At 42.8% G+C, this 72089-nt stretch overlaps 1 protein-coding gene and 1 long non-coding RNA gene across 2 annotated transcripts in view; one reads left to right on the top strand and one right to left on the bottom strand.

The window, feature by feature from the left end:
- Positions 1-14478: 14478 nt before the first annotated feature.
- OBI1 (ORC ubiquitin ligase 1) lies at positions 14479-49781 on the top strand. The gene is made up of 6 exons (XM_087726318.1): positions 14479-14640; positions 32722-32857; positions 35023-35114; positions 36617-36865; positions 41887-41975; positions 47270-49781. The coding sequence occupies exons 1-6, from the start codon at positions 14569-14571 to the stop codon at positions 48822-48824; spliced, it is 2193 nt and encodes a 730-aa protein (XP_087582444.1). The 5' UTR covers positions 14479-14568; the 3' UTR covers positions 48825-49781.
- Positions 49782-69321: 19540 nt separating this feature from the next.
- The window catches only part of LOC148043254 (uncharacterized), a 9749-nt gene continuing 6981 nt past the window's right edge, over positions 69322-72089 (bottom strand). The window contains exon 3 of the long non-coding RNA XR_015698230.1: positions 69322-69565. This is a non-coding gene — a long non-coding RNA (uncharacterized LOC148043254). The remainder of the gene's footprint in view (positions 69566-72089) is intronic.

Below are 72089 nucleotides of genomic sequence, written 5' to 3'. Positions count from 1 at the left end.
AGTGACTACTGATATCCAAAAAGTATTTCAAATGTTTCTACACATAAGCAAACAAATGTTGCTATCAAATTCCTTCACTGGAGGAAATGAGACATTGTTGATTTTGGAAGAGAAGACAAATCTGTGGTCCTTCATTCATAATTGCTGGATCACAGTTGTTATTGGCTATGTTCTTAAGGTTAATGGAAACTGGATGTTCAACATCTGCGGGTGTGGGGGCAGTATATCAAATTCAGGAGACCTGATTAACTCAAGATTAACTAACAAAGACTTTTGGATTGTGGATAATTTACAGGAATAAATACATAATTGTATGATATTGAAGTTAGTGTAAAAGCAAAATGGATGACAACAATGTCACACTTTTATATGTCACTAGCTGAATACCTGTGCTTTGGGATGAAACTATGTGCTTGGGCAATGCAGGAGAAATCTGGTTCACTCCGCTTCAATCTGTTGGCTCAGTGATGGTCGGTGATTGAAACACATAAGGGAATATTGCTCCCACCGCCTTGAGTCCGGAAGCAGTTCCATAGATGGAAGGTGTAGACATTTTGGTGAGGTACCGACGTTTAGTATTGTAAAGAACCCCAGACCACTCCTGAGTGAAGGAGTGAAATGTCTGCCAGTTTGAACTGATGTAATGGAATGTGAGGCAACTGGCAGTTGGAACAGAGTTTTTTTCAGGTGGGGAGAGGGAGTAGAATGTCTAATTCCTTAGCATCAGAGCATGTTAATTACTGTATATGAGATACTAATGATCTGATGGTCATTTTGAAAAATCCTTTCTTAGCAAGCACCTAGAAGCCAAGAAGAATATATGTGCCAAATTTCAAATTAGCCGAGGTGGCGCAGTGGGTAGAGTGCAGTACTGCAACCACTTCAGCTGACTGCTATCTGCAGTTCGGCGGTTCAAATCTCACCGGCTCAAGGTTGACTCAGCCTTCCATCCTTCTGAGGTGGGTGAAATGAGGACCCAGACTGTGGGGGCGATATGCTGACTCTGTAAACTGCTTAGAGAGGGCTGAAAGCTCTATGAAGTGGTATATAAGTCTAACTGCTATTGCTATTGCTAAGTTTGTAGTCTTTACGGTTCTGGAGATTTCATGATGAGGGAGTGGTGTTTGGCTTTTATAGATGAAGATTCTGGAGAATATCCTAAACTATTGTAGGGTTTTAAATCAATACAATGCTTCATTATGCTGGGATAGGTAGCGATCCTAGGATGATTTGGAAGAGATACTTCAGATAGTTTGCGCAGCTACAAAACAGCTGCATGACTGCACAAACCAACGTAGCTACTCTAATGAGTAGGAACGGCATAGAAACACTTGTGGTCTCGTGCATTCTGAAGCACCTTTTCTAAACGGAATCTGAAGCCTTGCATCGTCCTAATATAATATAGATACCCTGTGGGAGGATGAACTAGTGCATTAAGCTGTGTATTTCAATAATAGTACACATCCATAAAATTATGCATGGACCGGGATACTTGCGTTAATGGGAACAAAATGTTTCAATTACATCAGTTCCTTGAACTATGGGCTATGCAACCTCATCTGAATATTCTTAATCCCAAAGGACAATCAGACTAGTGGCAGTAAGATTAGTTCTTCTATTTTCATTAGGGTTTTATGGATTTTGAAAAGATATGGCTCTTTCTAACTAAGGAAACGATTAACTGTGCATAGGTGCATTTTATTAGACTAAACATAAGCTTCTAACCAGGCGTGGTATACACTTACCTTCCCTGCTAGTTCACAAATGTGAATTCGTGATCACCCACGCTCACTTCACTCGCACATGCCACCTCCATGCATGTGCAGGTGCTTCTGCGCATGCACTTTTGGTTAAAAAAAATGGCCTAAATGGAATGCGATAGATCCAGGTGTGGGTGGGCAGAGCCACCCATGATTTCCGCTACCGGTTCAGGAGATCCAGCCCAAACTGGTTGAATAACACCACTGTTTCTAGCCTAACTGAGTACTGTAATTTATTAATGGGAACTGATTAACTGACTAACCTGTTAATGGAAACTGGTTAAATATGAATATGGGCAGAGTTATATGTACCTTTTGGAGCTCCTGGAGGAGAAGAGGGACAATAAGTCACTTTTTCCAGTTCCATTGTAATTCTGAATGGTCACTAAACAAATTGTTGTAAGTTGAGCACTCTCTGTATAGTCAATTTGATTTCTACGTACTGCATCTGGTTATGTCTACATGAAGAGGCATCGTTTTGATTGTTTGAAGGCCGTTAGCTATGAAGAAATCTTTGGAGTGACAGAAGGGGATAAGTGTCAGGCCTGCATTTATATTCTATTATTTTAGAATTTTGGCCTGCCACACTTTCTCTTATTTCATTATGCTGTTTCATTAGTATAGTCGATGGGAGGGGGGAATAGACAGGAGTGAGATTGTGGAATGTATTGTTTTCATTCTTTACTAGAAGCCAAGGTCATCCTTTGTCTCCATACTTTGACACTTGACCGGAAGCAACTGGGTGTGGATGCCAGCGTGGAAGAAGAAGATTGAACCATGTGATGGATTGTGGGTGTGGGGACAAGATCATGAACTTTTAACTGGGTGGAATTCTGATGTAATTTCCAGAATTGGGATTAGCCCAGATGTGCCTAAGATGTCTGCTTTATTAAATTGGAACCAAAAGGATTGTTTTGCCTCGGACTCTGATTTAATTCTACATGATACTAGGAACGCTGACAATAAGACAGCGTCCTGTTCCATTTTATTTCATAAATGTTTTAGCCCAATTAATTTTCTTCTTTCATGTTTCCCACTCTGGCATGTCAGTCACCAATCACAAGCAACACCTTGCTTGCAAAATGTCCTAGATTTCTTTAAATATAAATCAATGAAGAAGGAAGACAAACGGTTTAGATTTTAATGTGAGTCCCTTTATTCTCTATATAGTGAAGTGCTGAAGTATATTATCATCTGTGGTGGACATTGCCCAAAGCAAAAACAAATTGGACAAAAATGCATACTTGATTAGAAAAAAATGTTTGAGATAGCATATAGATTTTAAGCCAGAACTATTTTTGTTAGGCATAGTACCAGAAAAATATGATAAAGGATATGTATATTTGATATTACATGTTTTAACAATAGCAAGAATTGTATTTGCACAACATTGGAAAAGCTAGGAAACACCTATGGAAGAAGATATAATTAGAAAAATATTGGACTGTGCAGAAATAGACAGATAAACTCTGAAGATAAAAGAAAAAGAATATACTGAATATTTTCAAACTTGGGACTTGTTTTATCAGTGGTCAGCCAACAGGGGTAGAAATTAGGAACTTAAGAAGTATTACTAGAATATAATAGAATGGAATGGAATGGAATGGAATGGACTGGAATGGAATAGAATAGAATAGAATAGAATAGAATAGAATAGAATAGAATAGAATAGAATAGAATAGAATAGAATAGAATAGAATAGAATAGAATAGAATAGAATAGAATAGAATAGAATAGAATAGAATAGAATAGAATAGAATAGAATTCTTTATTGGCCAAGTGTGATTGGACACACAAAGAATTTGTCTTTGGTGCAGATTGCTCTCAGTGTACATAAAAAGACAAGATACATTCATCAAGAATCATAAGGTACAACACTTAATGATGGTCATGGGGTACAAATAAGCAATCAAATCATAGTAGGAAACAATATAAATCGTAAGGATACAAGCAACAAAGTGATAGGAACGATGAGAAGACTAATAGTAATAGTAATGCAGCCTTAGTGAATAGTTCGACAGTGTTGAGGGAATTATTTGTTTAGCAGAGTGATGGTATTCAGGACAAAAACTGTCCTTGTGTCTAGTTGTCTTGGTGTACAGTGCTCTATAGTGTCGTTTTGAGGATAGGAGTTGAAACAATTTATGTCCAGGATGCGAGGAGTCTGTAAATATTTTCACTGCCCCCTTTTTGACCCGTTTGACTATGTAAAGGAATTGGCCAGCTATAAGGGGACATTACCTGACAGTGAGAACAATTAATCAATGGAACGACTTGGCTCCAGAAGTTTGTTTGTTTGTTTGTTTGTTTATTATATTTATATGCCACCCTTTTCCCCCGAAGGGGACTCAGGGCGGCTCACAACTCAAACCAGGGAAGGGGGATACAGACAAAAAATTAAAAAACGAAACATAACAATGCATAATTTAAAACACACAACAGTCATACCATTCGAGACGGGGCCAACAGCTCTTTAGCCCCAGGCCTGTCGGAACAGCCAGGTTTTAAGGGCTTTGCGGAAGGCCTGGAGGGTGGTGAGGGTTCGAATCTCTACGGGGAGTTCGTTCCAGAGGGTCGGAGCAGCCACAGAGAAGGCTCTCCTCTGGGTAGTCGCCAGTCGACACTGGCCGGCGGATGGAATTCGGAGGAGGCCTAATCTGTGGGATCTAATCGGTCTAGTGGAGGTAATTGTGGGTACTCCAACTGTGGAAGATTTTAAAAAGAGGTTGGAAAACTATTCGTCTGAAATGGTATATAGTGTTTCCTGCCTGAGTAGGGGTCGGACTAGAAGACCTCCAAGGTCCCTTCCATATCTGCTAATCTGTTATATACAGGCAGAGTTTGAGTGAGAGACATGTCCATCCTGTAGCTTAATCAAGGAGATGGGTTATTATTATTTTTCCGCCGGGCCATTTAGACCAATCACATTGTGCTAATTGGACAAATATATACGTGTTCACCAATCTTAAGGCTATAAAAACTGTTCATCTGTTCAGTTGCAGGCCATTTAATTTTGGATGCCTCATTGCCAGTTGGTAACAGTAATTAGCATTCCCCATACCGTGGCAGCTTCCCCGAAGCTATGCTAAGCAGGGTTGCCCTTTTGTGTGCAAAACATAAGCAGAGCTGTGCAAATGATTCTGGCCACCCATCTTAGAGACAGACGCTCGAGCTCCGGCTTCTTGGCTCAGGACCGCTGCCTTCAAGGCCCACCTGCAGACCTTATTTACCGATTATTAATGACAGGAACTGTCAGAAACTTTGAAAGGCACAGCGTGGAACCTGGGGCTCTGCCCCCCCTCCCAACTATCCTCCGTAGAGCAGTAATGTCTTTGAATGGCATCTGATTCTACGTCCTGCCTTTTGCTCGCCCTGAATAGGTTTGATTCGTTGGATTCTAGAAAGGCAAAATCGGGTCCAGCCTGAGCATATGAGTGGGCACATTTGTTTGCTCTTCGGTTTATTGCCGCTATGAAATTCTGCCGTGCAGCTTGGGACCCTCCAAGAGACTCGGTGTGCTGTAAACCGAATGTGATTTGCTAAAGCTTTGTATCAGGGGTGAAATCCAGTAGGTTCTGACAGGTTCTGGAGAACCGGTAGTGGAAATTTTGAGTAGTTTGGAGAATTGGCAAATGCCACCTCTGGCTGGCCCCAGAGTGTGGTGGGAATGGAGATTTTGCAATATCCTTCCCCTGGAGTGGGGAGGGAATGGAGATTTTGCAGTATCCTTCCTCCAGGAGTAGGGAGGGAATGGAGATTTTGCAGTATCCTTCCCCTGGAATGGGGAGGGAATGGAGATTTTGCAGTATCCTTCCCCCAGGAGTAGGGAGGGAATGGAGATTTTGCAGTATCCTTCCTCCAGGAGTAGGGAGGGAATGGAGATTTTGCAGTTTCCTTCCCCTGGAATGGGGAGGGAATGGAGATTTTGCAGTATCCTTCCCCCAGGAGTAGGGAGGGAATGGAGATTTTACAGTATCCTTCCCCTGGAGTGGGGAGGGAATGGAGATTTTGCAGTATCCTTCCCCCAGGAGTAGGGAGGGAATGGAGATTTTGCAATATCCTTCCCCTGGAGTGGGGAGGGAATGGAGATTTTGCAGTATCCTTCCCCCAGGAGTGGGGAGGGAATGGGGATTTTGCAGTATCCTTCCCCCAGGAGTAGGGAGGGAATGGAGATTTTGCAGTTTCCTTCCCCTGGAATGGGGAGGGAATGGAGATTTTGCAGTATCCTTCCCCCAGGAGTAGGGAGGGAATGGAGATTTTACAGTATCCTTCCCCTGGAGTGGGGAGGGAATGGAGATTTTGCAGTATCCTTCCCCCAGGAGTAGGGAGGGAATGGAGATTTTGCAATATCCTTCCCCTGGAGTGGGGAGGGAATGGAGATTTTGCAGTATCCTTCCCCCAGGAGTGGGGAGGGAATGGGGATTTTGCAGTATCCTTCCCCCAGGAGTAGGGAGGGAATGGAGATTTTGCAATATCCTTCCCCTGGAGTGGGGAGGGAATGGAGATTTTGCAGTATCCTTCCCCTGGAGTGGCGGGGGTGGGTAGAGATTTTGCAATATCCTTCCCCAAGGAATGGGGAGAGAATGGGGATTTTGTAGTATCCTTCCCCTGCTATGCCCACCAAGCCACGCCCACAGAACCAGTAGTAAAAAAATGGATTTCACCACTGCTTTGAATACAATATGTTTCCCTGGGCTTCTTACATTTAGGCAAGAAAAATCAAAAGCACACATATGAACTGGGTGAAACTAGGCTGAATAGCAGTAACTATGAGAATGATCTTTGAGCATTAGTGGAAAACCATTTAAATATTAGCCAGCAGTGTGCAGCGGCAGCCAAAAAAGCCAATGCAATCTTAAACTGCATTAGCAGAGGGATACAATCAAGATCAAGTGAGATTCTAATCCCCTGTTATAAAGACTTATAGGGGGTGACCAGGGATGATATGATAGCAGAGTTCCAATATCTCAGGGGCTGCCACAAAGAAGAAGGGATCAACCTATTTTCCAATGCACCTGAAGGAAGGACACAAAGCAATGGGTGGAAACTAATCAAGGAGAGAAGCAACCAGCTAGCGACCCGCAGGGGGAGAGCCTTCTCTGTGGGAGCGCCTTCCCTCTGGAATGAGCTGCCCCCGGAGCTTCACATAATCCCCGACCTCCGGTCCTTCCGACGCGCCCTAAAATGTTGGCTTTTCCAGCAAGCCGGCCTGGCCTGAACAAAATAAAATAAATGATTGTTTTAATTGTTAATTTTAATCTAATTTTTAAAATATTATTGTTAATATTAATTGGGTTTGTTTTTGGATACTCTATCTAATTTCCTTTTTAACTTTTGTAATATGTGTTGTTTTTTTTAATGTTGTACGCCGCCCTGAGTCCTTTGGGAGAAGGGCGGCATATAAATCCAATAAACAAACAAACAAAACAATTTGTCTACTATGGTGTAAAGTTTCCTGCTTGAGCAGGGGGTTGGACTAGAAGACCTCCAAGGTCCCTTCCAGCTCTGGTAGAAAGCTTTTGATTTTGGGGGGAGCCACCTCAACAACAAAGGAACCAGCAGCCTGGAAATTTGCTGGAGACTAGTACTTGGGTAAAGCAGTCCTGAAAACCTTGGAAAAGATATTCAAATGCCATGATGTGTTCTACAGCTACAAAAGCTACGATTGTTCAAGTCATGCCATTCCCTGTGACTCTTTATGGGAACTAAAGTTGGACTTTAAGGAAGTCCATCTGTCGACTGTGACCAGGGGGGCATTTGCCCAGGTTCGCCTGGTGCGCCAGTTGCGACCCTACCTGAACAGGGAGGCTCTCACAACAGTCACTCGTGCCCTTCTGACCTCTAGGCTGGAATACTGCAACGTGCTCTACATGGGGCTGCCCTTGAAGAGCATCCGGCGACTTCAGCTAGTCCAGAATGCGGCCGCGCGAGTGATTGTGGGTGCTCCTCGATTCGCCCACATAACACCTATCCTCCGCGAGCTGCGCTGGCTACCTGTTGATCTCCGGGTGCGCTTCAAGGTGCTACTTACCACCCATAAAGCCCTTCATGGTAGTGGATCTGGGTACTTGAGAGACCGCCTCCTGCCAATTACCTCCTCATGACCGATTAGATCACACAGATTAGGCCTCCTCCAAGTTCCATCTGCCAGCCAGTGCCGACTGGCAACTACGCGGAGGAGAGCCTTTTCAGTAGTAGCTCCGACCCTTTGGAACGACCTCCCCGTGGAGATTCGTACCCTCACCACCCTCCAGACCTTCCGCACAGCCCTTAAGATCTGGCTATCCCGCCAGGCCTGGGGTTAAAGATTGGGATCCGTCCCCACCCGAATGATGAATGAATGTTGCTTCTATTTTTAATTATGTATTGTCTGTATATGTCATTACGTGTATCCCCTCCCTATAGGTTGTAAGCCGCCCTGAGTCCCCTCAGGGAAAAGGGCGGCCTATAAATAAAAGCAATCTAAATAAAAAATCTAAATCTAAGTAGGACAGGAAGAATATTGATGCCTTTGCTTGTTGACGTCGGAGAAGATTCCTCAGACTACCGTGGACAGGAAGAAATGACCATACTGTTGAGAGTTGAGAAAGAACAGATCAAGGATAGATCTTGGAGAAAAATCTATCTAAGTTGTCACGAGGAAACAACTCGATGGCGCTTAATCAATCAAAAGACCCCTTTCTCACCAATGGTTTAAAAAAAACAATCAAAGAACTACATTCATTAGCAAGCACCATTATTGTACAATGAAGCAATTTTAAGAATAATAGATCAAGCACTGACAAATCCCAAGCAGTTGAGAATGGCATGCAATGAAACTGGATGCATTGTATGATGCCGGACAACTTTGATAGGAAATGTGATGTATGATGGCACAATTTAAGCTAAGTTGAATTTTTTTTAAAAAAATAATAATAATTGGCCATTCCCATGAGCAATACATTCTAGGAATCAGATGGATAAGTTAGTAAAGCATTAATGGGAGAACTGAAGCTTTCAAGTTCTGAAATAAGCATAACTGGTGAAAGACCAAGCTTGAAGGACCCACTATGGTGACTTACCATAAGTCAGTGACTTACCGTATTTTTCGGAGTATAAGACGCACCGGAGTATAAGACGCAGCAAGGTTTTGAAGAGGAAGATTTATAAAAAAGTTTTTGCACTCTGCAAACCTCCCAGAAATGCTCTCCCCCCCAAAGGCATGAATAGCCTTTAGGGAGCTTGCAGAGTGTAAAAATGTTTTTTTAATGTTTTAATAAAAACGAGAACAAACGGCCCATTTTTCATTAAAAAAAAGCATGGATAGCCTTTACGAAGGTTATAGAGTGCTTCAGAGGGTTGGGGTGGGGGGTAAAATTGAGCAAAAAAGGGCCAAAGATCTTCTTGGATGAGAAGTGAAACGTCTTCAAAGAAAAACCGGAAAGCCCAGTTGCCTCTTGAAATAAGCGGTTCACCGACAAAAGGGCGAACATCAAAAGCGCGCCCGACTAAACCGCGGTGACAAAACCGCGAGTTCTAAAGCGCGCCGGCGAATGAGCACTGAAGCGCGGCAACAACAGAACAGTGACAGAAGTGTGCTGTAAACCTAACCCTAACCCTAACCCTAACCCTAACCCTAACCCTAACCCTAACCCTAACCCCAACCCCAACCCCAACCCCAACCCCAACCCCAACCCTAACCCTAACCCTAACCCTAAACCTAAACCTAAACCTAAACCTAACCCTTACCTTAACTTAAATCACGCTTCTGTCGGCGTTGATGACATCGCGTTGATGATGTCGCGGTTTTAGCACCGCGGTTTTGTCGGCACGCTTTTGTCATGCGCACATTTGTCGGGTCACGGAAATAAGCACCTTTGGGCCAAGAATGTTCATACTGTACTTTTTTGCCAGAAGAGAAAACCAAGATCTTATAGTTAATAAATAAATAATGAGTTCACACATGACATTTGTCACAAATCTTTTCAGCCAATCAAAAAAACTCCATTAATCCATACCGATTTATAACGATAACTACATTTGAACCGAATCTCCTGATTAAGAATACAATCAAAAACATGCAGAACACTTTCCACCGCCTCGTTTAAATTAGATTCATTTTGCTGATTAATTATTCAAAGGAAAGTTTTAAAACAAAATCTTAAACTCTATTAAAAATTAATTGAATTCACTTTTTCATTGACCCATTCTGACTTTGGGTATGTATTAGAAATCACACCTAATAATCCGAATAGATGTTTTAGACCTAGCTTAGTAATCATTCTGTCATCTGCCAGATAATTGTGCATTCATAAATATTGATTTCAGGTCCATTCTTTTTCCTTTCTTAAACAGCATCTTATTTTCCTATAACTTAATCCTGCGGTTTCAACTCCAACAAGTTTTTTTCTTTTGGATTCCAACAAAATATCTTTTAAAATATTTATCTGGTTGCTTATTTGCTAATCAGGAAGGTTGTTTGTTGTTTCTGCTCATGGCAATTTAGTTGTAAGTTAGATGTTCTGTAGCCAGCCTCATTCAGCTAGGTAGTGGATCTGGGTACTTGAGAGACCGCCTTCTGCCGATTACCTCCCTTCGACCGATAAGATCGATAAGATCGCACAGATTGGGCCTCCTCCGGATTCCATCCGCCAGTCAATGCCGACTGGCGACTACACGGAGGAGAGCCTTTTCTGTTGCAGCTCCGACCCTGTGGAACGATCTCCCCGTTGAGATTCGTACCCTCACCACCATCCAGACCTTCCGCACAGCCCTTAAGACCTGGCTCTCCCAGCAGGCTTGGGGATAAGTTTTTTAAATTACCCGCCCGAGTGTTGCTTGACTGTTGAATGCAAGTTGGTGTTTTATAATTTATCTTGTTTACTCACTGTTTGTTTTGTATTATTGCACCCCCCTCCCGTGATTGTAAGCCGCCCTGAGTCCCCTCAGGGAGAAGGGCGGCCTATAAATCGTAATAAATGTCTGAAATGTCTGAAATGTCTGACCTCCTGGTGTTGAATTGAGAGGATCAGAAGAATTAAAGTTACAATAAAGAGTTACTGTACCTCACTTTTTGAAGGCTTTAAACAAATACCTTTTAAAAACAGGTGTTAAAGGATTGTCCCAGTTTTGATTCTAATATTTATGGATTTAACTTCAGTTTTATGTCTCAGTGGAAATACATGAGAAACCTCCATATATGTCTGGAAAGAAGGGAGGGAGGGAGGAAGGGAGGGAGGAAGAAGAGAAAGAAAGAAAGAAAGAAAGGAAGGAAGGAAGGAAGGAAGGAAGGAAGAAAGAAAGAAAGAAAGAAAGAAAGAAAGAAAGGTAGGTAGGTAGGTTGTGGAAAGGAATATCTATATTAGCTGGCTGGAAGACATCCTGCAGAAGGCAATGTGCCTTTTATTTTACTGATAAATTCAGAAATCTTATACTCCGGTGCATCTTATACTCTGAAAAATATGGTAAATAGACTTTTAAAGTATATTAATAGTGTTGCCAAGATATAATATAATTGGCTGATACCTGGTAATATATATAATATATATACAAAAGTGCACACTTTTTCGTCTTGGTTCTTGCCAGCTGTGTGGGGAAGTCCTTGCAGCTTTCTTGGCAAGATTTGTATAGATAGTAGGAAGAGGAAACTTGAGAGTTCTCAAGGTTGATGCTATATGGAACAAAACCATGGCAGAATCTAGATATTCTGCTTCGGGTACCATGAAGCCTCCTCCCAGAAGATCACAAGGAAAACCGGTTGTGAAGAGGATATGTAACATCCCAGATTATCCTGCTGATCTTGGTCAAGTATCGTTTATGTGCTCCGACCTGAATAGAAGGAAGTGAACTACTAATAATCTTTTCTGCCGTCCTCACCACTCTCTTCACTGTCTTCGTGTCTGAAGCAGTAATGCTTTCAAGCCACACAGTAATGTAATATGACAGGGTGTTCTCCATTGTCTCTCTAAAGAAAGTGGTGAGGACAGGGGAAGGAAGATGTACTTTTTTCATGCGACGCAGTAAGTGCAGGTGCTGCTGTGCCCACTTCACCAGTTTCTCACTTTTGAGTGACCAAACTAGCCTACTCATTAGCTGCACATTCAGAAACTTGTCTATGGAGATTCTCAGTCATCCAGGTCATGGTTGTCCCAAAGGTGCTTTTTTCAAGAGGCAACTGGACTTTCTGTTTTTTCTTTGAAGACGTTTCGCTTCCCATCCAAGAAGCTAAAGAAGAAGAGCCGAAGAAGCGGAATGCTTTCAAAGAAAATCCAGTTGCCTCTTGAAAAAAAGCACCTTTGGGACACTCAGAAACTTTATGCTGCTAGCTACCTCCATAGGTAAATCATTAATCCACAGAAGTGGATAAAACCACAAATAATTTTAGATTTAGTTTGGAATAAAACAACTTCATGGGGGGAAAAAAGCAAGGGAGATGCAGAATGAGGAAGAAGAATGAATTAGAGATTCATTGGAGGAAGGGTTTCATTGGGCCAATTTCAGGGGTGAAATCCAGCAGGTTCTGGAGAAATTTTGAGTAGTTTGGAGAACCGGCAAATATCACCTCTGGCTGGCCCCAGAGTGGGGTGGGAATGGAGATTTTGCAATATCCTTTCTCCTGGAGGGAGTGGGAATATAGATTTTGCAGTATCCTTTCCCTGCCATGCCCACCAAGCCACGCCCACAAAACTGGTAGTAAAAAAAAATTGAATTTCAGCACTGGCCAAATTCCTAAGTACACTAAGTATTCCTAAACTATAGCTATACAGTATAGGTAGCCCTCAATTTACAACCATTAATTTAGTGACCATTCAAAGTTACAATGGCATTCCCATGGTCCACATGATCAAAATTCAGACACTTGGCAACTGGCATGTACTTATGACAGTTGCAGTGTCCCAGGATCCTGTGATCACCCTTTGCGACCTATGACAAGCAATGTCAAAGGGGAAGCCAGATTCACTTAACAATCATGTTACTAATGTTAACAGGTACAGTGATTCATTTAACAACTCTGGGAAGAAAGTTCGTGAAATGGGGCAAGCTTCACTTAACAACTGACTTGCTTAGCAACATAAATTTGGATCTCAATTCTGGTTGAAAGTTGAGAAGTACCAGTATCTACAGAGCTGCATATGTCCCAAATCATTTTGGAGATCCATTACTAATTGTGTAGGTCAGTGTTACTCAACCAATGATTCCCCAGGTGACAATCCTTTACTCATTTAGATGGGAAGCAGAACAATTTCACTACCTGTTTCTACGGGTAGTTCTCTGCTTACAAGAGTTTGTTTAATTAAATAAGTGACTGTCTAGGTGCTTTTATTTTATTTTATATTTTATTACTTTTTATTTTATTTTTTATCTTTTATTTTATTTTATATAATTTTTTATTTTATTTTATATAATTTTTTATTTTATTTTATATTATTTTTTATTTTATTTTATTTTTTATTATTACTTTATTCATTATTTTATTCTATTTTATGTATTATTTTATTTTATTTATTATTTTATTTATTTATTTTATTTATTATATTTATTTTATTTTTTATTTTTTATAATTTTATTTTATAATTTTATTTTATTATTTTATTTTTTATTTATTATTTTATTTTATTATTTTATTTTTTATTTCATTTTATTTATTTTATTTATTTTATATTTTATTTTATTTATTTTATTTTATTTTATTTTATTTATTTTATTATTTTATTATTTTATTTTATTTTATTTTATTTTATTTTATTTTATTTTATTTTATTATTTATTTTATATTTTATTTTATTTTATTTTATTTTATTATTTTATTTTATTTATTTTATTTATTTTATTTATTTTATTTATTTTATTTATTTTATTTATTTTATTTATTTTATTTTATTTTATTTTATTTTATTTTATTTTATTTTATTTTATTTATTTTATTTTATTTTATTTTATTTTTTTATTTTATTTTATTATTTTATTTTATTTTATTTTATTTTATTTATTATTTTATTTTATTATTTTATTTTATTTTATTTTATTTTATTTTATTTTATTTTATTTTATTTTATTTTATTTTATTTTATTTTATTTTATTTTATTTTATTTTATTTTATTTTATTATTTATTTTATATTTTATTTTATTTTATTATTTTATTTTATTTATTTTATTTATTTTATTTTATTTTATTATTTATTTTATTTTATTTTATTTTATTTTATTTATTATTTTATTTTATTTTATTTTATTTTATTTTATTTTATTTTATTTTTTTATTATTTTATTTTATTTTATTTTATTTTATTTTATTTTATTTTATTTTATTTTATTATTTTATTATTTTATTATTTTATTATTTTATTTTATTTTATTTTATTTTATTTTATTTTATTTTATTTTATTTTATTTTATTTTATTTTATTTTATTTTATTTTATTTTATTTTATTTTATTTTATTTTATTTTATTTTATTTTATTTTATTTTATTTTATTTTATTTTATTTTATTTTATTTTATTTTATTTTATTTTATTTTATTTTATTTTATTTTATTTTATTTTATTTTATTATTAAGCGAAGGACGACCGCCCTTAAAAGAATCGCGCTTTCTCGCGCCGCCCCTTCCTCCTCCTCCGAGGTGGAGAGTTCTGCAAAAAAAGGCGTTCTCCCCCCCCCCCCGCCCTGCACGGAGGGAAGGAAAATTGGCCTCGGCGGCTTGCCGTACGCGAAGCCTTTAAGCAGCGTGAGAGTTGGAAGAGCGAGGGTTCCCTTTTCCGTTCCCTGCTGCGGCGCTTGCAGCTGGTGGGTTGGAACTTTCACGCTCGCGGGATTCGAAACGTCACAATGGCTCAGAACGTTCAGAATGTTACATTGTCTCTCACGCTGCCCATCACTTGCCACATTTGCTTGGGAAAGGTAAACGCCAGCCTCGCCTTTGGGCTGATTACAAAGGGACCGCGCGGAGTGGGAAACGTGTCCGGCGCCGGCGCCACTCCCTGGGAAAGGCGCGTGGGACGCAGAAAAGCCCCCGCTTGGGCCAAGCGCTTTTTTCTTTTTCATTCCACGCGTTCTTTCTTCTCTCTCTCTCTCTTTTTTTTTTCCTCCTCCCTTTTATCTTAAAAAAACAACCGTCGCGTGGCTTGAATGGGCGATTATACCCTAGCTTTGTCCTCGCTTTGAAAAGGCTCGCCGGAAAGCTTAGGACTGCGGTGGCTGTTCGAGAGACAGGAGAAGGAAGGCCTCAGATTAGGTGGAGAATGGCATGGGAGCCAAAGCGAGGGATTTTGCCTTCGGGGGAAGCTGTATTTCCGCTTTCTAAACGTGCTTTCAATGGTCGGCTTCTTAATAATAATAGTAGTAGGAATAATAATAATGGCTCCAGCTGTTGAGCTACCAAGCAGTCCCAAAGGCTGTGAATCTCACCAAAGATTATAATAATAATAATAATAATAATAATAATAATAATAATGCCTCTACTAGGAACAACATATATTTTAAGAGAGTACTTGGTTGATACTTGGTACTTGGTAGCAACCTGCATCAACTATTAGCAACAGTCAATGGTATTTGTGACACATCTTTAAATGTTCACTTGACTGAGTTACATGTTTAATGAATAAAAGAAATTAATAATAATAATAATAATAACTTGATAGGTAGACAAAAATGCCAAACCCAGACTAAACATCTGGCTGACTGTACAATGTTTAATAATAATTGCATTTGTCAATGATATTTATGACACATTTTTAAAGGTTCAGTTTACCGGGTTTTAATTAATATTAATAATAAATAATAAAATAAAATTCTTTTATGTACCATGTCCAAGAATTGTGTAAGATACATTAACAAATTGCAGCTTCCTGCAATAACACCAGCGGAACTACAAAAAACTGCGCTACTTGGAACATCGTATATTTTAAGAAGGTACTTGGTTGATACCTAGGATGCTGGCAGCAACTTATATCAACCATTAGCACCAGTCAATGGCATTTGGGATGCATTTTTGAATGTTGTTGACTTGAGTTTCATGTTCTAAATGAATAACGTATATAATATTAATAAAAAAAAACAGTGATACCCATTGTCATTGGGGCACTTGGCGCCATGTCCAAGAATTTTATAAAACACATCAAGAAATTGCAGCTTCCTGTAATAACACCAGCGGCTCTGCAAAAAACTGTTACTCGGAACATCGTACATCTTAAGAAGGTACTTGGTTGATATCTAAGACACTGGCAGCAACCCGTATCAACCATTAGGATCAGTCAATGGTATTTGTGTGCATTTTTGAATGTTCAGTTGACTGAGTTTCATGATTAATGAAGAAAGTATATAATTATAATAATTGGCCGATATCTAGGATGCTGGCAGGAACCTGTATCAACCATTCAGTGTCAGTCAATAATAATTGTGATATATTTTTAAATGTTCAGTTTACTGAGTTTCATGTGTTATGAAAAAAGTATAATATAATTCTTGCTGCCATGCAAATGTAGCAGAGCTTCAGGAAATCCTTTGCAAGGAAAAGATAGAACTGGACACGATTCTCTTTCCTCTCTCTCCTTCTTTCCTTCTTGTGTGACGATTCATTCCTTTCAATTAGGATTGTCGTTTTGTCAGTAGTTGTGAGTAACCCGTTTGGGGGGTTTGGACGGTGCTTAATCGAGGTTCGGTAGGCCAAATAACACCCACAACTGAGCCCGAAATGTCTTATGTCTGTTGCTGAGCAAGACATTGGTTCAGCGAGCATTGTCCCTCCCGTTCTGCAACATTTCTTGCCTCCTTGGTTAAGTGAACCGCTGCGATTGTTAAATTCAGAAAGCCGGCTGTTCAGGGATGAACCTGGCTTCTCCATTGACTTCACTTGTTAGAAAGTTGTCAAAAAGAGGGGATCACAGGACTCCGGGGCCCTGCGACCGTCATAACTATGAACCAGTTTGCCAAGTGTGTCAAATTTTGATCGCATGACCTTGGGGATCAGTAGTGGGTTTCAAAAATGTTTGGAACCTCTTCTGTAGGTGTGGCCTGCTTTCCGGGTCCACTGGTGGAACCTCTTCTAACTGGTTCGGTAGATTTGACGAACCGATTCTACCGAACTGGTGCGAACCGGTAGGAACCCACCTCTGCTGGGGATGCTGCAGAAGTTGTAGAAAAATGGAAAGAAAAATGGTTGTCAGTTCCTCCCCCCCCCCCCCCCCTCAATGCTGTTGTAACTTTGAACGGTAATTAAATGAACTGTTGTAAGTCAAGGAGTACCTCTGTGAGTTGCTGATTCTTTTTCCTCTGCATGTTGTGTTGTCATTGGGTTTTCCCTTACTCATCATCATCTAAGGTCCAAAGGCTTGGAAAGATTTGAAGGTCAGAAATTGTAGACTGGTTGTGACAGCTCGTTCTGAGCTACAGTGATTTTGGGATCTGTATTACTATCTGCCTTTGATCTGTTACGGCTTTCCGCTGTCCTTATCCACCTCCATTTGTTAGATTTATGAGGTGTCCAGTTTCTCCCCTAGGACGATCCTGTTACTGTCATGGCCCACGGAAGAAAGGTTTTCCTCCCCCCACCCCCCAGAATTGGTGACTGTTCTCCTGATGGCCTGCTCCATTATTGAGTTCTCCCTCCTGAATTGACTTCTAAGAAACTGTTTTATTGCTAGGCGCTTGCAAAAAGGTAAATTAAGGTTTCCCAGAGTTTGCTGCTCATCCTTATTTCTCAACCAAGGGAGCCAGTGTGGTCCGAAGACATTTTCTGTGGACATGTGTGGCCAGCGTGGCTAAACACCAAAGATGCACAGAACTTTTATTACCTTCCCACCGAAGTGGTATCTGTTCATCTACTTGCATTTGCATGCTTTCAAACTGCTAGGTGGGCAGTAGATGAGGTAAGAACGGGAGCTCAGCCTCTTGCACGATGTTTGAACCCAGGCTGTCAGCTTTCCAGCTGACATGCTCGCCGTCTTTAACCTCTGAACCATCGCTCCACAATGCAATCACTTTGCAGTGTTGATATATCTTTGCACATAAAGGTATTAACTGTATTCTTTTTCTTCACTTTTCTCTGTACAAGGAGCACTTAAAGATATCATAAAAACAAATATCAGTAACACTTAGACTTAAACGGTGCTTTCCAGCCCTCTCTTAAGTGGTTTACAGAGTCACCATATTGCCTCCAACGATTCCTCATTTTTACCAACCTTGGAAGGATGGAAGGCTGAGTCAACCTTGAGCCGGTTGAGAATTGAACTGCTGACGGTTGGCAGAATTAGCCTGCAATACTGTATTCTAACCGCTGTGCCATCACAGCACAGCCTATAATAATTTGAATAAAAATGCATGTGTTAAAAATAGATAACAAAAGCAGAGGTATCTAATCTAATCTAATGCAGATTTATGTTTATGTAGATGTGGATTCTATAGATTATTATCTATATAGACTTAATGTATCTGTAGATTTAGCCTTGCAATGACATTTTTGCTTCCCTCCCAACCCCCGAGGATGGTGTCCTTCACTGATGATAACCTTAGTCTGTATGATAAAGGTCAAACTCATGAAATGGATATTTCTAAATCAATGCAGAAATAAGATGATCAGGCTCCAAGATGTAAAGACAAGGATCACTAACACAACCTTGGTTTGACTTCTGTGTCTTTGATTTGATTATCAATTAGCTCTACCTCACTTTCACCTTTACGTATTGCTTGATTCGACCTTGAGCTGGTGAGAATCGAACTTCAGGCAGCCGGCAGTCAGCAGAAGTAACCTGCAGTATTGCATTCTAACCCCTGTGCCACCCACGGCTTATATCGGTAAAAGAATGTCAAAATAGTATTAATATCTACTAATGGTCTGATGGAACAGTACGGGTAGCCCTCACCTTACAAACTATTCATTTAGTGGCCTTTCAAAGTTGCAATAGTGCTAAATCAAGTGATGACCATTCTTCATACTTATGACGGCTGCAACATTCCCCAGGGTCATGCGATCAGAATTCACTGACTTGTCTTTATGACGGTTGCAGTGTCCCGGGCTCATGTGATCCCCCCCCCCCTTTTGCAACCTTCTGACAAGCAAAGTCAACAGGGAAACCAGATTCACTTAACAGCCAAGGAACTATTAAGTAATTACTAACTTAACCGCTGCAGTGATCCACTTAACTGAAGCAAAAAGAAAAAAAAATGAAAAAGTTGTAAACAGAAATTTTGGGCTCAGTTGTGTGTGTACGTTGAGGACTAGCTGTGCAGTTTTTACTGTTGCCTAATTTGGCGGCGATGAAGTCTTATCGGCTCCGTAGAAAGAAGCTGGCCTCCAATGAAGACTGGAGACCAGTTTCCCAGCCTTGGGAACCTGAAAATACGTGGACTTCAACTCCCAGTATATCCCAGCCAGCATTCTGGCTACAGAACAATGAGCTGGCTCACGCAAGAGGAAGTGGATTTTCAGTTCTCCTGAAATTTTAAAAGCAAAAAGCAATGCTAACAGGAAGCTTCTGTCATTTAATCCCAGCTGCGTACGGTCCCTTAAAAGTACAGCGGATTCCAATCAGGCCAATATACTTGCATATTTTGAATACTTTTTGATGAGAATTCATCACAGTGGGTGTTACCGTAATCTGGAGATAAACACATTATAATTATAATTATTAAATGTATTATCTCCCTGCCTTCTTGGAGCTTAGGGAGATAGATAGATAGATAGATAGATAGATAGATAGATAGATAGATAGATAGATAGATAGATAGATAGATAGATAGATAGATAGATAGATAGATAGATAGATAGATAGATAGTAGATGGATGAATTGTTGTTATTAGTTGCGAAGTCATGTCCAACTTATTGTGACCCCATGGACAATGTTCCCCCAGGCCTTCCTGTCCTCTCCCATCCTCCGGAGTCCATTTAAGCTCACCCATACTGCTTCAGTGACTCCATCCAACCACCTCATTCTTTGCCGTCCCCTTCGTCTTTTGCCTTCAGTCGTTCCCAGCTTTAGGCTCTTCTCCAGTGAGTCCTTCCTTCTCATTAGGTGGCCAAAGTACTTGAGTTTCATCTTCAGGATCTGGCCTTCTAAGGAGCAGTCAGGGTTGACCTTCTCTAGGAGTTACTGGTTTGATCGCCTTGCAGTCCAAGAGACTCGCAGGAGTCTTCTCCAGCACCGTAGTTCAAAGTTGGTTATAATAGGATGCTCTTAATTTTATATATCCTCTTAAATTAAGAGCATGGATTGGTCAAATGGATTTGAACATGCTTCTTTCTAACTCCCAGTGCAAAAATTGAAGCCTTACTTTACTAAAACATTGGTCCTGTGTTCTGAATGCTTCGTTTTCAAGAAAGACGGAAAAAAGACTAATCAAATCTTTATTATAGTCATAGACCAGCATAAGCATTTTCATTATGGTTCTCTCCCACAGCGAGAATAAGATTAACAAACTCGTAACTTTGCACCTGAATGCTCAGAGTAGCAGTTTATTTGCTTTATATTCTGTATAGGAAATTGGCTGAAGTATGGATGGTGTTAGTTTAATATTGGCAATTATATGTGGGGCTGGATCATTATTGTGTAATATTATAGTTCTTTTTTTCCCCCCAGTCTTGTTTGGAGGGTAATCTAAGGACAAAGATGTATTGGTTTAACTTAAAAATGGGCAGACGTTAAACAGGAATCTTTAAGTGATTTTCAGTTTAGATTCTATATAGGAAATAGACTGAAGTATGCATCACATTATTTTAATATTGGCAATTATATGTGGTGTTGGGTCATTGTGTAACATATTTCTTTTTTTCAGACTTGTTTGGTGTATAAACTGAGGACAAAGATGTATTGTTTTAACTCAAAAATGGCCAGACGTTAGACAGGAATCATTTAAGTGACTTTCAGTTTAAGTTCTATATATAGGAAATCGGCTGAAGTATGGATGGTGTTAGTTTAATATTGGCAATTATGTGTGGAGTTGGGTCATTGTTGCATAACATTACATTTCTTCTTTTTTTTTAAGGCTTATTTGGAGTATAATTTAAGGACAAACATGATGTATTGGTTTAGCTCAGGGATAGCTCATAATGTTTAGAGTGGAATCTCTAGGTGATTTTCAGTTTGAAAAAGAAAAGATGAATTGCTCATTTGAATGTAAAATAAACCCCTCTTAAGAATGGAAAAAGCGCTGGATGAATTTGTGGGTGGAAAAAAAAATCACTTCTGGCACTGAAAAGAATCTCTGGATTAGGAACGCAGAGAGGGAGGGAGGGAGATGGGCAGGTTAAGAAATTTTGTTGTTGTTAGTTGCAACCTATCGAAGTCGTGTCCAACCCATCACGACCCCATGGACAACGTTCCTCCAGGCCTTCCTGTCCTCCACCATCCTCTGGAGCCCATTTAAGCTCACACCTACTGCTTCAGTGACTCCATCCAGCCACCTCATTCTCTGTCGTCTCCTTCTTCTTTTGCCCTCCATCGTTCCCAGCATGAGGCTCTTCTCCAGTGAGTCCTTCCTTCTCATTAGGTGGCCAAAGTATTTGAGTTTCATCTTCAGGATCTGGCCTGCTAAAGAGCAGTCAGGGTTGATCTCCTCTTGGACTGACCGGTTTGATGGCCTTCGGTACATGATGGTGAACCTATGGCACACGTGCCACAAGCCTCAACTTCAGTGTGCATGTGCATGCTGGCCAGCTGATTTTTGGGCTTCTGGAGGGCCAGAGGAGGCCGTTTTCGCTCTTCCCAGATTTCCGGAAAGCAAAAAAAGTTCATTTCCAAACTTCCGGTTGGGCCATTTTTCACCCTCCCCAGGCTCCTGAGGTTTTCCTGAAGCCTGGGGGGGAGGGGGCAAAAAACAGCCCAACGGGCAAACCAGAAGTTCGTTCCTGGCCGGAGGAGGGTGTTTTCTCCCCCCCCCCAGGCTTCAGGAAAGCTTCCGGAGCCTGGGGAGAGTGAAAATCTCCCTGGGGGGGGCGTTGACGCACACGTGGGGGGACGCGCATGCATGCGCAAGTGTAGGGGTCGTGTGCACATGCACAGGTGGGTGGGCACGTGCACAATAGCATGCACAATTTTGGCACACCTTCAGAAAAAGGTTAGCCATCGCTGCCTTAGGTTAAGAAATAAAATGCATTTAGAGATGTGTAAGTCCTAAGCTGGGGATTAATAAGAAGTTTCAACCGATAGAAGGAAGTCTTATAGTTTTGTCAGGGGAGGAAAAAAAAAAAACCTGGATGTAAGTCATCGGCGTTCTTGAGGAGAGAGAGACACACCTCATAGTTTCCAAAACGTGTTTATGGAACTGAAGCAAGCTTGTTGTTTGTTTATCCCTCTCCCTAGCAAATTGAATTGAATTGAATTTATTTCATTTATATGCCGCCCTTTTCCCTGAAGGGGACTCAGGGCGGCTCACAATCCAAGCCAAGGGAAGGGTACAAATAAAGAATAATAAAAAAAAAAATGAACAAAACAATACACAATTTAAAAAGCACACAACAACCATACCATTCGAGGGGGGGGGGGGCAAAAGCTCTTTAGCCCCAGGCTGTCAGAATAGCCAGGTTTTAAGGGCTTTACGGAAGGCCTGGAGGGTGGTGAGGGTTCGAATCTCCACGGGGAGTTCGTTCCAGAGGGTCGGAGCAGCCACAGAGAAGGCTCTCCTCCGGGTGGTTGCCAGTCGGCATTGGCCGGCGGATGGAATTCGGAGGAGGCCTAATCTGTGGGATCTAATTGGTCTATTGGAGATAATTGGTAAATGAAAAGTGAAAGCAGTACAGGTAGTTCTGGACTTATAACCATTCACTGAGTGGCTGTTTAAAGTTACAATTCACCTGAGGTTACATTTGAACTTCAACTGAGTTGAGGAAGTCTCCTTAACATGGATAGAAGAGAATATTTGAATGTCGAGGTTGATGTGAGAGGTTCTTGCTGCTTTCTGAGCTTGGTGGTTTTCTCGCAGATGTTTCATTACCAAACTAGGTAACATTATCAGTGCACCCTGTTTGAGTAATGTTCACTTAGTTTGGGCAATGAAACATCTGCGAGAAAACCACCAAGCTCAGAAAGCCCCAATAACCCCTCATGTCAACCTTAACATACAGATTTTCTCTTGTCAGTTTAAAGAGAAACCACCAACTGAATTAGTGGAGAAGGGGAAATTAACTGCTTTAATTAGAGATAATGGACTAGACCAGCGGTTCTCAACCTGTGGGTTGAGACCCCTTTGGAGGGTCGAACAACCCTTTCACAAGGGTCGCCTAAGACCATCGGAAAACACATATTTTTGAAAAGATACGGAAAACATAAAATAATTTTATGGTTGGGGGTCACCACAACATGAGGAACTGTATTATTAGGAAGGTTGAGACCTACTGGACTAGACAGCTATATAAGAGACTGGAAACTGGACTTTCTATGTCTTAAATATAATAGAAAATTCACAGAGGGATTTGAAGATTAGTGCAATGTTTAGCTCAACCTGTTGACTGCTTTTTTTCCCTTCTCTCTCTCTCTCTCTCTCTCTCTCTCTCTCTCTCTCTCTCTCTCTCTCTCTCTCCCTCCCTCCCTCTCCCCCTTCTCTCCCTCTCTCCCCCTCTCTCTCTTAGAGTTGGAAGGGACCTGGGAGGTCTTCTAGTCCAACCCCCTGCTCAGGCAGGAAACCCTATATCAGTGATGGTGAACCTTTTCAGCACCAGTGCTGAGACTGGAATATGGGTGCATGCACACACGCATGCCAGAGTGCTGGAAACTCAAAAGATTAGGTGGCCAGTCTGCATGTACATGCCGGAAACCAGAAGAGCAGCTGGCGATGGCTCATGTGCCCACAGAGAGGGCTCTGAGTGCCACCTCTGGCATTTGTGCCGTAGGTTCACCATCACTGCCCGACAGACTCAGCAGATCCGCGAACCAAGCCCTCCTGGGCCAGTAGGGGGCCACTAGGATTACTTCGGCCTGTTCTCTTACTACTTTCTGGATGACCCTGGGAAGGAGAGGTAGGGGGGGGGAGGCCTACACCAGTCCGACCGGCCACTTCGAGCAAAGGGCACCATAATTCGAAGGCCTCAATTCTTTGGCACTCAGTCTTCCTTATGGTCCAACTTTCACAGCCATGACTTTGCAACTGGGAAAACCTACAGCAGTTTATTTAGTGACTATTTGAAGTGAATATAGCAGTGAAAAAAGTTTTTCACACCCTTGTAGCATCCCCACAGTCACGTGATCAAAAATATTTGGTGACTGGTGTCAACCCTGAAGCTGATCTGACTGAGGCCATTTTAAGGCTTCAGTGTTGCCACACTGGAGCTGAGGGATAGGAAGGGAGGAATGAAGAGAGCTGAGATTTGGAGCCAAAACAAAATACTTGGGAACCAAGGACATTCCCAGAGACAGGAGGAGAGAGGAGGAGTGAAATTACCAGGAAACCAGATAACACCTTGATTAGACCATGTGACATTATTCGGGCAAGGAGGAAAACTTTTAATTAGGTGAAAATCGCGGGATTGACCAGATTTGCTCCTGTACACATAGGGTAAGGGTGTCCAAATTGGACAACTTTAAAACTTGTGGACTTCAACAGCATGGCTGGCTGAGGAATTCTGGGAATGGAAGTCCACAAGTCTTAGAGTTGCCAAGTTTGGAAACTTTTGACATAGGGCATCATGGTTCCACCACAAAACCGCGGACAACAAAATCGCGGTCGACGAAAGCGCGTATGTGACGTCATCACAGCGCGATGAAAAAGATGGAAAAATGTAAAAATAAAACGAAAACCTTACCCTAACCCCCCCAAACCTAACCCTAAACCTAACCCTAAACCTAACCCTTAACCTAACGAAAAACCTAACGCTAACCCTTAACCTAACGCTAACGCTCTAACCCTAACCCTTAACCTAATGCTTACCTTTATGTGAATCGGCTTGCTGTAATTTAATTTTTATTTCAATTTTTCGATCTTTTTCGTCGCGTTGTGATGATGTCACATACGCGATTTCGTCGACCGCACTTTTGTGGAACACGGTTTTGACAGGTCACGGGGCATCATACGTGGCTACATAAAAGCTAACAACCAAGTTCAATCCTGGTTAGTCATTAGATGGGGAAACTACCTGACAAGTTCTCAGAAGATAGCAAGACACTTGGAGTCAAACTCAGCTTAAAGGTGATTGGACTTTAAGAACAGCAGACCCACAACCCTTGAGAAATTAGAGTTGTGTTTAATTTCGTGTTTCATCTTCAATCTGCTGGAAAGAAGGACAACTTAGCCGCACAAAGAGCGAGGACTTTGGGGAGTAAAAGTAACTTTAGAGACCACAAGGAATGCTTTTTATAGAGGGCATTAAGCAATGCAGAGGGTTTTTTTTTCCCCCACTGAAATGCTGAATCCCAAAAGCTTGTGCAGGATTTTCAATTAAAGAGAAATCTTATTAGTAAGGTCCTTCAGAAAGTTATTTCTCTAAACTGTTACTTTGCTCTTGGAGGAAAATGCATAAGCATCTTGTTAAGTTACAAGCGTTTGAAACCTAATTCTCCGTGGTCCAATGAATTTTATCTCATAACAGAATTGCATGCTGCGTAAAGATAGTTGTGCTCCTTGCATTGGGAACATCTCAGCAGGATTAATAAAAACTTTTTTTTGCCCTTTAGGGAAAACTCTGATTTTTTTTTTTTCTGGCCTAGAGCAGTGATGGCAAACCTTTTTGTCGTCATCTGGCAAATGTATGTGCGCGCACCTGCACCCATAATGCAATGTCCCTGCAACACTCCCCCCCCCGTACCCCATTTTGGACCTGGAAAGCTGCCCGCACCAGCCTAGAAGCCAAAGTGGGGCACGGGTGCTGCGCGAGGCCCCAAAACGCAATGCGAGTGCCCCCTGCAAATGGGCCCCCACACACATGCACACATGTGCCCCAATCCTGTGCATGCACGGCAGAGACCCAAAAACCAGCTGGCCAGTGGGAGGCCCACGCGCATGCATGGTGGAGCGACGGCTGACATGCCCGCAGAGATTGTTCCACATGGCACGCGTGCCATAGGTCCGCCATCACGGGCCTAGAGGGAGAAGAAAGAAAATTGGCCAAGTGAATTCTTCGATATGGCTTAACAATTGGGAGTTTATTGTTTTTTATCTTCTTTCCGGATCCTTTGTTTTAGGTTTTATGCAAAAGAAATATCCAATATAACATAAGGAAACTTACCGTATTTTTCAGGATATAAGACGCTCTGAAGTATAAGACGCACCTAGCTTTTGGGGAGGAAAACAAGGGAAAAATATCTGCCTCTGCCTCCCAGCAATTTGCCTCCTTGCAACAAACAGCAAACAGTGACTTCCTGTGGGTGTGGCCTGTTGCCGAGGAGGGCTCCACCGAGCTCCTCAGAGATCTGGTCTGTATATCTAAATAAGATCATAGATAGCACCCCTTTTTGGCTAAGAAAGGGGCAGGGAGGGTAGCTCCGTAGGTTAGGGTCTATTCGTAAGCCACAGCCTTTTTCTTTTTTTGGCTGTGGAAGAGATTAGATCCAGCCGAAGCGGAGCCTTTATCTCCGGCCAGTTCTTCTCAGCTGCCTTTTTTTTTTTTTGGCAGCCCCAGACAGGCTAGCCCCCCCCAGGACAAAACAAAGTTTTTTTTCAAGCTAGAGCTGATACGGGAGGGTACCACCCCTGTGAGATTTATGCTTTTATTACTATCTTAAATACCAGCACCATTTGTCTTAAAGACTTCTTTGTTTAAATAGACTTCAAAATGGCGATTTCTCTCCGTGGATGATTACTGGATGTACTTAGCTGGGCTTATCTTCCTGCAGACCGCTCCTTAACAAAATAAACTCTTTTTTTTTGGAAATAGAGGGGAGCGAAGCGCTGCTTACTTGTTTATCTATTATGGCACCCAGATCAAAGAAACGTCCTGCTACAAATGTGTCTAAGGAATTTAAACAATCTTTTTTGGAAACACAGCCTTTGTCTCCTACGCCCTCTACTGGAGAAGTTTTAACACAGGAATATCTCTTTAAAATATTTAATGCCCTTAAGCAAGAACTTAAGGAATTTGTATTGCAACTTTATGATGATCTAAAATCTAAAGTTAATCAAATGAAGGTGAATACGTTTGCAGCCGTGTCTGCCCTGTCAGATTACTCTGCTGAAATAGAGAACAAATTGGAAAGTCTGGAGAAGGCTAATTTTGATTTGACTACCAATATTCAAATTTTACAAGAAAAAATTAGAAATAACGAAGAACAGCTTATGACGCTAAATTTTGATAGGAAGGCATTTTCAATAAGAGTCAGAGGATTCCGTGAAAAGGAGCAAGAGAATTTGAAACAGACATTTGCTGAAGCCTTCAGCCATGCGCTGGGAAGCCCGGGACTTAACTTTGATTGGCAGATTCGGAAAATCTATCGCCAGAACTCATTGATAGCGGAACAGCGACAGCTCCCGAGGGACATAATTATACATTTCTCTACAAAAGAATCTAGAAACGCGATTGTGCAAAAGTTTTATAATAACAGTCTCCGAGTTGATGACCAGGACGTGATTGTCTTCAAAGATATACCTTTCCAAATGTTGAGAGCAAGAAGGGACTACGCCTTTTTAACTAAAGAGCTTAGGAGTCAACAGATTCGATACAGATGGGAGGCCCCTGCCGGCATCACGGTTACATTTGAGAATCAAAGATTTCGTCTTAACTCTGTTTCGGAGGCTCAAGATTTCTATTGTAGGATTCTGAAGGCGGGACTTCCTGACGCGCTTGGAAGAGAGGAGAGACAAGCGGAAGGAGAAAGCAAACGGCTGGCCATGCGGCTGCAAGATGGAGGGGGTAGCCCCTCCTCCCTCGGAGAAGCAGAAGAACGCAGATCGAGAATTTAGATACTTCAAAAGACTTCCTAAAGTTGAGGACTGAATGGGGGTTTGAGACCTCTCTCCGGTAGAAAAAGTGGACTAATTTTTTTCAGAAGGGAAAGCTGGGTGAAACTACTTAGATTCTAAAGTAACGTTAGCATAAATCTGATAGTGGTTAAAAGAATGCGGAATGATTTATGTTGTTTAAACTTTGTTAGATGGGACTATTTTAAAATAGAAGGTTAACTGACTCTTGCTGAAAGCATTATTTGAATATGATCCATGCTATTTAACTTTTATTTGAAGGGAAAGTTGGTTGTAATAGTTCTGAGTTATTTTTCAAATAAACGCTAGTATAAATTTGATAGTGGTAAATATTAGACAAGCAAGAGATGAGGGTAAAATGCATGTGGAATGAACTACGTTATTTGTGGTAAATATCAGACAAGCAAGGGATGAGGGCAAAATTTATGTTGTTTAAAGCTTATTAGAACAGGAAGCCGCTTGGGATTATCTTAAGATAACTGTAAAAAGAATGTGGAATGATTTATGTTGTTTAAACTTTGTTAGAAGCGACTACCTTAAAATAGAAGGTTAACTGAATCTTGCTGAAAGTATTATTGGAATATGTGGAATGATTCATGCTACAAATCGCTCTGAGTTATATTTTAAACAAATGGTAGTACTACGTTATTTGTGATAAATATTAGACAAGCAAGGGATGAGGGCAAAATTTACGTTGTTTAAAGCTTATTAGAACAGGAAGCCGCTTGGGATTATCTTAAGATAACTGTAAAAAGAATGTGGAATGATTTATGTTGTTTAAACTTTGTTAGAAGCGACTACCTTAAAATAGAAGGTTAACTGAATTTTGCTGAAAGTATTATTGGAATATGTGGAATGATTCATGCTACAAATCGCTCTGAGTTATATTTTAAACAAATGGTAGTATAAATTTGATAGTGGTAAATATCAGACAAGTGGGGGATGAGGGTAAAATACATGTGGAATGAACTAAGTTATTTAAATTCTATTAGAAGGGGAAGTCGGTTGGAATTATCTTAAGACAGAAATTGATTCCTGTGTAAAGTATTATCTGATCTACGCTGCTTAACTTTACTAAGAAGGGGAAATCGGGTTAGATTATTTTGAATTACTGTTTGAAAAAGGGGTAAAGAAAGATCATTTTTGAATATATGGCATAAACTACGCTGCTTAAATCTTACTGGAAGGGATCATGAGGTTTAGGAAGGGAACGGGAGAGTCTACAGAAGGTCGGGGTAAATAGCAAAGAAGTAAGAGATGAGAATAAAATATAGATAGAATGATTTATACTATTTAAGCATAGATAAAGATGGGGGGCTGAGATCAACACAAAGAGTGGTTTCTTTTTTTCTTTTTTCTCTTTTCTCTTTTCTTTTTTTTCCTTTTTTTTTTCTTTCTCTGCTTTTCTTTTTTTTTTTTTTTTTTTTGATATATTACTTTTATTTTTTAATCCATATGTATACAAGACATCTTAGATAGAAGGTAGTGCCAGGTGTGGGCCCTGGGAAGTCGGGAGGATTAGGGATGGGGATTGTGGGGGGTGGGGTGGGGGGGTGTTAATATAGTTTTAATAAGAACAAGAATGTATTTATATACGGTGGTTCCTTTTTTTTTATTTTTTATTCCTTTTTACTTGTTCGTTTTATTCCCTTTTTCTTTTTTTTTTTCCTTTTCTTATAGTAAATACCCTGTATATAAATGATTGCAAATGGAATGTGAAAATTGAATAAAATATTTAAAAAAAAAAAAAAAAAAAAAAAACAAACAGCAAACAGTACAGACAAAATACACTGTTTGTAGTGTTACATTTCAGACTATACTTGTACCAATGCTGCTTGTTAAGTTGTCTAAACAATAATAAAGCAGTCTTTAAAAAATAAGTCTAATAATTTGAACATTCTATAGGCATTTATAGTTATTGACTTACCTCCTTGCAGCAAACAGCAAACAGCCTGAACTAGTACAAGAAAAAAAAATCTGCCTCTGCCTCCCAGCAATTTGCCTCTTGGAGGAAACAGCAAGTTTCAATTTCAATTTAAGCATGGACCTCCCGATCATCAGCTCTTTCAGGTAAAGCCCAAATTTCCCCGTTTGCTGCAAGGAAATAAACTGCTTGGAGGCAGAGGCCAAAGGCTGAGGGGCGGTGGGTGGGTGGGGATACATTCAGTATATAAGATGCACCCAAATTTTCACCCTCTTTTAGGGGAGAGAAAGGTGCGTCTTATACTCCGAAAAATATGGTGATGTGCCTGTTTAGAATTAGTCGGGAACGACTAGCACATATGTGTGAGGAGAACCTTTACCTTACTTATTTGAAGAGGCAGGTAATGAAATTTTATTGTAACACTTCATTGGGTATCAGAGCGATAGATTATATACTTTCATTATCTAGCTGTCTTTAAACCTGAAAAGATGCAGGGCAGATGAAATTCATATTTGCTAAATCTGGAGCCCATTACTGGTGACCTGCTTGGCAGGATAATATAGGTAGTCCTCGATTTACAACAGTTTAGTGACCCCGTTCAGAGTTACGATGGCACTGGAAAAAAAGTGACTTACGACTGCTTTTCACACTTAACTACTGTTGAAGCATCTCCATGGCCAAATGACCAAAATTCAGGCCTTTGGCAACTGACTCATAGTTAAGATGATTGCAGTGTCGCGGGAGGGGTGGTGTCATATGATCCCCTTTAGCGACCTTCTGACAAGTAAAGTCGAGGAAACCAGATTCACTTAACAACATAGGTGTTGGTAACTTTAAGTCTACTGCTACTGCTATTGCTATATGTAGAGGCATGCTGACTGGGGAATTCTGGGAGTTGAAGTTCACAAGTCTTAGTTTGGCAGCTTTATCATTTCAGACAAATGTCTCTTTCATTTATTTCATTTCATTTATACTTTATTTGTATGCTGCCCTTTTCCCTGAGGGGACTCAGGGCGGCTCACAATTGAAGGGGGGGGGGGAGACAGACAAGTTACAAAACATAGAGTCATACACCATTAAAAATACAACAGTCACACCATTCGAGTGGGGTTACAAGTCGTTAGCCCCAGGCCTGTTGGAACAGCCAACTTTTAAGGGCATTGCGGAAGGTCTGGAGGGTGGTGAGGGTACGAATCTCCATGGGGAGTTCGTTCCAGAGGGTCGGAGCAGCCACCGAGAAGGCTCTCCTCCGGGTAGTTGCCAGTCGACATTGGCTGGCTGATGGAATTCGGAGGAGGCCTAATCTATGTGATCTTATTGGTCTAGAGGAGGTAATTGGCAGTAGGCGGTCTCTCAAGTACCCAGATCCAATACCATGAAGGGCTTTGTAGGTGACAACTAGCACCTTGAAGCGTACCCTTCTCAAAAACCTCCAGTGATGGAGCCTCCACAACCTCTGAAGGAAAAGCCATTCCACTGGTTAATTGCTGTGTCAGAAAAATCTACTTATTTCTAGATTGCTAATTAGAATAGAATAGAATAGAATATCAGAGTTGGAAGGGACTTTTGAGGTCTTCTAGTCCAACCCCTTGCTTAGGCAGAAAACCACTTCAGACAAATGGTCATCCAACGTCTTCTTTAAAACTTCCAGTGATGGAGCATTCACAACTTCTGGAGGCAAGCTGTTCCACTGATTAATTGTTCTAACTCTCAGGAAATTTCTCCTCAGTTCTAAGTTGCTTCTCTCCTTGATCAGTTTCCACCCATTGCTTCTTGTCCTACCCCCAGGAGCTTTGCAGAATAGCTTGACTCCCTCTTCTTTGTGGCAGCCTCTGAGATATTGGAACACTGCTATCTCTCATGTCTCCCCTAGTCCTTCTTTTCGTTAAACTAGACATACCCAGTTCCTGCAGCCGTTCTTTATATGTTTTAGCCTCTAGTCCCCTAATCATCTTTGTTGCTCTTCTCTGCACTCTTTCTAGAGTCTCAACATTCTTTTTTACATTATGGCGACCAAAACCTGGATGGTTTTGGAATAGCTTCCATGCATTGCTTCTTGTCCTGCCTTCTGGTGCTTCGGAGAATAGCTTGACTCCCTCTTCTTTGTGACAGCCCCTTGGATATTGGAGCATGAGCAACATGGAGATGGCCCATGCTGTTGCAAGTGTTAGCTTCATAGTGTTGATTTCTGACGTTATTTTGAATGGGGAGATTTAAAAGGACTGAGGAGGGGGTAATTTCTGTATGTATGTGTTTGAATAAAACAGAGACTTTAGCTTGATTAGGAACTCAATTTATAGGTGTTCCAAGAACATGTGAATCTTAAGTGAGGAAGCTCCTATAACTAATCTATCCTATCTTATTTTGTAATTTTTTGTAATTTTGTAAGTTTATTTATAGGCCGCCCTTTTCCCTGAGGGGACTCAGGGCGGCTTACAACTTGTGGGGAAGGGAATACAGACAGTGACATATAAAAACAATACATAATTAAAAATAGAAACAACATTCATCATTCGGGTGGGGATGAATTACAATCTTATCCTATCACTGGAAGCTTTCAAGAAGAGATTGGACTTCTATCTGTCAGAAATGATGTAGGGTCTCCTGCTTGGGTGGTGTGTGTGTGGACTAGATGACCTACAAGGTCCCTTCCAACTCTGTTATTCTGTATATTCGGTGTGCATTTTGTGCTTCCTTTTTGCTTCTGTATATAATCGGCTTGGACTTGTTTGAGAAGATGGGCACCATGGTAAGAGCTTCCCTGGTGATGAGTAGATAGGCAAGTTCAGTGGTGGGTTCCGGATCCCAGTCCATCCCGCGCGCGCATGTGTCTTAGTGCCTCTGCGAGCCTCCACGATGCTCCAGCTACTCAGCAGAGAGTCACGCAGGCATTGTATGCACCATGTTCGTGCGCAGAAGCGCAGAAGACTTAAAATACCAGTAAGGAGCTCGGGCAAGTGGATGGACCCTCCGGGGCACCGTACCGGAACTGTATCCGGTACTCCGGGCAGGCTCCAGTACACCCGTACTGGGGTGTACCACCTGCAACCCACCACTGGGCAAGTTGCAGAGTGGATGGTAACATAGTAAGTGTGGCCAGGGGAAAAGCTTACTTCCAGCTTGTAGGGTTATTGTTCCTTGAGTGCCAAATGTGAATCATTGCTTTTATTGCCTCCAAGCAAAAAGTTTTAACTGTTAACCCTTCCTTCTTTCTCCTAAGGTCCGTCATCCGGTCATCTGTGCCAACAACCACGTCTTCTGCTCCATTTGCATTGAAGTGTGGCTTAAGAACAACAGCCAGTGTCCTGCTTGTAGGATACCCATCACCCCTGACAACCCTTGCAAAGAGGTCTTAGGTAAGGTAACTCTCTTTCCCCTTAAATGTGTACACTGCTCTTTTATACCCGATGGAGGAAGTCCTTAACTTACGACCCCAATTGAAATTTGGGAAGTGAGTTTTGCCCCGTTGTACGATTTGCCTTGCCACGTTTCTTTAAGCGAATCGCTGCCGTTGATAAATTGGTTACACGGTTGTTAAGTGAATATGTTTTCCCCATGAACGGTGCTTGTCGCAAATGGGGATCACGTGACTCCCGGGACACTGCCACTGTCATAAATGTGAGTCAGTTGTCAAGCATCTGAGTGTAAATCACAGGGATGCGGCAACAGTCATGTGAAAACTGGTCATAAGTCACTTTTTTTCAGTGCGGCTGTAACTTCAAACCAGAACTATTTCTTTTGGGAATCATAAACAATAAACATAACAAGGGGGTAATCTACTTAATAATACATATTATTACGGCAGCAAGAATGGTCTTTGCCCAAAACTGGAAAAACAGGGAAATTCCACAAGAAGAGGAAGAAGTAATTAGGCTTCAGGGTACTGATGACCACCTTTAAAGCACTCCATGGTAGTGGATCTGGGTACTTGAGAGACGGCCTTCTGCCGATTACCTCCCTCCGACCAATTAGATCGCACAGACTGGGCCTCCTCCGAATTCCATCCGCCAGTCAATGTCGACTGGCGACTACACGGAGGAGAGCCTTTTCTGTTGCAGCTCCGACCCTGTGGAACGATCTCCCCGTCGAGATCCGTACCCTCACCACCATCCAGACCTTCCGCGCAGCCCTCAAGACCTGGCTCTCCCATCAGGCCTGGGGATAGGTTCTCAATTTACCCGCCCGAGTGTTGACTGTTGAATGAAAGTTGTGTTTTATTATTTTCTTCTGTTCGCACTTTGTCTGTCTCTTGATAGTGCACCCCCTTCCCTGTGATTGTAAGCCGCCCTGAGTCCCCTCAGGGAAAAGGGCGGCCTATAAATCTTAATAAAATGTAAAAAAAATGTAAAATGTAAAATTCTGATTTGGGCTGAAATGGATAAATTGATGTGGGAATTGAAGAAGACGAATCAGAATATTATAAGATCTGGGATAAATTTTTATCAATGGTTGGAACAAGAAAGGAAAGACCCAAAATAAGCAATGATGAAGATTTATAGAATGGAGAGTAGAATTATGTATGAAATCATCACAGGGAAAATGTGTGAGACAAGAACAAAGCAACATGAATGGAAATACGATAGCCTTATTTTTGTAAATGCTGAATGGACCAATTGTAAATAAGCATGGTGGTTTTAATGTCTAACTTTACATTCTAGTATGTATGGCAGAGACATTGCCAGGACGGTTACGATGTGTCCAATGTTTTTATGTGTGTTTAATAAAAAAAACATTTTAATTTTTAAAAAAGTAACGTCAAACAGGTTAATAAATGAATAGTTGTAAGTCGAGGACTGCCTGTACAGAGTGATAAAGCTAATCCTTTGTTTCTTTTTTTTAAGGTTCTATTTCTTTTAAAAAACACAAATATTTCATCATTCATCAATCATTAAAACATTGAAGTACAATTTTTTTGTATGCCCCTCCCTCCCTCCACCCCCCCAACCCCCTCCTCCTTCCCCCCCCCCGACTTCCCAGAACCCGTACACGGTATGGATTTTTAACTAACACAGTCTAAAATCTATTGAAAAAAAAGAAATAAAGAAATTAATGACATTCTACATTGACCTTAGCTTCTTCTTACTGAACTAACTTTAAACAGTTTAAATCATTTCTGATCTTAAGCATAGGCTAACTGGAATTTCTTAATCCCGTATTTATTTTGTATATAGTCAATCCATTTTTTCCAGTCTTGTTTATATCTCTCATTCGAATGATCTTTAAGATATGCCGATATTTTAGCCATCTCGGCTAAGTTTGTGACTTTCAATGTCAATTCTTGGATTGTAGGCAAGTCTTCCTTCTTCCAGTATTGCGCCAACAACAGTCTTGCTGCAGTTATTAGGTGCAGAATCAAGTTAGTCTCTGCCACTGTAAAGTCAGTACATATACCTATACAAACAATCCTTTGTTTCTTGATGGGGAGAGTCCCTTTTGCTTGAGATCAGAGGGGGGAAAAAGGAGATTTTCCTCTGCAAGTCTGAAAAATATTGAAATGGGATGGTTTCGGTTTTTGCTGCAGGAGGAACAAGCGAAAGCAACCCCGTGTTTAGCCCTGCCGTCCGAAAACAGCTTCGCAAAACCAGACTCGAGATACTGCACAAAGAATACGAGGTAATACTTAGAGCAAAGAGGGGCGTTTCAGAAATACTTTATTGCATTCACATGACTGATAAGAGGTGGCATGTCTCTACCTCCAAAAGTGCTTTTGTGCAGAAAAGATGTTTAAAAACAGGTCCTCCAAATGTTGGAAATGTAATCAAGGACTGGGCACATACTATCACATGTGTTGGATGTGTCCAATTGTGGGATTCAATATTTTTTTTACTACCGGTTCTGTGGGCGTGACTTGGTGGGCATGGCATTGCTTGGTGGGTGTGGCAGGGGAAGGATACTGCAAAATCCCTATTCCCTCCCGATCAGCTGGGACTCGGGAGGCAGAGAATAGATGGGCGTGGTGCCAGTCAGAGGTGGTATTGACCAATTCTCTGAACTACTCAATTTTTCTACTACCAGTTCTCCAGAATTGGTCAGAATCAGCTGAATACCACCGCCAAAAGAAAGAAAAAAATGGTCGCAAATGCACACATGGTTAGGAAAAAGTTAAAATGACCTATAGATTATAATCCAGAATTATTTTTCTTAGGCATAATGCTAGAAAAATATGAGAAAGGGAAAGGTTTCCGACACTTACATGCTTCCTCTTCACGGGTGCCGGAGCGCCGGAAAATGGGCCGAAGAACAGCCAAAAAACAAGAGTGTTTGGGGCCATTTTCGGGCTGCTTTCAAGCCATTTTGGGGGTGTTTTCAGGATGTTTGGTGGGCGTTTTCATGCCGTTTTTCGGCCCATTTTTAAGGTCGAAAATGGCCTGAAAAATGGCCCGAAAATTGGCCAAAAAACAGGCATATGTATGCTGTCCAGCTGGTCTTTGGTTTTCCGGCACAAACAGACACGCCCATGTACACGCATGCACACACATTCCGGTTTGGGTACTCCATGCCGAAAAGGTTCCCTATCACTGGTATATACTATATATTCAACAATTAACTTTTATGTTGCCTCACATCTGAAGTGCTTTAAGTCAGAGCAACTAAATCACATCTGCCTTACTCTGCTATCAGAAATAAGATGGTGAGTGAGATGATCCTTTGGTACCCATGTTTCCTTGAAAATAAGACCGGGTATTATATTAATTTTTGCTCCCCCCCACCAAAAAAAATGCATTAGGGATTATTTTCTGGCTAGGTTTATTTTTAGGAAAATGCAGTACTAAAATACCTCTACCTGGCTGACAGTCTCAACTGGGGCTTATTTTGGGGGTAGGGCTCATTACGAGCATCCTGAAAAATCATGCTAGGGCTAATTTTACGGTTGGGTCTTATTTTCAGGGAAACACAATATGATCCAGCAGAATTGTGTCTCTCTGAATGGGGCCAACACAGGTGTTCATTTGGTGAAACCCTGAAATGTAGAATAATAATTATCGGATTCTGGACTACGGTCACCCTTCAAAGGCTCTCCCTGAGAATTAAAACTTTGTGGCTTGATCCGCTTTAAACTGTTACTGTTTTCATCCGTGGCCCCCTCCTTCACTCTGGGACTTTTCTTCCATTAGGATGAGATAGAATCGCTGCAGAAAGAGTTGGAAACTCTGAAAGGAGAAAACCTCAGCCTGGAGTCCCAGCTCAAATCTGTCCTGCACCCTGAGACCTTGCAAGTGCCGGAGAGAAACCAGGAGTCTCCACAACCTTCAGACAATGAGCACAAAGTGGACACTGAGACTTTGGCAGCGTGGACCCAGAAGCTCCAGGCCGCCAATGACATGTATGAGAAAGTGAAGGAGGACATGGAAAAATTATTGGAGGTAACGTGTGTTAATGCAACTAGGTGGACATCTAAGCATTGACGGTTGGCAAGGATTGGGAATTCAAATTGTCTAAGTCAGGGGTCAGGAGCCACATGTGGCTAGGGAGCCACATGTGGCTTTTTCATCCCTCCGCTGCGGCTCTCTGTTCCCGGTTTGCGCGTTGGGTGATTTTTCGGTTCCACCACAAAACCGCGGTAGACTAAAGCGCGCTTGACAAAAACGCGTACCTGACGTCATCACAGCGCGACGAAAACATCACGCAGTGAGCGGTAAACTTAAAATTAACGCGAAAACCTTACCCTAACCCCCCCAAACCTAACCCTAAACCTAACCCTTAACCTAAACCTAACCCTTAACCTAACCCTAAACCTAACCCTAACGCTTAACGTAACCCTAAACCTAACCCTAACCCTTAACCTAACCCTAAACCTAACCCTTACCTTTATGTGAATCGGCTTGCTTTAAAAGTGCTTTTTAAAATCTCTGCGGTCGTATTTGTCGCGCTGCTGATGACGTCAGGTACGCGCTTTAATCAGGCGCGCTTTAGTGGTCCGCGGTTTTGTCGTGTCACGGATTTTTCGCCCTCCTGAGGCTTCAGGGAAACCACCTGAAGCCTCCGGAGAGCAAAAAATGGCCAAATATCGAGGCCAAAAATCAGCTGGCCAGCGTGCACATGTGCACTGGAGCTGACAGGGCAATGCCTCGCATGCCCTCAGAAATGCTCTGCATGCCACCTGCGGCATACGTGCCACAGGTTTGCCATCACGGGCCTATACCATTCCAGACACGTGGCTGTCCCAGTCACTTCTTGAAAGCCTCCAGTGATGGAGCACCCACAACCTCTGAAGACAAGCCTGTGCACATGTCCTTGAGAGCCGGGAGAAGGAAGAGATGCTGCAGGCCAGGCGTCAAAAAGATAAGAAGCAGCCCAGCCTTCAAAAGGAATGAGGGTGTGGCAGGCCTCTTACAAAGAACCCTTCCTAGTTTCTTCAGCTGTGAAAGCAAGGAGGCGAAATATACTCCGACTTGCAAAATTCTGCTGCTGTAAAGGTAGCATTGGATATGATTATTCTACACTATCATGCTCATATCTATAAAACTCAGTGCCTCTGTGAAAGGCAAGGATGATTGTGGTGCAATCAGAACATTGCGTGTGTTGAAGTTGTTTTAACGCAAACCAAAGATGCCCTTTAAAAAACAAGTTTACATCATATTCTTATGCATGCCAGTGCTGTGTGTGAGGTAATTTAAGGTGGTTCTGACAAGCGTCGTCAGCATCTTCATATCTGGTCACATGGGTGGCAAGCCACTCCCATCCGGTCACATGGGCGACAAGCCACTCCCACAAAGGAGGCCACACCCACAGAGTAGGTTCGAACAATTTTTGAAACCCACCACTGCAATGCATGCTTGCACTTAACCAAATAAGAAGGCATTGCCCCAAATATCTTTTTAAAACAAATTGCAAGCTTTCAGCTTTAAACCTGAGCTATAGGTGAAAGTCCTACCTGTGAAGCATTATATTTGTTCTTGTGTCATTCCACCTTGCCTGGGTTTCCTATGTACCATTTAAGAATTAAACTGTCCCCATTTTGGTAATCAGGGCCAAGGCAGAAACAAAATTGATTTAATGGAGGTGACTTCGAATTCAATGGATTTAATTAGGATTATCTTCATTTACCACAACCTGGCTGATTTGGAAAAAGCTAAACGGGGAGTCAGGAATTTGGGATAGTGAAATTCAGGCATGAGAATGGGAAGACAAAAAGCAGGAAGGAAGACATGTTGACAAGAACCAGAGGGGGCCAAACCGGAATAAGCCAGCAAGCCACTCCCATCCAGTCACATGGGTGACAAGCCACTCCCACAAAGGAGGCCACACCCACAGAGTAGGTTTGAACAATTTTTGAAACCCACCACTGATTGGTACTCAGTGGTTGGTGCTTCTTGTCTGCATCACCTTGAAGGGCTTATAGTACAGTACAGAAAACAAGCAAAATAAAGATTCAGTAATGGTCAGTTGACCTTACGTCCTTTGACGACAGTCAAAGATCCTATTAAATGAAGAACACTCTTGCAGAGCGATGTACTTTTTCGTGCTTTTATTGTAAGATCAAGCGGAAATGCTCCTAATGGCCCATAAATAGGACCAGGCACCTCTTTGCTATACACTTCTCCTCCATCCACAGAATTACGGGGCCTCCCTCAGGATCAGGTTAACTGATGCCCTGCAGCTAATTGGGAGTTTCATCTCCTATCGGGTAATAGTTCTCTAAGCCCACTGTTAGGAGATTGCATGACCATTTCGCTCCATGATATCTCAAGGGTGTGAATTACCGGGCCTCTAACTTCTGGCAGCCTTCCTTAATCATGGCAGAGAAGTTTCGCAGATATCAAGCTCCAGCAATAATTGGAAAATACCATTGCACATTTAAACATGAAAATTCTGAGAACATTGGACGATGCTACCTAGATTCCTGTTGGCGTCACAGGGGGATTTCATACATTGCAAAGATTTCTCACCGCAGGTGCAGAATTTATCTGTTCCCCTGTATGATACTTAGTTTATTCGAAGAAAGTTACAATACCAAACACCAAAATATTTTTTTAAAAAAAAAATATTGCTTAAAAGAGGAAAAAGACACAACAAACATCACATTAAAAAGAAAAAGAGTCTTTAAAAAAATACTTAACACACAGACACATAATGTCTTCCCTGATTGAATGCTGATTGATAAAATACAGCAATGTTAGTTCCCCACTCCTTGGGGAGCAGGCCAAAAGAATTTTAAACTATTAAATCTCTTTAGAGATTGTTGGCCTGTCATCTGTCTACTACAGTGGTTCCCAAACTTGGCAACTTTAAGACTTGTGGACTTCAACTCCCAGAATTCTCCAGCCAGCAGAGCTGGGAGTTGAAGTCCACAAGTCTTAAAGTTGCCAAGTTTGGGAACTACTGGTCTACTATATTAATCGCAACGTAGGAATAATAGCAATTACTCTATAAAGTAATTGAAATGTTAATTTTTGTCTGAAATGGTATAGGGCCCTGATGGCGAACCTATGGCAGGCATGCCCCTGGTGGCACATGGAGCCATATCTGAGGGCATGCAAGGGGTTGCCCTATGTCAGCTCCAGCGCACATGTGTGTGCTGGCCAGCTGATTTTTGGCCTTCTGGAGGGCATGGGGAGGCTGCTTTTGCCCTCCTCAGGCTTCAGCAAAGCCTCAGGAAAGTGAAAAACAGGCCCAGTGGGCCCACTGGAAGTTCAAAAACGAGCTTCCGTTGGGCCGTTTTCGCCCTCCTCAGGCTTCAGGAGGCTTTCCATGAAACCTGGGGAGGGCAAAAAACGGGCCTACCGTAGGTCAGGAAACATGCTATTTCCTGCCTCCAGAGGGCCCGGGGGGAGGGGGAGGCCGTTTTCACCCTCCCCAGGCTCTAAGAAAGCCATGCGCGTATTCGCGGGGGAGCAGCAGGGGGATTGCGCATGCATGCTCAGGTGGGCAGAATGTGGGGGGGTTAATTACGGGTGTGGGCATGCACGATAGCACAGGCACACACTTTTGCCACCTGAGGGGATAAAAGGTTCGCCATCCCTGGTATAGGGTCTCCTGCTTGAACAGGGGATTGGACTAGAAGACCTCCACGTTCCCTTCCCACTCTGTTGTTTTCTTATATTCTGTATACCTGTCGCAAATGCCTGAAGGTTTATTTCCTCGTCAACAACCTGAAGGAAAACGTCAGAATCACTGGCCTGTTTTGTCTACTGGCCCTTTTTTTGCCAATCCAGGAGCTGCTAATTGCATTAGGCCGTTTTCCTTTTTCAATATCGATGAACAGATTTCCTTTCAAGGATTCCGATAATCTATCGTGTATCTGGCTGACGACCTCTTGTTTTGCAAATGTCATCTCACTGGCTCAGAGACGGAGGCCCTCCCGGCCTTTCTGGGGCTAACCTGTAATTTGTGTGATTCCATTTACTGAAACAGGGCCCTGGTGTCCTAGTGATTTAAAAGGGACACTTTAGGGTTTAAAAAAACCTGCCCTAAAGCCTTTCATTTTGTTGGAGAGAGGGAGGGGAAAGGAGGGAATTGAGGGAGGGAGGGAAACAAGGGAGAGAGGGAGGGAGGACGGAAGAAAGGAAGGGGAGGGAAGTGAGGGAACCGAAGCAAGGGAGAGAGGGAGGAATGAAGGAAGGATGGAAGGAAGGAAGGGGAGAGAAGCAAAGGAAATGAGGGAGGAAGGGGAGAGAAACGAGAGAGGGAAGGAGGAAGGGTGGAAGGAAGGAAGGGGAAGGAAGCGAGGGAGGAGTGGGAAGCAAGGGAGAGAGGGAGGAACGAAGGAAGGGTGGAAGGAAGGGAAGCGAGGGAGGAAGGGATGAAGGGGAGGGGAGTTCATTCCAAAGGGCCGGAGCTGCTACAGAGAAGGCCCTCCCCCGGGTGGTAGCCAGATGGCATTGGCCATCCGGGAAGGAAGGAGAGGCAGAAAAGGGAGAGAGAGAGAGAAAGAGAGAGAGAGAGAGGTGCATTGTAGATGTGTATACCTGTCTCTTTAAAAAGAAAGCCTATGCCACTGAGTAATCTTTGTCCGCTCGGAAGAACATAAGAACATACGGTAGACGTGGTTCAACATTCATTTTGCTGATACCTGCACACCGCCATGTCAATCCATTTAAAGAATTTTGTCAGGGAGTGGAGGCAGGAAACATTGAATTGCCATTAGTATATCTCTTTTAATGATCGTCAGGTTGAACTAACACAGCTCTTGTTTATTTCCCTGGATAGCAGCCTCGCGGCGTATTTTGGAATTATGAATTAAAAATGTCTGTTCTCTTGCCAGTTTCCGCCTGCCCGTCTCCCAGGGTAGTTTTTAAGTGGTGTCTCTGTTGGATGGGGGGGATCTTTCTAGGATCTCGGCCGTGGCTGTTGTTACCTTTTCGTCCCCTCCTTCTTAAAATCGGGCCTGGTTGGAAGAGATGCGAGTCTTGTTGACGTTGTTAATAATTTTACTTCCACGTAGGTGAATAAGAAACTGAGGCTTGAAAACGGTAGCCTTGCCAGGGAGAACTTGCAGCTCAAGGCTGAGGTTGGAAGCAGGTCGCCCCAGAGGTATGTAAATATTTTAAAACCCTTCCATGCATTTTTCATGGGGCTGGGCTTTAACTCTTAATGGGCGAAAACCGGGAAGGTGCAATGAGGCGAGGGAGCTAAAAGGAATGTCTAGGCAATGTCTCCTCTTTGCGGTTTGTAGGCTGCTTACAAGGGTCGCCCCAGGTTGGTTTCAAACGCATATATTCAAACGCATATATATATATGCGTTTGAATATATGTATATATATTCAAACGCATATACATGTATATATATGTATATATATGTATATATATGTATATATATGTATATATATATATATATATATATATATATATATACAGAGCTCGACTCCTTATCAGCCAGGCCAGGGTGAAAGGTATATATTTAAAGTCACAATCCCTGGTATGCTCCAATATATATATATATATATTGGAGCATACCAGGGATTGTGACTTTAAATATATACCTTTCACCCTGGCCTGGCTGATAAGGAGTCGAGCTCTGTAGCTCAATGGTTAACACATCTGCCTGAGAGGCAATAGAGCACAGGTTCGATTCCCAGCAAGGGTATGGCTAGCTGATGAGAGCTATACTATACTAGTCTCCCTTTATTTATTTATCAGCATAAATATAACATGTGTGTGTGTGTATATATATATGTGTGTGTGTGTGTGTGTGTGTGTGTGTGTGTGTGTGTTATATTTATGCTGATAAATAAATAAAGGGAGACTAGTATAGCTCTATTTCAAGCTATTTAGCTCTCATCAGCTAGCCATACCCATGCTTGGAATCGAACCACCAACTCTGCCTAAGAGGCAATAAGAGCACAGGTTCGATTCCAAGCATGGGTATGGCTAGCTGATGAGAGCTAAATAGCTTGAAATAGATCTATACTAGTCTCCCTTTATTTATTTATCAGCATAAATATAACAAATGTAACAAAAAGGCAACAGTAAAAAAATATTGGGTTTCTGTCTGGATGGTCTCTTGTGACGAGCCGAAGGACAGAGAGTGGAAGTGTGACCTTCCTCCCATATTTGGGCATACCAGGGGTTGTGACTTTAAATATATATATATGAAACATGACTGTTTGATCACTAACTTCCCCTTCCCGATTGCTCTGTGTACTTCTGTCCTCTCAGTACATATATGGCTGCATGTCTGTCCATACACACACACACTTGCATGCACACTTCCAAATTATGCAACTTTGGGAAGACATGGCTTTATTTATTTATTTTTAGTTAAAGGCCATGTTTAGGAACTAAACTAGAGCCATGGTGGAGTGGTTAGAGTGTAGTACTGCAGTTTACTTCTGCTGACTGCTGGCTACCTCCAATTGGGCAGTTCAAATCTCACCAGGCTAAAAGTTGACTCAGTCTTCCATCCTTCCGAGATGGGTAAAATGAGGACCCAAATCGTTGGGGGGAAAATAGGCTGACTCTGTAAACCGCTTAGAGAGGGTTGTAAAACACTGTAAAGCGGTATATACATATATGTGTCTATACACACAGACACATGTACATACACACACACAAACACACACACATGTAGTTCTCGGATTACAACTTCAGTTGAACCCCAAAATTATGTTGCTAAGTGAAACATTTGGGTTTTTTTTAAAATAGTTTTTATTAAACATTTTGACCTTTAAAAACAGAAAAAAAGCAACAAATACAGAAAAAAAAGACAAACATAACAATATAACATAGTTTTACAACCTTCTGTATCGGCATACATGCTTAGCTTTTGTAGTTCTCTATTCCACATTGCCTTCCTATCGGTTTTAGCATCTGTAGTAGTGTAATAACAGTTGTACTAAAAATTGTAATAATATTGATTTGTTCGTATCACCATTATATTTACATTATGGTCAATACTTTAAGTTTGGTACTTAAATACTTTTAAGTTTCACTTTCAGTGAAACATTTGTGAAGTGGGTTTTTGCCCCATTTTAAGACTGCCACAGTTGTTAAGTGAGTCGCTGCAGTTAGTAAACTGTAAACTGTTAGTTGTAAAGTTAGTAACTGGTTTGTTAAGGGAATCTGGCTTCCTCTTGGACTTGGCTTGCTGGAAGGTTGCAAAAGGTGATCTCATGGTCCTTGTGTACTGCAACTGTCGTAAATACAAGACAATTGCCAAGCATCTGGATTTTGACCACGGGGATGCTGCATTAGCTGTAAATGTGAAAAATAGTCATAATTCACTTTTTTTCAGTGATGTTGTAACTTTGAATGGCCCATGGATTCCCTCCGGTTCATGGCATGCCGGAAACTGAGCTACACAGATAAGTGAAGCCATGGGATGCAGGTAGACAAACTAAACAAACTGTTGTAACTCAAGGACTACATGATTGTGTGCGCGTGTGTGTAGGGAGAGGGAGAGAGAGAGAGATAAATGTAGAGATAGAGAGATAGAGAAATAGATGATAGAGAGAGAGAGAGAGATGAAAGGCGAAGGAATGCAAGGAATTTTAACAGTGTCAGCCCTGCAGTGATTGAACCAGAGCTATTCATCAGAGCAACATATAATTGTTCCAAATGAATCCTCCTTTTTTTAAAAAAAGAAAGAAAGAAGTGGGGGGGGGAGCCAAGCCCTTCTAAAGGATGGTGACAATTACTGAATTTCATATTGGCATTTTTATATTTGACAAGGTGACATTGCGGATGAAATGTATATTGTAAAAGGCGGCTGGGCTGTAAGAATGATTGAATGTAAATATTTCAAGATGTGGACCGCTGTTCAAATGTTATCATAAATCTCTGCCATTGTTTTAGGGGATAATTCTTCATGCATATTTGAGTTGAAAGGATAGGGCCAATCCCTAGAAGAGTAATCTGCTTGGTTATTGCCTTTGGACTGCTAATGGTTTCGTTTTCTTTTCATTTTTTTTTTTTTTTTTTGGAAGAAAAGTATTCTCTGCTCTCCCTTTTATAATACTGTTCTGAGTTAGGCTTCCCCCAGCAGCACGAAGCCAAGTCCTCGTCCCGATAAAGCCCTTTTATTTAATTTACAGTGAATTCCTCTCCCCCAAAGTCTTTCCTCTCCCACAGTCTTTCAAGATAGTTCACAATTACCGACCTTTATCAGTCCTGGAGAATGGCCAGGCCGATATCTTTCAGACGCCGCAATACTTGGCAAGAATGCAGGAATGAATTAATTGTCTCCTGCAAACACCCCCCCACACCTTTCGCTCCTCTTTTATTCCCTGTGGGAGGGGCCATTCACCGTCCATCTGTGACCTTACCCCCAAGTCAACCCTTGTTCCTTAGCTGTTCCCTTTGTCTGGCAACTCTGCGCATGTGCACACTGGGAACAGGCTCTATCTGTTCGTCTGCCTCACTGATGTCTGACTCCAAAGGCAGCTGATAATTGTCACATGGTCCTGACCCCATCTCTGCCTCCGATGCAGAGCCTTCCCCAGACTCCAGAAATGCCTCATGTTCCTCCCCAACCTCCTCACTGTCCAAATCTGGCGGGCCACAACAGATACCAAGCTGAGATGATGGATGGTTGGATGGATGGATATGGAAAGATTTCAATACAGATGTATGCCTCTTAATTTGCACAGGAAAATGATTGGCTACCTATCTGTTACTAACCCTCTTGTTCCCTTATTTCCAAATCAACTGAATCTACAATAATACAATACAATTCAATAGCAGAGTTGGAAGAGACCTTGGAGGTCTTCTAGTCCAACCCCCTACTTAGGCAGGAAACCCTATACCGTTTCAGACAAATGGTTATCCAACATCTTCTTAAAGACTTCCAGTGTTGGGGTATTCACAACTTCTGGAGGCAACTTCTGTTCCACTGGTTAATTGTTCTAACTGTCAGGAAATTTCTCCTCAGTTCTAAGTTGCTTCTCTCCTTCATCAGTTTCCACCCATTGCTTCTTGTCCTACCCTCAGGTGCCTTGGAGAATAGTTTGACTCCCTCTTCTTTGTGGCAAACACTGAGATATTGGAACCCTACTATCATGTCTCCCCTAGTCTTTCTTCTCATTAAACACGGCTCTCTGTGATTTATGCTGGGTTCAGAATTAAACACAGGCAGTCCTCCGCTTACGACCACAAGTGAGCCCAAAATATATGCTGCTAAGTGAGAAATTGGTTGAGTTTTGCCCCATTTTACAACTTCTCTTGCCACTTTTCTTAAGTGAATCACTGCAGTTGTTCAATTAGTAGCCTGGTTGGTAAGTGCAACAGGCTTCCCCGTTGACTTTGCTGGTTGCAAAGTTGCCAAAGGGGGGTCACGTGACCCCTGGGAAGCTGCAACCGTCATAAATATGAGTCAGTTGTTAAGCCTCCGCATGCAAGTCAACTGACCACGGCGGTGCTGCCAAAATCGTAAGTGTGAAAAAATGGTCCGAAGTCACTTTCATTGTAACTTCAAACAGTCAATAAGTAAACGGTTGCAAGCCGAAGAGCATCTGTAGCGTGTTCTCTAGTTTATCTACCCCAGCTTCCCCACAACCTTTCGGGCACCAGGGACCGGTTTCATGGAGAGAGGTTTTTCCGCAGACCGAAAGGGGTGTGGCTTCGCGTGCTACTTGCATCCCATGGATGGGGGGGCTTCGCTTATGTGTGTAGCTCTATTCTATTCTATTTCTATTCTATTTATTAAATTTATAGGCCGTCCAATCCCAAAGGACTCCGGGCAGCTTACAGAAATAAAATTTTAAGAGAAAGGTTAAAAAAACAAACAGAAGAAAGCAGATTAAAAGAAACACATCATGCACCCAGTCTAATCAGGTCTGGACCTCGGTCAAGAGGTCAACAACCCCAGGCCTGCCGGAATAGCCAGGTTTTGATAGCTTTTTGGAAGGCCATGAGAGTGGGTAGGGTCCGGATCTCGGGGGGTAGTTCGTTCCATAGGGTCGAAGCGGCAACAGAGAAGGCCCTCCTCCAAGGCTCCGCCAGCCGACATTCTCCACCTGGAGAAGGCCCACCCTGTACGATCTTATCGGTCGTAGGGAGGTGTGCGGCAGAAGACGGTCTCGTAGATATCCGGGTCCTAGGCCATGTAGGGCTTTAAAGGTAATAACCAGCACCTTGAATCGTGCTCGGAGACCAATAAGGAGCCGGTGCAGCTCGCGGAGGATAGGTGTAGTGTGGGTGTACCTTGGCATGAACCGGAGGCAATCCATGGACCAGGCATTGGGGATCTCTGATCTACCCCATTCTTTCGACGCTACCGCTAGCAGATTGCATTGACAATAGTACATCATGTCCATGTTGCTTCCTTCCTGTAATTTTTGCTGGATTTTGTTTCTGCTTATTCATTTGTTTGTTTGCTTGCTTGTTTACAGGCTGGGAAGGTTCACCGTGGCAGCCCTTCAGACCAGGCTGGAGCAATGTGAGCAGGAAACAAACCGCCTTAAGAAAGCCTTGGAGAGAAGCGACGCCTACGTAGAAGACCTCGAGTCCCAGATCGCACAGATGAAGCGAGAGTGGGACCAGAGGAAACCCCCAAGCCCGGAAAATGTAACTGCTGCCTCCATGGAGGATAAAGACTGCGAAAGCCCCCCTAGCAAGGCTGTCGAGAGCCCCCAAGAACCCATAGACCCGACCTGCTTATGCGCTAGTCATACCCCTGTTGATCTCGATGAGCCAGCAGGACTTTTAGGGAGCAGCAATGATGTCTGCTTAAATTCAGCTAGCCAGGCTTGTTCGGATGATCCAGTCACCCCAGAGCCTGCCGGAAGAGATGTTTTCCGAAGCTCTCAAGAGGGTCTTTTGGACGTTGGCAGCTCTGACATGGATACCTGTTCAGAGCCAGCTTGGGATAAAATTGAGGACTGTGCGCCCTATAAAGAAGAACTCTATGATCTTCCAGATCCGTGCACTCCGTTGTCTCTGAGTTGCTTGCAGTTAAACACACCCAACAATAAGGACGACCCGGCTGTGAAAGAGGAGAGCCAGAGCGAGCCATCCGGCTTCCTAAGGAAATTGGAATTTGAGGATTTCGGAGAGGCCTCTGACGACTGCAACAAAGATTCCCCGGAGCACAGCGTAAGCAGTTGTGAGAGCAGCGAACCTAAGGAAGGCTGTTTCTCTTCGGACAAACCAGACTTTTGGAACAGGTGCCAGCCACGTTACGGTGAGAACTTGGACTTTGAAGGCTCGGAGCCCAATACGGCCACCAGCGACTCGGCCGAGTCTTTACCGAAATCGAGCGAAAAGAGCCACAATACGGGAGTGCTGAAAAAACTGCACTCCATCCGCTCTTCGGAAATGAATCGCACCAGGACGTCTAGTGAGGCGTCCATGGACGCGGCTTACCTCGATAAGATCTCCGAACTGGATTCCATGATGTCCGAGTCGGACAACAGCAAGAGCCCCTATTACACCTCCAGATCCTCTTCTGACTTGGATAATTCCTGCAAGACGACCCAGGGCCCCGACCACTTAAACGAAAATGGGAAGAACGAAAAGGAACGGAAAGAGCCGCGTTCTCTGAAGAGCCCTCTCAGCAGGGATCATTCCGAAGAGGGCAACGAGTGGAAATTTGCGACTTTTTCCATTCTTTCCCCATCGTCGCTAGACACCACGGAGCCTTTCCCGCTCTTTGCAAGCCGGACTTCTGAAACGAGCGAAGGGAAGCCTCAGAGCTTCTTATTCCAGAGAGAGCTTTCCCCGAGCTTTCTCTTCAGCAGCTCTCAAGGACCTTTTGACGAGAATAAACTCGGCTCCTCTTTATTTAAGGTGGCTCCTGAGCTGCAAAACCTCCATAACCAACTCCAGTCTCCTTGGTCGTCATCGTTCGTCCCCGACAGAAAAGCCAAAAGCATCCATTCGTCGGCGAAAAGGAAAATTCAAAGCAGCCTATCCAGTGCGAGCCCGTCAAAAACCACCAAGAACTGATTTGTTATGTCTTCTTTTTTGTTTTTTTGTTGGGGTTTTTTTTTAAAAGCAAATATATATATATATAGTGCCCAGTGTGGGAAAATGTTCACATTCTCACTCTCCACCTTATCTCTCTACAGGATATTCTTCGCCCAGGCCTCCTTTGATCTCAGTCTGTCCATTAGTTGAGACGCTGAGTGATGGAGCTTGAATATTCTCTCTCTGTGTCTCGAGTGTAATGAGCTATTCGTTGAGAGAAGCTCTTCAGAACGTGCATCACTTGATGTCCTTCAAGTTTTGATATCTTGGGTTATTTTTTAAAGTTTAGGTTGTACGAAGTCCACTTGCTCTTTATATGTCCAGTTACTGAGTGTGACAGACCTTTGAAATGGTTCAGCATTGACGCCAGTCTTTCTATAGGGTAAAGCACCTCTGGAAAGATGTGTAGCTGCTTTCTTTAGAAAACATTGATGGCAATTATTACCTAGTCTGGTTTTTTTGTAGAACCCAGCTCTGAGAATAAAAAAAAAAACCACGTTTGCCTGTTCCTTAGCTGCATGAGTCGGTCTATCTCTGTGCTGAATTATAGCTTTTAATGTGTAGCTCTTAACATTTTTTTTTTCTTTGACAAGTCTTTAGTTTGGGGAAATGTCAGTTTGCTTCAGATGGAAAATCCAGAGGTGTTTTTTTTCCCTTTTTTTTTAAAGAGAATTTGATTAAACACTGCTTTTAATTCTCTCCCCTCTCCTCTTCACCCCACCCCTACCATTCCCCCCCCTCCCCCCGGTGCTCCATTGTTGTACAAGAATATGTGATTTGTGTCTTGTGTAGTTCATCAAAAAAATGGGTTGGTATGCTAATGGGTTGTTTACCGAATGTGCATTTTACATGAATACTGTACTGTTTTACATTAATACTGCATGATTTTTCTATGTGGAGTGAATAATAAAAAAAAAAAAGTCACGAGCACCGTAACCATTTGATGTGGCTTCGAGTATTCAATTAACGCAGTAAGGATTGTGAACTTGTATAATTAGAAATCCTTTCTGAATTTTCATTAGTTTGTTTCCTGATAGGAGCATGTACACTTTTTGTTAAAGTAGGATAGTACAAGTATAGTGCATAGAGCTGTGTATTAACTTGACATTCTGGATATATGTCAATATGTATTGTCTATAATTTCAAACATCAAATGGATCAGAATCTGGATGGGACCAGCCCAGATTTGGATCATTATCAGGAAATTCCACCATCAGTCATCCGATAAACACAAATAGCTGTATCCTTTTTGCCAGAGTGTGCACAGTGTAGCTATGTGAGACAACCCAGGAGCAAATACAGTAAACAGAGGTTTGTATTCGAATAGTGGTTTTCTACAAAGAATATATACATACACGTACTTTAATCAGACTTCAAAACAAACAGCAATCAGCAATTACAACACGGAAGCAGAGAGAGAGAGAGAGAGAGAGAGATACACCCCAAAAGGGCCTCTTATTATTGCAGGCTCTTGGTGATATCAATCCCAAAACCTTGCTGACTCATTCCCAGCATGACATCATTGTAGCAGCTGGTCAGCTCTTAAATCATTACCCTGACATTTTTTTAAAAAATCAATAGACTAGGACAAAATTTGCAGACAAAGTAAGACTGGGTTAATCCAAATAGGTGCTGGGAATTTTGAGCTACTCTACAAAATCTTGGATATCCTGCGCCTGCAGTTCAGGATTTACAATTGTAGCAACTTCTCCTCGATGCCAGATTTACGAGAAATTGAGAGACCTTTTGACAAAGAGATTAGAGCTTTGGGAAGAAGAAGAATGCCCTTCTGAATGTGATAGAATTGTTGCCAAATATATAGTACATTAGTGCTCTAAAATCAAAAATATGTTTTTTAATGGCAAATCGATTTCTTGGTGTAAATATTCCTCAGATTTAAATTCTTCCTCGGATACAAAAATTAAAACATTGGAAATGACATCATGTTGTCCCATAAAATTATGGGTCTTTTTTTAATTGGCAAATCTGGAAAACATTAAAGTTGCATAGATTGAGTTAGACCAATAGCACATAAATATGCTCCCAAGCATGTCAAACCGAGAATGAGCAGAGTTATATAGAATGCATCCTTGCAGAATAAATACGATGTTATCTGCTGACACCAGAAGGACATACCTTGCTGGAGGTGCTCAGAAGTGGCAAATCATCTCTTAAACTGACGGGCTCTGTGCATGCACACACTGGGAACAGACTCCAGCTGTTGTTCTGCCCCACTGATATCTGACTCTGAAGGCAGCTGATAACTGGCATTTGGCTTTGGCCCCCTCTCTGCCTCCGACAAAGAGCCCTCATCAGAGCTTTCCCCAGACTCCAGGACTGGCCCATGTTTCTCCCCAACCTCCTCACTGTCTGAATCTGCTGTCAGATCCACTGGCGGACCACAACACAAACTAGCAGCTGGTTTTATAACATTTAAGGTTTGTTTTTTTTACTTCTGCATCCTGTGTTGCCTTTCCCACACTCCCATCAGTGTAAATCAGGGCTTTCTTTGTGACTAAATAAGGGACTTCCTTTCTATACCTGGTGGAGCAAAGCACATAATTTTGCAAGATTGTTAACGTCATCAGAAAGACTTTTTCCAACCTGAGAGCAGTAGCAGCCAAGGGCAAAATTGAATTCAAACTGGATTATCAGAATGGATTTTAAAGAAACGCCCAATTCCTACATGTAGGATGATCTTATTTCGTCCCCCCTATAATTGCAAACTGCCATAACTTGTTGCAACAGGCTAACACGGTTTCTTGCCAAATCCCTTATCTCCGTGAAATAGGTCATATACTAGCTTTCCTTCTCATATTTTTAAGCATAAGAAATAATTGAGTTAAATTGAGACATCCTAACGGGTTACTGGCACATGTTTTCTAACCACTGTCTATAATATGTAATGGTGGTTGTGGCCCCATCAGTGGCCAAGCGTAGCTGAACACTGAGGACGTTCGGGAGGAACATGGACAAGTCCTGGAGGCTGGGGAAGGCTCTGATGAGGGCTCTGTGTCGGAGCCAGAGGTGGGGCCAGGGCCTTCTGGCAATTCTCAGCTGCCTTCGGAGCTAAACAGTAGTGAGGCAGAAGAACAGTTGGAGCCTGTTCCCAGTGTCTGCATACACGGAGTTTCCAGAAGAAAAGAACAGCTAAGAAATCAGGGCCGACTTGGGAGTAAAGCCACAGGTAAACGGTGATTGGCCCCTTCCATAGGAAATAAAAGAGGATTGAAAGAGGAGTGGGCTTTTGCAGGAAACCATTCATTTGTTTCGTTAGTTCGTTTCAGGAGTGTGAAGATCTGTCCGTGAATCTCAGAGACTCTCTGCACAGTCTTTCCTTGCACAGCACCTCATTTGGTAAATATTTACATGGCAGTTTTCCAAGCTAGATAAGGTCTGTGGTCATAAATTCACCTTTGAAAGACTGTTTACCAGGCCTTTGCTGAATGTGAATGAGAGGAATTCATATTCATTTAATAAAAGGGGTTTTGTCGGGACCAGGAATCTGCTTTGTACTTTTTGGGGAAGCCTAGATTGGAAGTGTTGTTGTTTTTTTTTTAAAAAAAGAAGAGAACTGGCCTTCTAGAAACTCACCAGAAAAGTAGCAAGGATCTTCACGATAAATTTGTGTTTATTCACTTTTAAAGTGCTTCAATAAAAAAGCCGTTTTTGATTTTAAAAAATAATGACGGTTTTCTACTTAAAAAATGGGGTTTAACCAGTGATGGGTTCCGGATCCCTTTGCAACCGGTACAGTTGCAACGGGGCCCGGAGCCCTCCACATGAATGCACGCAGTGTGTGCGCACACACTGGCAATGCGCGCATGCGTCTTACCATTCAGCAACACCTACGTGAGCCTCCGCGATGCTCCAGCTGTTCGGCAGAGCGTTGCACAGGCGCTATACGCACCATGCACGTGCATGGAAGCACTGAAGGGTTTAAAGACAGGTAAGGAGCATGGGTGGGTGGGTGGGCCCTCTGGAGCACCATACCAGAACAGTACCGGGTGCTCCGGGCAAGCTCTGGTATGCCCGTACTGGGGCGTTCCACCTGCAACCTACCACTGGGTTTAGAGCCGAGGTGGTGCAGTGGGTAGAGTGCAGTACTGCAGGCTACTTCATCTGACACTTATCTGCAGTTCGGCGGTTCAAATCTCACCAGGCTCAAGGTTGACTCAGCCTTCCATCCTTCCGAGGTGGGTAAAATGAGCACCCAGACTGTTGGGGGCAATATGCTGACTCTGTAAACCGCTTAGAGCCCTATGAAGCGGTATATAAGTCTAACTGCTATTGCTATAACTGCTAGCCTATCCTAAAGTAAAGAGCATCAATTTGATGTTTCTTTGCAAATCTGATATACCGTATATACTCGAGTATAGGCCGACCCGAATATAAGCCGAGGCACCTAATTTTACCACAAAAAACTGGAAAAGTTATTGACTCGAGTATAAGCCTAGGGTGGGAAATGCAGCAGCTACCGATAAATTTCAAAAATAAAAATAGATACCAATAATGCCATTGCCCATTGAATAACATATACAGCCTGCCTGTGCCCATTAAATATACAGTAGCCATTGTAAAAATTTGCTCTGCATAACAAATTATCCATCCTTCCGAGGTGGGTAAAATGAGGACCCGGATTAATAGCAATAGCAATAGCAGTTAGACGTATATACCGCTTCATAGGGCTTTCAGCCCTCTCTAAGTGGTTTACAAAGTCAGCATATCGCCCCCACAGTCTGGGTCCTCATTTCACCCACCTTGGAAGGATGGAAGGCTGAGTCAACCCTGAGCCGGTGAGATTTGAACAGCCGAACTGCAGACCTGCAGTCAGCTGAAGTAGCCTACAGTGCTGCATTTAACCACTGCGCCACCTTGGCTCTCGGATTGTTGTTGGGGGCAATATGCTGACTCTGTAAACCACTTAGAGAGGGCTGAAAGCCCTATGAAGCAGTATATAAGTCTAACTGCTATTGCTATATCAAACGTTTACCCAGCACCCGTCCCCCAATTCCCCAACCCATTGTCCAATCTGCAACTCCCTAAAGCAGTGTTTCTCAACCTTGGCAACTTGAAGATGTCCGGACTTCAACTCCCAGAATTCCCCAGCCAGCGAATGCTGGCTGGGGAATTCTGGGAGTTGAAGTCCGGACATCTTCAAGTTGCCAAGGTTGAGAAACACTGCCCTAAAGTGTCATGTGGGATGCATCTTCATACAGCCTCATCAAGTTGGTATGCAGAACAGTTGGCCTTGACCAAGTCCAAATATCAGCCACCAGCATGCGCAGAAGATGATGAGAACAAGACTCCTCCAGTACAATATAATTCCCTTCCCTAATACTATGCAGGCACCCCGTTCCTATGGCAGCCGGTAGCAAGCAAGCGTAGCAAGCAAAACAGAGGCTGACACTGTATTGTATGCTGGAGAATAAGATCAGCACAAGTTACCCTTGACTAAGCAATCATTTAGGTTACGAATTGGCCTTCAGTTTTATTTATATGGCATTTATCTCCCAAGAAGATAATGTGCCTTACTGGCAGTTCTGGCATTCCAACTGAGTCTCTGGTCATTTTCACTCCATAACATTAATTATGGGGCCTCGCCCATGTATAAAGTCAGCTGATTTGCAAAGCAAAATCCACAGATATTCAATCTGGATATGCAGACTCCGTGACTGCATATACACTATATTGCCAAAAGTATTCGCTCACCTGCCTTCACTCACATATGAACTTGCTGTAAGTGACATCCCATTCCTAATCCATAGGGTTTAATATGACGTTGGTCCACCCTCTGCAGCTATAACAGCTTCAACTCTTCTGGGAAGGCTGTCCACAAGGTTCAGGAGTGTGTTTATGGGGATTTTTGACCATTCTTCCACAAGGGCATTTGTGAGGTCACACACTGATGTTGGACGAGAAGGCCTGGCTCTCGGTCTCCATTCTAATTCATCCCAAAAGTGTTCTATTGGGTTGAGGTCAGGACTCTATGCAGGCCAGTCAAGTTCATCCACCCCAGACTCTGTCATCCATGTCTGGAACGATCTCCCCCCTGAGATCCGGACCCTCCTCACTCTCTCGGCCTTCCGAAAGTCTGTTAAGACCTGGCTGTTCCGGCAGGCCTGGGGCTGCTGATCTTTGATTAGACTTCAGCCCCATTATAATCGAGTGTATGTTGTGTCTCTTCTAATTTATTTCTGTTTGTATTTTAAACTCTTTTTAATATTTTTAAACTGTTTTATGTAAGCCGCCCAGAGTCCTCCAGGATTGGACGGCATACAAATCTATTAAAATTACAAATTACAAAATTTATGGACCTTGCTTTGTGCACTGGTACACAGTCATGTTGGAAGAGGAAGGGGCCAGCTCCAAAGTGTTCCCACAAAGTTGGGAGCATGGAATTGTCCAAAATGTCTTGGTATGCTGAAGCATTCAGAGTCCCTTTCACTGGAACTAAGGGGCCAAGCCCAGCTCCTGAAAAACAACCCCACACCATAATCCCCCCTCCACCAAACTTTATACTTGGCACAATTACCGATATAAAGAAAATGTGAAATTTAACTGTCTGCTGTTCGTTATTGTAGTACAAATAATTTATGTCAGTCAGTGGTGGGTTTCAAAAATTGTTTGAACCTACTCTGTGGGTGTGGCCTCCTTTGTGGGAGTGGCTTGCTGCCCATGTGACTGGATGGGAGAGGATATGAAGATGCCGACGACACTTGTCAGAACCACCTTAAATTACCTCACACACAGCACTGGCATGCATAAGAATATGATGTAAACTTGTTTTTTAAAAGGCATCTTTGGTTTGCGTTAAAACAACTTCAACACACGCAATGTTCTGATTGCACCACAAACGCAGTAGTCATCCTTACCTTTCACAGAGGCACTGAGTTTTATAAATATGAGCATGATAGTGTAGAATAATCATATCCAAGGACCAGTGGTGGGTTTCAAAAAATTTTGGAACCTCTTCTGTAGGTGTGGCCTGCTTTCTGGGTCCACTGGTGGAACCTCTTCTAACCAGTTCGGTAGATTTGACGAATAGGTGCGAATTGGTAGGAACCCACCTCTGATGCATTGTCATGGCTAATTAAAAATGGAGTTATTTGTAAGTGTCAAAACAGTGTGTTCAGGGGCAGGGGTGAGGCTGTGTGGAAGTTGGGTGCGTGGTGATGGCAGGCACATGGGGGTGGGCGTGAAGGTGCAGGCATGTGGGGGCAGGGTATGTGGGGGCAGGGTGTTTGGGGGCAGGCATGATGGGGGACAAGCGTGTGTGGGTGGGGCATGTGGGGGCAGGGTGTGAGGGGGTGGGTGTGTGGGCGTGTGGGTGGTGGGTGGTGGGTATGGGCAGGCATATGGGAGTGGGCATCTGGAGGCAGGGCATCTGGGAGTGGGGTGTGTTCAGGGGACAAGTTGTATGTGGTAGGCCTGTGTGTGCAGCGGAGGAGGGCATGCACGGGGGATGCTGTGCATTGCATTTTGGGGGTTCGGGTACCCGGGTGCATATTTGTGCATGCGCTTTGGGCACTTGGTTCGGAAAAGGTTAGCCATTACTGCCCTGTACCATTTCAGACAAGTGACTGTCTAATCCCTTCTTTAAAACCTCCAGTGAATAGGTGCGAATTGGTAGGGACCCACCTCTGATGCATTGTCATGGCTAATTAAAAATGGAGTTATTTGTAAGTGTCAAAACAGAAGATTTTTTTTTTCTGACCTCAGATGAGGTGAACCGTTGCTACTCTGAGCGGAAAACTTTGTGCTGGAAGAAATAAAATGCAGATCCTTTTTTTCAACCTGTACCAGTTTTTTACCTAGTCTGATGATCATAGTGGCATTCCAGAAGCTAATTGTTCGCATGAGGTACAATAAACCATGTTTTTCAAATCACAGCAGCTGGTCCAGCAGAGTGCGTTGAGCCAAGCCAAGCAAACAACATGATGGCTTAGATCTGAAGTGGCACCTGCCAGTTGCCGAGGAACCCCAAAAAACATGTATTTTGAGACGTGCCCAGATTCGACCATTGAAATACCAAAGCCAGCCATATGTTGCCAGTTTATTTGTCTCAGGGAAGTAAACAAAAGATGTATGTTAATACGTTGCGCCGTGGAAGAAATGCAATGCACCTTTAAACTTCTGTCGGAAGTATTAAAAGTATTGCTAGATCAGGGATGCCAAATTATGATTTAAGATTTAATGAATTTGTATGCCGCCCAATCCCAAAGGACTCTGGGCGGCTTACATAAAAACAATTTAAAAATACTAGAAAATTTAAAATTCAAAGACAAAGTAAGTCAAAAGAACACAACATGCACTCAATTCTCAGTGGGGTTGGAACTCAATCAAGGATTAGCAGCCCCAGGCCTGCCGGAACAGCCAGGTCTTAGAAGACTTTCGGAAGGCCGAGAGAGTGAGGAGGGTCCGGATCTCAGGGGGTAGATCGTTCCATAGGGCCGGGGCAGCTACAGAGAAGGCTCTCCCCCGAGGAGCCGCCAGTCGACACTGTGTAGTCGGTGGCACCCGGAGAAGGCCCATCCTGTGAGATCTTATCGGACGCTGGGAGGTATGTGGCAGGAGGCGGTCATGGAGATATCCAGGTCCTAGGCCATGTAGGGCTTTAAAGGTGATAACCAACACCTTGAAGCGTGTTCGGAGACCAATAGGGAGCCAGTGCAGCTCGCAGAGGATAGGTGTCACAAGGCCCATGGGCAGGATTCAGCCCGCTGGGTGCTTAAATCTGGGAATAGCAAAGGACTGGCCTGTGGTGCCCCTAGTAGCCAAAATGGGGCACCGGGGGGAGGAGTGTGTGCATCCCCGCCGTGCCTAATTTTGGCCATCAGGGTGCTGCAAAAGGCGTCCATCTCATCTCCCCTTCTCCCCGCCCCCACTCCACCAGCCCGCAGAGGAGAACTACAATGCTGATCCAGCCCTCAGAGAAATCCAGTTTGACACCCCTGTGCTAGATAGAATGTGTTAAAAAAATTCACTTTCCTGGGGTCGCAGATCATTCAAAGCAGTGAATGCAGCACAGAAATCAATCAGAATAGAGCTGAATGGGAGCTTGGAGGTCTTCTAGTCCAGCCCCATGCTCAAGCAGGAAACCCTATACCCATGATGGTGAATGCTCTCTCTGTTGGCACGCAAGCCGTTACCCCAGGTTAGCTATGCTGCGCATGCGTGCACGCCTTCCTGTTGATCAGCTGGTCTTTGGGTCTCTGCCGCGCATACGTGAGAGGCAGGGCACTTGTGGGAGGACATGTGCGGGGGTGGGCCACCTGTGGGGGGACATACCCAGGGAGTGGGGTCCATGCAAGGGGGTTGCATGCGGGGAGGGGGATGTGCATGGGCCATGTGCATGTGTGCAGGGGCAGGGGCAGGGGTGAGGGCGTGTGGGGGTGGGGTGCATGGTGATGGCAGGCACATGGGGGTGGGTGTGAAGGGGCAGGCATATGGGGGCAGGCATGTTGGGGGCAAGCATGTGGGGGCAGGGTTTGAGGGGGTGGGCATGTGGGCGGTGGGTGGTGGGTGGTGAGTATGAGCAGGCATGTGGGAATGGGCATCTGGAGGCAGGGCATCTGGGAGTGGGGTGTGTTCAGGGGACAAGTTGTGTGTGGTGGGTCTGTGTGTGCAGCGGAGGAGGGCATGCACGGGGGATGCATGTGCATTGCATGCCGAGGTGGCGCAGTGGTTAGAGTGCTGTACTGCAGCCACTTCAGCTGACTGTTATCTGCAGTTCAGCAGTTCAAATCTCACCGGCTCAAGGTTGAATCAGCCTTCCATCCTTCCGAGGTGGGTAAAATGAGGACCCAGACTGTGGGGGCGATATGCTGACTCTATAAACCGCTTAGAGAGGGCTGAAAGCCCTATGAAGCGGTATATAAGTCTAACTGCTATTGCTACTGCTATTTGGGGGGTTCGGGTGCCTGGGTGCATATTTGCGCATGCGCTTTGGGCACTTGGTTCTGAAAAGGTTAGCCGCTACTGCCCTGTACCATTTCAGACAAGTGACTGTCTCATCCCTTCTTTAAAACCTCCAGTGATGAAGCACCCACAACTCCTGAAGGCAAGATGTTCCACGGGTTAATTGTCCTCACTGTTAGGAAGTTTCTCCTTAATTCCAGATTGCTTCTTTCCTTGATTGGTTTCCATCCATCGCTTCTCGTCTTGCTTTCTGGTGCTTTGGAAAATAGGTTGAACCCCCCCCCCCGCCCCAATCCTCTTTTTGTAGCAGCCTCTCAAATATTGGAATATTGCTATCATGTATAAGTATAATCTTTATTGTCATTGTACTTAAATACAACGAAATTGGTCCTTCTTTTCTCTAGACTAGTCTCAAATATTGGAACAATGATAACTCAAGGCAGTGAAGCAGGGGTGGATTCCTACTGGTGTTGGTACCAGTTCGCTTCACATGGGTAGTCTAGTTCAGGGGTCGGCAAACTTAAACAGCCATTTAAAGAGCCGTTTGCCACAGAAAAGAAAACACTGGGAGTCACTAAGGTCATAACCGGAAGCCCCCTGTTCAATTCTGGAGCTGACCGGAAGTTCAGTTCCCACAACATAGAGTCTCCTCCTAGCACAGCGTATTTTTTCCTTTACCTGTCATAACCAAAAGCCCTATCAATTGTGGAGACAACTGGAAAACCCTTCCCTTGCCATAGAGTCTTCTCCTGGCACACTGTGCTTCTCTCCTCTCCCCGCCAGAAGCTCCTCTCAAAATTGTGGCGCCGACCGATGACGGAGCCGCAGCAGAGGGAGGAAAGAGCCACATGCGGCTCCAGAGCTAGTGTATATTCTGGGTATGGCTAATCTAGTGAAGAAAAAGACCAGGGGAGACATGATGGCATCTTTCCAATATTTGAGAGGGTGCCACAGAGAGGCCCCCTTCTCAAGCTATTCTTCAAAGCACCAGAAGGCCAGACAAGGAATAATGGATGGAAACTGACCAAGGAGAGATTCAACCTAGAAATCTGGAGAAATTTCCTGACTGTGAGAACAATCAACCCTGGAACAGAAGTTGCCTTTGGAAGTTGTGGGGGCTTCATCACTCGAGACTTTCAAGAAGAGACTGGACTGCCGTTTGTCAGAAATGCTGTAGGGTCTCCTGCTTGAGTGGGGGGATTGGACTACATGACCCATGACCGTGATGGCTAACCTCTTTTGGCTCAGGTGCTGAAAGTGCGTGTGCACGATAGCGCACATGCCCACACCCATAATTTAATCCCTTCCGCGAGCCTCCTGTGCATGCATGCATGACCCCATTGCCCCCTCCCCGTCCATGTATACATGACCTTCCTGCCCTCCTGAAGCCTGGGGAGGGCAAAAACAGTCTCTCCTTGCCCCCCCCCCCCCCGGAAGCTCTCTGGAAGCCGGAAATGGCCTGTTTCTGAACTTCCTGTAGGCCTGGTAAGCCTGTTTTTTGCCCTCCCCAGCCTCCAAAGGCTTTCCTGAAATCTGGAGAGGGTGAAAAACGCCTCCCCCAGCCCCATGGAGTCCCTTCAAAGGCCAAAAATCAGCTGGCGGGTGCACTGCAGCTGACCTAGGGCAACAGATCGTGTGTCCTCAGAGATGGCTCCATGTGCCACCTGTGGCACGCGTGCCATAGGTTTGCCATCACGGACCTACAAGGTCCCTTCCAACTCTGTTAATCTGTCTGTCAGGACAATACACATATATATGTATCTGTATCTCTATGTGTGCAGGTATATCGTTGTGTATGTATATAGTGTGTGTTATGTATGTGTTTGGATAGATATACACTTGAGAGCAGGCAACAGAATTTCATTTTTAATATGGGCCACTGTGACAATAAAGTTATCTTATCATACAGTGTAGCTTATCCACTGCCTGACTATCATTTGCCAGCAATTCAGGTAGAGATTTTTTTTCCCCCAGCCCTACCTGGTGTTGCATGCAAAACTGTATTTTGATGCCGTGCTCTGTTTTCAAACAGCAGCTTGGTAGTAAATGCATCTCTCTGGATAAACACGACCTTGTCACCCAGGTGGGCGAAAGGTTAGATAAACAGAAGTTGCGGTATTAACATATCTTCTTTGGATGCAGCTCTTCCTCTTTCATGAGCCACTCAAGGGCACACCGCACGCCTCGCGTTCGTCTCCGTTGCTCATTGTTTAAATATTTAATAGCAGGAGGTTTGCACACACAAAACTCAACGTGTATTGAAATACTACAAAAGCAGGGCTGCCTTGGCTACACGATAGAAATGTGTCTGCTTTTCTACTTCGGGGAATCCGAAAATCTGCATTGCCCTACTTTGAATCTAGCCAACTCAACTGCAGGCAATCCTATCTGCCTACTGGGAGTGATTGCACTTAATCATCCTAACAGCGTAGGGCAGGCGAAAGACAACCTGGGGGTGCCCCCCAAATGTTGTTGTTCACAACTCCAGAAGTCTTAACCAGTACAGCTTATGTTTTAGGATGATTAAAGTTGCACTCCAAAACAACTGGCTTCTATTAAGCTGTAATTTATATAACACCAAATGTACAAGCACTAATTATTTTTAGAGTATAAGACGCTCTGAAGTATAAGACGCACCTAGCTTTTGGGGAGGAAAACAAGGGGAAAACATCTGCCTCTGCCTCCCAGCAATTTGCCTCCTTGCAGCAAACAGCCTGTTTCAGTTTCAGTTTTAGTTTAGTCTGATTAGCACAGGGGGAAAAAATCTGCCTCTGCCTCCCAGCAATTTGCCTCCTTGCAGCAAACAGCTTGTTTCAGTTTCAGTTTAGCTTGATTAGCACATGGGAAAAAATCTGCCTCTGCCTCCCAGCAAACAGCGTGTTTCAGTTTCAATTTCAGCATAGCCTGATTAGCACAAACAGTTGATTGTCAGTTGGATCAGCCGCCAAACAATCAGCTGTTTCACGCTGCGGGGATTTCCATAGCCTATTGGCACCTCTGCACCCCGCATTTTTGGCCTCTGTGTACCCCATTTTCCACCCATTCCAGGCAGCAGGAATCAGAATGGGTGGAAAATGGGGTGTGTGGAGGCTGAACACGGGTGTGCATGAAGGGGGCAATAGGCAATGGCAGTCCCTGCAGCCTGAAACAGCTGATAGTTGGGAGGCTGATCCAACCAACAATCAGCTGCTTGTGCTAATCAAGCTATGCTGAAGCTGAAATTGAAACAGGCTGTTTGGAAAGAGTATAGAGAAGAGCAACTAAAAAGATTAAGGACATTTGAAGAATGTTTGGAGGAATTGGGTTTGTCTAGTCTAGTGAAAATGAGGACCAGGGTTGACAGGATAGCAGTGTCTCAATATTTGAGGGGCTGCCACAAAGAAGAGAGGAGGTTAATCTGTTCTCCAAAGCACCAGAAGGCAGGACAAGAGACAATGGGTGAAACTTAATCAAGGGAGAGGAGCAACCTAGAACTAAGGAGAAATTTCCTGACAGTGAAAACAATTGATCAGTAGAACAGCTTGCCTTCAGAGGTTCTAGGTGCTTCACCACTGGAGGCTTTTAAGAAGAGATTAGTTAGCCATTTTTTTGCAATGGTATTGGGTCTCCTTCTTGAACAGGGGCCTCCAAAGTCCCTTCCAACTCTGTTATTCTGTATTGTGTATTCTGAAATCTATCTGATTAGACTGATCTATAAAACCAAAGTGGAAAATTTATTATTTCTTTTCTGCACTGTAAAAAAATAAAATACAGTCGCAGCTTTAATTTCCTGGGCCCTGTTTATTCCCATCTGGATTTTGGATGTAGACACTTATCAAGAAACAAAATCAGATTTCCACTGTTATTATACAAAACCAAACTAAGACTTTGCCTATCGTTCTCAGTTGGAATTCCCTTTGTGACTGATACATAGAAGAAGGTGACCAAAGCATAGGGAACTTTTGAAATGATTCCCGTATAAAAATATGACCTTGAGCTTGTGAGGATCAGAGTTTGCCTGCAATCCTGCACTTTAACCATTGTCTAGAGCAGAACAGGGACGCAGTGGTTCAACAGGGATGTGGTGGCTCAGTGGCTAAGATGCTGAGCTTATAGATCAGAAAGGTCGGCAGTTCGGTGGTTTGAATCCCTAGTGCTGTGTAATGGAGTAAACTCCCATTACTTATTCCTGGCAACCTAGCAGTTTGAAAGCACATAAAAATACAAGTAGAAAAATAGGAGCCACCTTTGCTGGGAAGGTAACAGGGTTCAGTGTGCCTTTGGTGTTTAGTCACACCGGCCACATGACCACGGAGACGTCTTCGGACAGCGCTGGCTCTTCAGCTTTGAAACAGGGATGAGCACTGCCCCCTAGAGTCAGGAACAATCAGCACATATGTGCAAGGGGAACCTTTACCTTTACCTTAGAGCAGAACAGGATTCAAATTTATTAAATGAAACTTAGCTTTTGTCCTGGCTCCATCATTCTTTCCTCTGACTTTTATGCATTTTTTGAATAGGAGTTCCAACACATGACTAAAGCATGAAATGTAGCCCTCTGGCCAAAAAAAGAAAAGAAAAGAAAGAAAGTTAAATAATTATGAATTTACAATCTCAAACGTGCTTAATATTTAGCTGATCCTTACACAAAGATTTAGTGGCCGTTGCAGAAATGGTTCAGTTTTTTTTTTTTAAAAAAAAACAAACCTATTTTCTTTCTTTGTAGCATCAGCGTACTTTTCCCACCCCTTATCCATTTTATTTAGATGTACAGATGTTGTATAATTAAAAATAGCAGTAGACTAAAATGCTCAAGAGAGGAAAAAATTAAAAACGTCTTCAGCAACAATTACCCCTTTTCTTATTCGGTTGAAACAGCACTAAAATGAACACAGCCAGGGCTGGGTGTGGGTGGGTATGGTGGGCATGGCCAGGTTGGCCTCCTGCATCATGGCAAGGGGGCCATTTTCACCTTCCCAAGGCTCCAGAGGATTTCCTCGAGCCACCATGAGGGCAAAAATTGCCTCCCCTGGGCTCCAGAGGCCTTCCGGAGGTCAGAAATGGTGCCGTTTTCAGTTTTCCGGAACTTCTGGGAGGCCCGTTATTACCCTTCCCTGAGCTTCTACGCGGGCCCTGCACTTGGAGACTCCTGGGAGGGGAGGGGCAGGATGGGAGGGACAGGGTGGGGTGGCAAGGGCCAGCCAGAGGTGGGATTTGGAGGTTCTCCAAACTGGCCATAACGTTAGCTATGGGTTCTCCTGAACCCAGGCAAACCCTTAGCAGCCCACCCCTGATTTCAGGGTTATGATTATCCACCACCTACCCTTAAAAAAAAACAAAGAGTTACAAACTCCAACACTGGAAGTTTTTAAGAAGAGGTTGGATAACCATTTGTCTGAAGTGGTGTAGGGTTTCCTGCCTAAAAAGGGGGTTGGGCTGGAAGACCTCCAAGGTGCCTTCCAACTCTTGTTATTCTGTACTGTTCTGTTCTTTTCTGTTCTACTCCACTCCACTCCACTCTCTACTCTACTCTACTCTATTCTTTCTGCTTCTCCTATTTTAGACTTTGTAAAAACAAACCCAAAGCTTTGACAATGCAGTGGAGAAATTGAAGATGTGGTGCACCACCACAATAACACTTCATCTAAACATGTCCCAAAGATGCTCTTCAAAAGGCGACTGGACTTTCTTGGGTTGTGTTCCCCCCCACTTTGAAAAATGCCTCGCTTCTAATCCAAGAAGCTTCTTCAGAACTGAAGAAGAACCAAACTTGGAAGAAGAACTGAAGAACCAAAGAAGCTTTTTGGAGAGAAGCGAAATGTTTTCAAGAAAAATAAAATCCAAGAGAGTCCAGTTGCCTTTGGAAAAGCACCATATGGACAAACATGACCTGGAGGATTGAGAATCTCCATAGACATTCATCTAAGCATATTTTGTGAAATCCATCCTGTATGAGAAATCAATGTAAACAAGGTACATTAAGCATAATTGAATTGGCTTACATTAGCCAACTTATCCAGGTGCTCCAAGAATTATTGGATATGGGACACTGTAGCCAATAGTCATAATAAATGAAAGAAAATATATGTGTCTCAGGATAATGTTGCAAGATTTAATCTGGGTCGGTTACTAGAGTTTTAGTCTTCTGAGCTTTTGGACTTGTGCTGGAGTCCATCCCCAGGGAACCTCTCTCTACTGTAATACGTGCTTTGGGTTATTCTATGCATCATATTTATGTGGTGCCTTTCTATTGGTTGATTGGTGTGTTGATGGTTGGCAATTGGCTGTTGTTTCCTTATGCTGCCCAATCCTTGGCTTCCAAGTACCTGATAAGTTGGTGATAAATCAGCCCTCCTGCTGACTGACAAAGGGCCTGTTTCCCAAGCTTCAATCATTTCTCTGGCTCTCTTTGTACCTGCTCAGCTGACAATCTTAGTAGCTACAAAATTGAATGGATGTCTTTGTTCATTGCAATGTGATAATAAAGTCACTACTAAGATTGTCGGCTGAGCAGGTACAAAAAGTCATAAGTCATGATGAAGTTTTGGATTGAGATGAAGTTGCTCCAATGGCTGGTTTCTCTGATTTTTTTAAAAATCATTATCACTAGAATGCCTAAGGCAAAATCCCTTCCTTCATCCAAGTCACTGATAAAAAATAATAACAACTGAACATCATAGGGCCCAGAATACAGCCCTATGATCCAGTGTGTTCCTCAATAGAAGCATAGGAGTCCATCTTACATGGAATTAAATTAAACCAACAATTTAAATGATTGTATCATCAACATTTCTCCAATGTCTTCTCCAGGTGATTGTCTTATTTTTGTTTTTGTTTTTTAACGTTACCTAAAATATCAGAACTGAACTTAGAATAGTTTTGCACAGAGAATTCATATAGGACAGTGATGACAAACCTTTTTGGCGCAGAGTGCCCAAACTGGAAGTCGTGTGCATGCATGTGCATTTGTGCACACTGGAGTGCTGAAAAGCCGAAGACCAGCTGGCAGGCATGCTCATCCCTGTTTTTTGGGCATTTTCAGGCCATTTTTTGACCCCAAAATGGCCCCAAAACACCCCTAAAACAGTCTGAAAATGGCCTGTTTGGGGGGGAATTTGTGGCTGTTTTCTGGGCCATTTTTCAGTGCTCCAACGCCCGCGAAGACCAGGTGGCAACGGTGCATGTACCCACAGAGAGGGCTTTGTGTGCCACCTCTGACAGGTGTGCCATAGGTTCGCCATCACAGATATTGGGCCTTCCTTGGGAATTAAGTTTGAGTGAACTTTCGAAGTGCATTGTTCAAATCCCAATTCCACCCCCAACAAAACAATCCAGAACCACATTTTCTGATGACGTAAAATGGAAAAATTGTCAAATGTAGACTAAATCAACAAGAGCAGTGATTCTCCTTTTTTAACCTATTTTTTTCCCCCCTGAGTGATCTGGCATATATAGTCATGAATTTGAAAGGTTTTCTTTTTTTCAAACACATTAAGTGTCCAATTGCCTTATGTACTTCCATCTGTCATCTACTATTGCTGGGAAAAATAACACGTGAGCCAGAATTCAGCCAATCAATATTTATTTGTCTCATCCATAGATTTCAACACAGCAGCAACAATCATTACAAAATATTGAAGTCCTTGTAAGATATAGGAAAGTATGCAGTTTGAAGTACATCAAAATAACAATCATAGATCCGGTTTGTTTCCTCCCATCCGCAGCAAATAACAAAATGCAATCTTTATAATATGGTTTGCTGAAGCAAATGTGCCAGATAATAAGCCCTCTGCCATTTTATTTGTCCCTCTAAAAAATAATCCAACCCCCCCCCCCCCCTGAAAACCTTCCTTGCAGTTTTGGAAACATTTTATTTGGCTTGGTATAAACGTGCGTTTGGGTCCTTGGATTTTGCATCAGTGAGCCAGCAAAGCTACCTTCAATATCTGAAAGCATATTTCCAGGATATCCCTTAAGAACATCCACCGTACAAATTGAAATATTCTGCAATCCAGTTTCTTCAGCAGGCATCTGAATACAGAAAGCAGGAAAATGTACTTCAGTAAAGGATTTGCAAAAGTTTCAGAGTGCAATTACGTTGATGCTGGTTCTGACGGTTGGTGAGGTCCTTACTTCCCCTTCAATTTTGGGGGGGGGGGGGTGTTAGGTAAGTTTGAGCAAATGGCAGATGCGAAGAATTTGTTATAAATTGCTTTGCATTCTTCCCAGGTTCCTTTGGGAAGAGACACGAGTATTAACACAACATTATTCATCATGCGCTACTATTAACCTTCTCATCGTTCCTATTACCCATCACCTCCCACTTATGACTGTATGACTGTAACTTTGTTGCTTGTATCCTTTATATGGTTTCCTAGCATGATTTGATTGCTTATTTGTACCCTATGATTATCATTAAATGTGGTGCCTTATGACTCGTGACGAATATATCTTTTCTTTGATGTACACCGAGAGCATATGCACAAAAGACAAATTCCTTGTGTGTCCAGTCCCACTTGGCCAATAAAGAATTCTAGTCTAGTCTAGTCTATTTCAGGATTCTTCAAGGAAATCCTTGGGGGGTCAGCTTTGTAAAGGGTTTACCTTGGTACCTGACAAAGGTACAATGAAACAACGAAGAAATAGCTTTGATAAGCAATGATTTCTCCACCATGACCAAATCCACCTTCACCCTTCACAAACTGCTCCAATTAAGTTGGAGGTTTCCCAACTATTGGGAAATTGTTTGATCCCCTCGTCTTTGTAGAGACTTATACAAAGTAGAAGGGGGCTCAAACTATTTTCCAAAGCATGGAAAAGCAAGACAAGACACAATGGTTGGAATCTAATCAAGGAGAGAAGCAACCTAGAACTAAAGAGAAAGTTCCTAATCATGAGATCAATTAACCAGTGGAATAACTTGTCTTCAGAAGTTGTGGGTGCTCCATCACTGAAGGCTTTAAATAAAAAATTGGACAACTATTTGTCTGAAATGATATAGGGGGGTTGGACTAGAAGACCTCCGAGGTCCCTCCCAACTCTATTATTCTATGCTGTATTTAGGATGTAACTCTGTCCTAACTTGCCTGCATCTCACTGAATTCCAATGGATATAATCCTCAGCAGTCAAATACATATAACCACTCTTTAACAAGGCAGTTGCTTGCAATATTCACAACTCATAACATTTCTTTTTTCTGGCAGTCTCAAAGAGTTGCTTAAATTAGGAAGAGCCACCATGCAATTCTGTCAGCGTTTTTAATCCAGAAGGTCAGAATACGAATGGATGCGTATCCTACATACTTTATCAGAGGGGGCCCCTTCTATTGAGGAAGGCATCAACAAACAAAACAATGATAAAGACTCACAGCAGAGGCAATGGAAGAATCCTAGTTTGTGGGAGATTGTGAACCAGTTGTATGCTGGACCCCCAAATGACTGACTTGCATTATCTACCTCCTTTCTATCCACTTGTACCAAGGTGGCGCAGTGGTTAAATGCAGCACTGCAGGCTACTGCTAGATCAGCAGTTCAGCGGTTCAAATCTCACCGGCTCAGGGTTGACTCAGCCTTCCATCCTTTCGAGGTAGGTAAAATGAGGACCCGGATTGTTGGGGGCAATATGCTGACTCTCTGTAAACCGCTTAGAGAGGGCTGAAAGCCCTATGAAGCGGTATATAAGTCTAACTGCTATTGCTATTACTTCTTCACAATGTTACTTTGAATTAATCTTTGAATATATAGCATTTTGAATATATCGCATTTTTGTTGATAAATAAATGGAGACTAGTATAGATCTATTTTAAGCTATTTAACTCTCATCAGCTAGCCACACCCTTACTGGGATTTGAACTTGGGCTGTTTTTACATGTTAGGCAGTTATATCAACCTCTAAGCCACAAGCTCTCCTCCCTTATCAGCTGAGCCAGGGGAATAATTAAGTGTTTTGTCGAAGCACCTGGTATGCCCAAATATGGGAGGGAGCATACTGTTTCCCTTGCAACACAAAAAAATAGTTTTTCTGCCTGGAAGGCTCCTAGGGTGGAGCTGAAAGGCAAAAGAGAAGCAGTATGCTCCCTCCCATATTCGGGCATACCAGGTGCTTTGACAAAACACTTAATCATTTCCTTGGCTCAGCTGATAAGGGAGGAGAGCTTGTGGCTTAGAGGTTAATATAACTGCCTAATATGTAAAAACAGCCCAGGTTCAAATCCCAGTAAGGGTATGGCTAGCTAATGAGAACTAAAAAGCTTGAAATAGATCTATACTAGTCTCCCTTCATTTATTTATCAGCAAAAATACAACACAAAAATGGTTTTCTGCCTGGAAGGCTCCTAGGGTGGAGCTGAAAGGCAAAAGGGAAGCAGTATGCTCCCTCCCATATTTGGGCATACCAGGTGCTTTGACAAAACACTTTATATACCCTTTATATATAAAGAAACGTTTTGGAAGCATTCAACGGATTGCAAACAAGAGGGAACACACCTGACCCATCTCAGCTGAACTGTGTAGAATCAAGAGTTAATATTCTCTCAAAGTTGATATTTCTAAATAAAAATGATTTTTTATTGCCAGGTTATGGGAAAAAAGAGATTGGACAACCAATCTGGAACAGTATAAGGTGGAGGGGGGGGGTTGGACTAGAAGACCTCGGAGGCGCCTTCCACTCTTTCTATGTTTTATGGATGTGTGGCCAATATACCTGTGCACGTAGCTGGCGAGGATCCCCAGAGGAGGCGAGAAAGAGAGGAACAAAAGATCAAAGCAGAACTGGAGAAGGCTGGGACAGAGGTTGTGCTTCAGGTCCTTTCCCTCCCGTCCTGTTATCGAGAGAAATGGACGTTCACTTTAGAAAAAAACACCTTTTACTTTCACTACCAAACATGCAGACTGACGGTGTATGTATTTACCTTGAAGGGAACCTGGGGAATTAAGCCAGGAAACCAACAAAGGATTTTCTTTCTACCTTAACCTTGCCTTCCTTCCCCCCTCCCCAAACCCACCCACCCCGCCAAAATCCTTTAACAAATTAATTAGTCCTAATGAATGAACGCTTCATTTTAGTTAAACGTGCTGCAGTTCATGAATTAAATTTTCATGCGGTGATTAAAGGCTCTTAAAATATGCATGGTTTCGTTAAAATTTTATCATAAATCAGCACAATGCGTTACATGACAAGGCAACTATTTCCCCGTCTCTCTCTCTCTCTCTTTCTCTCTCTCTCTGGCTCTCTTATTCTCTCTCCCTCACACATACATTCTCTCTCACATACACACTCTTATTCTCTCTGTGTCTCTCTGTGTCTCTCTGTGTGTCCCCATTCTCTCTGTCTTGTCTCTCTACCTCTCATTCTATTCTCTGTCTCTCTCTCACACACATACACACTCATTCTCTCACACACACACTCTCTCTCTCACTTTCTCTCTCATTCTCTCTCTCACACACATTTTCTCTCTCTCTCACACACACACACACACCCTCATTCTCTCTCATTCTCTCTCTGTCTCTGTCTCTATTTGTCTGCCTCTTTCTCTCTCTCTCTCTCTCTCTCTCTTTTCTCTGTCTCTCTATCTCTCATTCTCTATTCTCTCTCTCTCTCTCACACACACACACACTCATTCTCTTTCATTCCCTATTTTTCTGTCTCTCATTCTCTTTTTCTCTGTCTGTCTCTGTCTCTGTCTCTCTCTCTCTCTCTCACACACACGCACACTTATTCTCTCTCATTTTCTCTCTGTCTCTCTCTCTCTCTTTCTCTTCTTTCTCTCTCTCTCTTCCTCCCTTTCTCCCCCGCCCCACTTCATTTATCTCCCTCCCTCCGCTCCGATTGAAACGTGTGTGTGTGTGTGTGTGTGTGTGTGTGTCTGTGTGTGTGTGTGTGTGTAAGTAAAATCAGGGTCGCTCTAGGACTGAAGCATCACTTCCCGGGATTTGTTGGCAGGCGAAAGCTCCCCAGATGAGTTCGCGTTGTTAACTTTCGAGATCGATCCCTTCCAGCTCTTCCCCGCCCCACGGTGTAAAGTGTACTTTCACTGCCTCTTAAAGAGAGTGAAAGAAATGGTTTCACCAGAAGAGGGGCGGAAGGTCACCGCCGAAAGTTGAAACTGATCATGCCTGAAACGGGATCGCTGAAGTTAAGACTTAAAAAGAAAAAGAAAAAAAGAATCGACTTTTGAAAGCCTACGAAGTTATGGATTCCCTGTACATCAAGAGCTGGGAAATGGCCCTGTGTGCCACCTCAGAGACGATTCCTTCAAAACTTCCCTATTTCTCGGGGCGTGTTTATTTTCCCCTTCTCCACCATTCAGGTGTCCTATTGCCTAGCAAGAAATGTCACCGACCATCCTTAAGAGTCTGTAACGATTCTCAAGTCATTCAGGTTGTCCCAAAGGTGCTTTTTCAGGAAGCAACTGGACTTCCTAGCTTTTTTCTTTTTCTTTTGAAGACGTTTCGCTTCTCATAAATCTTTCCATTCCCCACTACCCAGTCAGAGCTGAAGAAGCCTCTTGGATGAGAAGCGAAACGTCTTCAAAAAAAGAAGAAGAAGAAAGTCCTCTTGCCTCCTGAAAAAGCATCTTTGGCACCACCGTCCTTAGATGATACTCATACCTTTTGTTGTCTGCAAACGACTCCGTTGAAGATCTGTTTTTTTCCTGGGAAGGTAAAGGGACGGTTCTTGTTTTTTTTCCAAGCGGCAGGAAGGTCCCATTCTCATCAGCGCTTATCTGCTCATTGGTAGCGGAGATGAACGTTCCCGCACGTGTGAACCAATCCAGAATGCTAATGGGTTTCAATACACGGAAAATGAGAGGTGTGGGGGAGAGGGAAACGGCTTAATTCTGTTGGGAAAATCATCCGGAAATGTAAGCCCCTTTTGCACATATTTACAGGGGAGTAACAGACAGGAATGTTAATTTTATACAAACAATGATTTGAGCTTTATATTAACAGAATAACAGATTTGGAAGGGACCCTGGAGGTCTTCTAGCCCAACCCCCTGCTCAAGCAGGAGACCCTAGATCCCATTCCAAACAAATGGCTGTTCAATCTCTTCTTAAAAACCTCCAACGATGGAGCTCCCACAACTTTTGAAGGTAAGCCGTTCCACTGGTGAATTGTTCTCACAGTTAGGAAATTTCTCCTTAATTCTAGGTTGATGTCAACGGAGATTCTCAGTCATCCAGGTGTAAGGTTATCCCAAAGGTGCTTTTTCAAGAGGCACCTGGGCTTCCTTGTTTTTCTTTGAAGTTGTTTCACTTTTCAGTCAAGAAGCTTCTTCAGCTCTGAAGGCCTAGGTTGCTTCTCTCCTTGATTAGTTTCCATCCATTGCTTCTTGTCCTGCCT

This window comes from Thamnophis sirtalis, unplaced genomic scaffold (assembly GCF_051295495.1).
Source record: "Thamnophis sirtalis isolate CommonGarterSnake01/CBP01778 unplaced genomic scaffold, rThaSir2_p1.2 scaffold_12, whole genome shotgun sequence".
NCBI lineage: Eukaryota > Metazoa > Chordata > Lepidosauria > Squamata > Natricidae > Thamnophis > Thamnophis sirtalis.
The sequence above is the reverse complement of the archived record's forward strand: the minus strand, read 5'-3'. Positions and strand labels throughout refer to the sequence as shown.

What these genes read in the sequence shown, in the direction of transcription:
- OBI1 (XM_087726318.1), top strand. Translation starts at nt 14,569, where the DNA reads ATGGCTCAGAACGTTCAGAATGTTACATTGTCTCTCACGCTGCCCATC. An exon ending in CCCTTGCAAAGAGGTCTTAG is followed by an intron (nt 32,858 to 35,022) that starts GTAAGGTAACTC and finishes TTTTTGCTGCAG; the next exon opens with GAGGAACAAGCGAAAGCAAC. An exon ending in ACATGGAAAAATTATTGGAG is followed by an intron (nt 36,866 to 41,886) that starts GTAACGTGTGTT and finishes ACTTCCACGTAG; the next exon opens with GTGAATAAGAAACTGAGGCT.